Here is a 72089-nt window from a genome sequence, read left to right on the forward strand (position 1 = left end):
CTATTGGTCGCCTAGGAGGGAGAAGGAGACGCACGGCGGAAGCCACCATGATGCCGAGGAAAAGGAGACGCAGGGGAAGCCTCCGCCCAGAGGAAGCGCTGCCTGTGACCTAGATGGGGTAAGTGCGGGGCTGGTGACCGACCAAACAACCGGAGGGGGGCCAAAAAAATATACCACCAACCGCCACTGTCTAAGAACCATGCGATCGGTGGTGTTTAATCGCTCGGTTCTCCGCATTAGAGCCGACAGGGGACCGATGTAGCATCCACCTAGGTAAGTATGATTCTAAAATTTAATTCCCATACTTCTCTTTTAACCTAAATGTATTCTTAAAATAAAGTCTTCATCTTCACATTCAGCTTTAAATCTGTATTGTGCTCCATTTTAAACACTATAAAGTAATGGTGCTGTCTAAGAGCAGACAAGTTATTCAGATATGCTAGAAAGAAAATACAGCTAACTAGTGATGTGTAAATCGGTCTAAAACCAGCTGACTCAGCAAATTGCAAATTTTTCAGATCTACATGCAAATAATCAGGAGAACAAAAGAACTCGCTGAACTGGCGATTCTCTCCTGATCCCATTAGAATAAACAAACACAGAACATACATTGGAGAGAATATGCTTCTTTCTATGTTACACAGGAGCCGTACTGTCATTTATCCACCCCCTTCCTCCATCCATTCACAGAATGCCTTGTATTTTGTAATGGGCTCACAGAATACAGTTCTGGTGCTAACTGTAAAGGTTAGGATATACCCTCACTTGTCATGTCTCTGAGACAGAAAGTGAAGAGATGTCTCCTTCATGGTAACACATATAATAAAAAATTTTTTTCATATGCAAAACTAGAAAAAAAATGTGTTTTGGTTGGAGTTCTACTTTAGCTTACTACTTAAATCCCTAAACTTCAATTTTAAGGGTGGGTATCATCATGGAATGCATACACTGTACACTCTTTCTTTAAACTTTATTAAAGCGGAGTTCCACCCAAAAATGGAACTTCTGCTTTAAGTGATGGTGACCCCCTGACATGCCACATTTGGCATGTCATTTTTTTTTTGGAGGGGGAGCAGATACCCTTATTTTAGAGGCATCCAGCTCCCCCTCCCTTCTGGCAATCTTCTGGGACATGTCACAGGTCCCAGAAGATTGCCTGGCCATTCACAGCACGCAGCGTGGCTCATGCATGTGCAGTGCGTGTCCGGCTGTGAAGCCACAGCCAGGCACATATCGTAAGAATGCCGGCGCAATGGAGAGGAGAGGGAGCGGAGTGGGGCTTCATTCCCCCGCATCGCTGGACCGTGGGACAGGTGAGTGTCTGATTATTAAAAGTCAGCAGCTACACTTTTAATAATTTTTTTTTGGCAGAACTCCGCTTTAAGCTAACCCTTCTATTAACTCTATGCAAAGCAGCACATTGCAACACTCACCAACACACCTGTATGGTGTGAACAGGGCATATAGGGAACAAAGGTTTTCTTAATGGCTTTGAGTTGATCAATGCAGACCAACGCAGCTCAATGCACCTAGTGTGAATGGGCCCTAACACTAAATAAGCCCTTACACAATCATACCTAATCTGTTCAGCACAGGAGGTGTTCAATCCTGACAACTACTGATCTCATATGTATGTTCTTAGATGCTACTTTGCATATTTCCTTAACAGAACAGGAAGATCACAACATTTACTAAAGTCAAATAGATGCTGCAAAGCGATGTGACATTTCAGCTCATCTAAAATGACAGGCAAATAGTTTTGCTACTTTTTTTATACATATATGAAAATTTTTTCAGATACCATAATTTTCCTTTTCTGATTTCAATCCATGGCGGCATACATGGCATGGCATGCTGCCATGTTGGTGCCAGGAAAATGGAAAATTGTATTAAATATTTACCGTAATTTTGCCTTCTTGGCACCAGTCCATAGTAACATACAGTTCGTGTGGTGGCACGATGCCATGTTGGTGCCAGAAAAAATGGAAAATTGTATCAGGATACTTACCTTAGTTTTATTTTCCTGATTCCAATCCATGGCGGCATACGTGGATTGGCATGCTGCCATGTTGGTGCCAGGAAAATTGTATTGAATACTTACTGTAATTTTCCCTTCTTGGCACTAGTCCATAGCAACATACAGTTTGTGTGGTGACTTGATGCCATGTTATTGCCAGAAAAATTGAAAATTGTATCAGGATACTTACCTAAGTTTTATTTTCCTGATTCAAATCTATGGTGGCATACATGGAATGGCATGCTGCCATGTTGGTGCCAGGAAAATGGAAAATTGTATTGAATACTTACTGTAATTTTCCCTTCTTGGCACTAGTCCATAGCAACATACAGTTTGTGTGGTGGCTTGATGCCATGTTAGTGCCAGGAAAATGGAAAATTGTATTGAATACTTACTGTAATTTTCCCTTCTTGGCACTAGTCCATAGCAGCATACAGTTTGTGTGGTGGCTTGATGCCATGTTAGTGCCAGAAAAACTGAAAATTGTACCAGATACTTACCATAATCCCTTTCCTGGTGCCAATCAATGGCAACATAAGTGTGGTGACATGCTGCCATGTTGGTGCCAGGTAAATGGAAAATTGTGTCAGATAGTTACTGTAATTTTACTTTCCTGGCACCAGTTCATGGCAACATACAGGACATCTGGCGCCAGAAAAATAGAAAAGTATATCAGATACTTACCGTAATTTTCCTTTTTCTAGCACCAGTCCATGGAAACAAACACATGGTGGCATGCTGCCATGTTATTGCCAGGAAAATGGAAAATTGTATCAGATACTTACTGCGGTTTTCCCTTCCTAGCACCAATCCATGGAAACAAACATATTGTGGCATGCTGCCATGTTAGTGCCAGGAAAATGGAAAATTGTATCAGATACTTACTGTAATTTTCCTTTTCTGTCGCCAATCAATGGCAACAGAAGTGTGGTGGTATGCTGCCATGTTGCTGCCAGAAAAACAATTGTATCAAATACTTTACCATCATTTTCCTATAAAGGTATGTTATAGCACCCCAGAAATGATCAGTTTCTGCCACAAAGTTTGCCACATTTCTAGAGGCATAACTAGATATTACAGGGCTCCATGGCAAAGCTGTTCTAAGCCTCCATCAGTGGCAGGTTGCCGATAATTCTTCCCATAGGCTTCTGTTTCTACTCTTTAGCACCGCTGACCAGGTTTAAGCCCTGTTCACACCTGAGTGATTTTCTGCTTGAAACTTGTAGCTCTAAAATTCTCAACAAACCAAATCCCATTCATTTCAATGGCCCCTGTTCCGAATCTGAGCATTCTGTCACCTGAAGCAAAACGCCCGTCGCTCGAAAAAGTACATGAGCCTCTTTGTGGCAGATTGGAGGCACTTTGGGTCCCATAAACATCAACAGAAGTGCCTGAAAATGTGTAACATGAACATTTTGCAAGGGTTTTGTCAAGCATTTTCTGCTCAAACACCAGCTCTCCACCCCTTTATCCCCCCCCCCACCTCTCCTCCTCCTGTAAAACGCTTGTAATACACTTCTAAAATGCTCACAAACTCTTGAATAAAAACCCCTAAAAGTCGCTCTGCTCAGGTGTGAATGTAGACTAATCGAACATTATGGACTAGCATTGACACCCTTTCTGTGTGCAGGCTGTTTGTTGCTGTGACTGCATCTACCCTGAGCTGCATGCAGGCAGCCTATAAAGATGGATGCAGACAGGTGCATTTGTATCCAAGCACCCACTCTTGCTCTCTTGTCAAATTCTGACAACTGACATGCGCCTGTATCCAAGCAGGAGCTGTGTTTGCATCCACCTCTAAAGGCTGCCTGCGCATAGCTCAGGGTGGATGCAGGCATAAACTGGGTGTCAACTCCCGTCTGAATGCAACCCTGCAAGTTGTAGCCAGGCAGGCTGTTTGGGACATTCCCTGTCCTCAGGTGAAAGTAAGGACACATAGGGACTCAGCTTCTTCCTAATAGGCCACTGGGGTGCTGAACATGTACTGTGTACTATAGGAGAGGATGCAATTTTTACCCCCCGCTGCCCCTGGGCTCTATAACAGCAACTAGGACGGCTGTGGTTAAGACATTTGCATACTAATTTACCTTTGTAGACACCTTCTCAGTGAAGCAGAGCAAAGAGGATGTCTGGATAGTTACAATAATATACCGTATACTATCTACTTTTTTGTTTTGTGTATGCCATTGGTTTAATCCCATTCAATAGGTGTACAAAGATAAATGCAGATATGAAAATCTAGCTTAAAGTCTGCAATATACCTTTGCTTCTACGATCCTACGTCTGTGAGGTCCCTCTGGCAGCACCGACATCTTCTCCCTGACATCTTCCGGTTGCCACTGGAGTCCTCTTCCACTCCTCCATGACAACATCACGGACCTGGTGGATGTTAGAGACCTTGCGCTCCCCCACCTTCCGTTTGAGGATGTCCCACAGATGCTCAATAGGGTTTAGGTCTGGAGACATGCTTGGCCAGTCCATCACTTTTACCCTCAGTTTCTTTAGCAAGACATTGGTCTTCTTGGAGGTATATGCATTTTAATCCTTTCACATGTGTGCAGCCCCACTGCACTGGACTTTTTTCAATAGGGCCGCATATCTGCGTATCTAACTTTGTGCTGGGAGCGGCCCACTCCCAGCACAGAGACCGGGATCTCACCAAGAGCCCCGAATCCTGTAGTAACGATCGGGAACCCGGAACTCTCGATTCTGAGTCACCTGGCCACTGTGGTAGCCTCTGATTGGCTACCACAGTGATCAGTCATTGTGAAGCCCACCCCTGTGTATTTCTCTCTCTCTCTCTGTGAATGGAGGAGAGGAAAGATACAATGTTTTTCTCTCCCTGCAGAAAAAAAAAGTGTGTAAAAAAACCAAAACAAAACAAAAAACACATAATAAAGAAAAAACAGCTAGATCAAGGTTTGATCCAGGTCAGAGCCAGGGTAAGTGTTTGAGTCAAGTAAGGGCCAAAGGTCAGGCTTAGTATATTTTGGGCAGGATTTTTTAAAATTAGTATCAATGTCTGTGTTTTAGGTAAAAAAAAAAAAAGCAAAATGAGCACTATTGTTTCTGGGCTGTACTACGGGTACAAACAACAAATAAGATAACACAAAAAACACATATGTGGTATTGCTGCGATCGCCAGGAGAAGAAGAATTTATTTTGAGTTGATCTTTGGTAGTAGGTTATAGTAGTAAAATTAAATTAAGCTAAATTAAAAAAAAAAAAAAAAAAAAAGATTTTTTATTTTTACTATTTCGAGCCAGTTTTTCTTTGATAATGAAAAAAAAAAACAGGAGATATTCATTACCATTTACTACCAAATGAAAGCCCAAAAAAAACAAGGAATAATCCACCTGGATGCACAAAGTAGTTGTGATGATACGGTACGGTTTTACTAACACATGTCAAAATTGTGCTTAGGCATTAATGTTTTAGCCTTAGACGTTAAGGGGGTTAACACAACACATATTACCAATGTAAACGCAATGCAGCTCAAGTGAAAAAAACTTTTTTTTTTTTTACTATCTCCTCTTACAACCCACACCAGGAACTGGGAATGGTGTAATAGGAAACCGGACTGCATAATATTCAACAGATCAACATTAAAATACAAGTAAAACGCGAAGCAATGCATATTAAAAATGCATGCAAATGCAGGTTATGGAGAGATTTTTAGTGCGTTGCAGTGCATTTGTATGTGCAGTATGGTGTAAAAGGACCCCAAGGGGAATCTGATTGATTACGATGAGGCCCAGCAGTTTGCACAGTCTTACCGAATACACCTGATGACTTTGCAATGGCTTCTGGGTTGGCTTGCAACTTGGAAACATTGTTCTCCAAACTGCTAAATTTTGAAGTAACTGTAGAAAGGTGCAGTGAGCCACTAAGAGGCAGGAAACTGTCCCTCCCAGGGCTATTCTGAGTTTAGGCTGCTTCTTGAGAGTTGTGGTTTTCCGGTGAACACTCTGAAACACTAAGGCAACTCTGGGCCATACTTATGGCACCAAAAGGGATAACGATCTAAATTTTGCATAGATAAACGAAACTTAATGCAGCAGTTATGTCACTGGTTTCTATTGGAACAGGAAGGTTCGGTACTAAATGGCTTCCTACACACTGTGCATTGATTTTCAGATGACTAGGGGCTCAATTCACAAAACTACACACCAGGATAAGTATCTCTAGTTTAACTGCTTAGCGACCACCACATGCACATATACCACGGCAGGGCGACCGCTCTGTGCCAGATCACGTTACCTAGTATGTGATCTGACACTTCTAGGTCTAGGGCTAGCGCGCACCGCCGGCGACCCGCTCCCACTGTGATCCAATCAGTCAGCGGACGCGGTGTCCGCCGATCGTTTATGAGACAGGCAGAACGGTGATCTGCCGATGTAAACAAAGCAGATCGCCGTTCTGTTAGTAGGGAAGACAGAGATCTTGTGTTTCTGCTAAGCAGGAACTCGGATCTCTGTCTTCCCACAGTACACGCACCCCCCCACACAGTTAGGCTTAATGTACACGGGACGTTTTACAACCTCTCCTGATTGATATAACTTGACAGATAGTACCCGACATTTAAAAACGTCAGTTTTGCCGCGTTTACATGACGCGTTTAGAAGCGTTTTTTTTTCTTTTCAAATAATCAAAAATGTAAAATGCCTGCATTAAAAAAAAAAAACCCTTCTGCCTTTAGAACGATTTTAAGGAGGGGTTGGCGGGTAGAAACACAGCTTAACCACATGTTTTACTCCCCCTCCCCCATTAATCACATATGAATGATCGTGCAATACTGCAAATGATGATGCAATAAAGATTAGTTGCTGACTCAATAGAAGGCCAGTTGTTCCAGATGAGCGAATGTGAATCCCAGGTTAGATTCACTGAGGGTTTGTCGAATCCTGTTTGAATCCCATTGAAGTTTTTAGGGGATTAATCTATTTAGTAGGTTCTGAACAATTTTAGGCCCCTTGTACACTGCAGCTTTAAAAAGCTCAGGACAGCTTTTTTTTTTTTTTTTTTTTTACTGAGCTAAAATGGCGTGGGCATGTATGGCTGCCAATGGAACTGGTTCTCTTGTATTTATTGATGATGTGACTGCTGACAAAAGCAGCAGGATGAATTCTGAAGTGTTTCGGGCAATATTATCTGCTCATATTCAGCAAAATGCTTCAGAACTCATTGGACGGCGCTTCACAGTGCAGATGGACAATGACCCGAAGCATACTGCGAAAGCAACTAAAGAGTTTTTTAAGGGAAAGAAGTGGAATGTTATGCAATGGCCAAGTCAATCACCTGACCTGAATCCGATTGAGCATGCATTTCACTTGCTGAAGACAAAACTGAAGGGAAAATGCCCCAAGAATAAGCAGGAACTAAAGACAGTTGCAGTAGAGGCCTGGCTGAGCATCACCCGAGATGAAACCCAGCGTCTGGTGATGTCTTTGCGTTCCAGACTTCAGGCTGTAATTGACTGCAAAGGATTTGCAACCAAGTATTAAAAAGTGAAAGTTTGATGGATGATTGTTAATATGTCCCATTACTTTTGGTCCCTTAAAAAGTGGGAGGCACATATACAAACTGTTGTAATTCCTACACCGTTCACCTGATTTGGATGTAAATACCCTCAAATTAAAGCTGAAAGTCTGTAGTTAAAGCACGTCTTGTTCGTTTAATTTCAAATCCATTGTGGTGGTGTATAGAGCCAAAAAGATTAGAATTGTGTTGATGTCCCAATATTTATGGACCTGACCTACCTAGAAAATATAAGGGTCCAAAGCAGTGGGAGAACTATCAGGGTTGCAAAGGTTGTCTTGCCATCGGGCCCTGGTGTTCTGCCACTGTGGGGTTCCCCAGCCTCCTCTTGCTGTCCTGCCCCTGCTATTGACAGCGCTGGTCTGGCATCTCTTGGAATTTACAGGCTGGTTCTCCTGTCCTAAGGATGGGAGAAATCAGTCTGTTTTTTCAGTAACTGGGAGTCCTGGTGGAGTATTTCCTGCAACTCACTCTTCTCCCTGCCAATGAGGATGCAGGGGAAGGAGCAGATCGGGTGGCCGTGGTTGTGCGAGCGCTCTTTGTAAAAAAAAAAAAATATTTTTTTTTAATTGGGGGGGGGGGGGGGGGGGCACATGGTGGGGCACAGCATAATGTTGGGGGGGGGGGTCAGGGCCCCCTCTGCCCCCCCCCCTAGTGACGCCATTGGAGGTAATAAGCAAACTACTGTAAAAAGGCACAGAAAGCTGGGCACTGCCATAGGGGACATATAATGCAATACATACAATGGAGAGAGGGTCTTTTCAAGCAGTTACAGGGACAGCATTGAAAATACACTAATTATTTTTTTAAACAATGTGTTGGGGGATACCTTTAGGAAGAATTCTAGGTATGGATATCTTATACGTGGTTACATTGGTCCAGCTTGGATCACTGTAACTATGTATGTAGCATACCTGGTCGATGTCTCTGGAAACCACTCTAGTAGACATGACTGTGACAGTGATCTTTACTTGCTTCAGGGCCCTGTACTGAGCAGTTGCCTTGCTGGATTCTGAACACGAGGGGTCAGGCGCTTGACACAGGTGCCATTCAGAGAGTGCTTTGCACACTCTCCACCTCATCCAATCAGAGAATGCTTTGCATCCATTCAGAAGATGCAAAGTATTCTCTGAATGGCGCCCATGCTGAGTGGCTGACCTCTGGTATTCAGAATGCAGCAGGGCATCTCTGCCTCTCAGCGCAGGTCCTGGAAACAAGTGAAGATCACTGGGGTTGCGGTGTACTAGCGACATCTACTTCAGTGATTTCCAGCTTCCAGTGGCATCAACAAGGTATGGCATATACTGTACATAGTTCAATTGTCAAAGCTGTAACTATGTATAAAATATCCATACCTGGAATTCACCTCTCTGGGCGGCACAGTGGTGTAGTGGATAGCACTTACACCTAGCAACAAGAAGGGTTGCTGGTTCGAATCCCAACCACGACACTACCTGCTTGGAGTTTGCATGTTCTCCCTGTGCCTGCGTGGGTTTCCTCCAGGTACTCCAGTTTCCTCCCACACTCCAAAGACATGCTGGTAGGTAAATTGGATCCTATCTAAATTGTCCCTAGTATGTATGAATGTGAGTTAGGGACCTTAGATTGTAAGCTCCTTGAGGGTAGGGACTCATGTGAATGTACAATATATATGTAAATTGACAGCGCTATACAAGTACCTTAAATAAATAAATCTCTAAAGCTGTATGTGATGGTACAGAGCAGTATAATTTTCAGGGTCAGTTTCAGCGTCTGTGCACACTAGCAATGCAGATTTTGCTGCTAAATATAATTTTTTTCCTTTTACAGCTAGCTTGGCTTACACACAGCAGCGAATTCGATTTATTTCAGTTTTTTTTTTTAAATACTTTTTTTAGGTAGTTTTTACATGCTTTTTATCAGAAGGTAATAAACAAGCTTCGACAGACAGGTAGAAATTGGCCAGCAGTTTGCTGAGGCTGTCCCTGTTCCAATTCAAAATTGTCCTGTCGCCTGCCAATTTCTATCAGATTCTCATTAGGAATTACTAGACTGCATATGATACAACAGCGTACAACTGGCCAGCAGCAGGACATTTTTAATGAGGGAGAATTGGCCAAAATTATTTATGCCTAACTTTTATTTATTTTTGATCAGGATAGGTGGGTGCAATTAATTTGATTTGATATTATTTTAGGTGGTTTGAGTGCACACTGTTCTTGCACTTACTTTTTGTTTTTTTATTGTATTTTTATTAAAGTTTTACAAAATTATTAAAAAAGATCATACATAGAAAACACCACAGATGGAAACAGAACCAAACGTGGAGGCAATGATTAAAGTGGGTTAATACTTATTTTTGTTCAAGCAATGTAGCAGTGTGATGAAAAAAAAAAGTGGAAGCTCCAAGAACAAATGTCAGCAATAATTCAATGCTGCACTTTGAGCACCAAAAACAAACAAAAAAAATGAACACCCATGAAAGAAAAAGCAACTCCAAAAGACTACCCCTAAAACAAAATTCCATTTTGTAGCAGAAAAAAAAAGGCAGTTTAACCTAAAATTCACCTAAAACCTAAGAGTACTTTTTTAGGGGAAGCCTCACGGCAATAAATCGGTTTAACCTACGATAAAAGTCCTGTCAACTTAAAATCAAAAACAATTTATCTCCGAATTAAATGAAAACCACTAAATATTACCCCTTGAAAAAAAGTTATTTTTAATGGAAAGGAAAAAAAAATGCTATGGTGGGAACAGCACCTAAAAGAGGCTCCTGACCTAAAAAAAATGACAAAATAAAGTTAAATTACATTGAGGCAAATGGAATAGATAGTGTACATGTTATACATTTATATCATGTATAAAGATAACCTGTGCAGGACAAAGTAGTAGATTCACTTACTTGCCAGTCTTCCCCGCTGCTTGCACTTACCTTCTTTTCATTGCCCTGTGGCTCTGCTCAGCCAATCACAGTAAAGAGCTAAAGCCCTGTGTAAGCTCCAGGCTGCGAGCTTACACACAGCTAAAGAGTTGCTCCTTGTCCCATGTGATAGTGCTGGTTGAGCAGCCAATCAACAAGCACCACTGTTGTCATGTGGAAGGATGAGGAGCCAGTTATATGCTCCCCTTAACACTCCTGACAACTATATGGAGCAGTGAGGAAATGAATGAAAGATAAGTATGTGAAACTACGTTGTGTGCCACCTAAGTGGACCTGTTTTTTTGCCTTGTCTGGGCAAAGCTCCGGTTCACTCTAAAGGTTAACCTGTGAGTAAAGTAACATCATGAAACTGGCTTCAGGCCTAAACAAACACAGCATTAAAAGTCTTGTGAAGTGGCCCGAAATCCCGGAACCCTAGGACATGCTAATACGTAAACCTAATCCACAGCTTCCTACTAGCATGTTTCAAGAAATCTGATATGCACATGCATGTTCCAGGTCAATGACTCCCCAGGAGGAATACAACCATGAAGCTTTCATCTTAACAAAGTGTACCATGACAGCTTTCAAATTCCTACCCTGATTGGATTTCTTTTCCAGTGATGCCAATTGGGACAATTTTCAGGCATTTATAATTTGTTGAAATGTATTACTAGACATGTCAACATCATTTGCAAATGCTTTTTAATCCAGTTCTGTCCTTGGGCTAATTGTAAGGGAGGTCCTGGTTGTGCTTAATAAGTAACAATACGCCTTAGAAGAAATGCTTTCAATTCTACAACTATTAGACAGAATGCTCAATTTATAAAAGGAACACATCAGGTTAAGGAGCTTTATTTTATTTTTTTTAAATGACAGTTATTTTAAGTTGGGTCCAGTGAGATTTGAAATTAAAATAACATGGCTAAAAAGATCCTCAGCATTGTGTTAAAGCTTTGTGAGTGGAGTCATGGTTAGGTACGCCGCCTTATTGGCTCTACAGCAGTTGCTACATCTGTAAAAATTTTGAAAAAAACAATATTTATTTTTTATTTTCTGCTATTAACCACTTCAGCCCCGGAAGAATTTACCCCATTCCTGACCAGAGCACTTTTTGCGATTCGGCACTGCTTCGCTTTAACTGACAATTGCGCGGTCGTGCGACTTGGCTCCCAAACAAAATTGATGTCCTTTTTTTCCCACAAATAGAGCTTTCTTTTGGTGGTATTTGATCACCTCTGCGTTTTTTTTTTTTTGCGCTATAAACAAAAAAATAGTGACAATTTTGAGAAAAACGCATTATTTTTTAATTTTTGCTATAAATATCCCCAAAAAAATATATAAAAAACATTTTTTTTCCTCAGTTTAGGCCGATACGTATTCTTCTACATATTTTTGATTTAAAAAAAAATTGCAATAAGCGTTTATTGACTGGTTTGCACAAAAGTTATAGCGTCTAGAAAATAGGGGATAGTTTTATGGCATTTTTATTGATAATTTTTTTTTACTAGTAATGGCGGCGATCAGCGATTTTTATCAAGACTGCGACATCATGGCGGACACATCGGACAATTTTGACACATTTTTGGTACCACTGGCATTAATACAGTGATCAATGCTAAAAAATTGCACTGATTACTGTAAAAATGTCACTGGCAGTGAAGGGTTAACCACTAGGTGGCGCTGTAGGGGTTAAGTGTGTCCTAGGGAGTGTTCCTAACTGTGGGGGGGAAGGGCTGTGTGTTACACTACACTGATCGCCAATCCCGATCACAGGGAGCAGAGATCAGTGACAGTGTCACTAGGCAGAACGGGGAGATGCTTGTTTACATCTGCCCGTTCTTCCTCACCTTAAGACGATCGTGGGTATCCCCGCGGACATCGGGTCCGTGGGACCCGTGATCGCAGTCACGGAGCTCCCGATGGGCGCGCGCGCCCGCGAGCCACCCCTTAAAGGGCAACGTACAGGTACGTTAATCTGCCTGTACGTGCCCTTCTGCCGCAGTATATCTGAGTGAGGCATTTAAACAAATCCAGTAAAAAAAAAATCAAATTTCTTCATTAATTTAGGCCAAAATGTTTTCTACTACTAGATACTGGAATTTTTTTTTGTTTATACTAGTAATAGTAATGATCAACGACTTATAGTGGGACTATGATTGTATGGCCAGCAATCTGACCCTAACTGATGCTGGCTGGGGGGGTACACTAACTGACACTGACATCAATAATGACACTAATACAGTGATCAGTGCTAATACTATACAATGTCACTGTACTAATGACACTGGCTGGGAAGGGGTTAACATCTAGGGGCAATCAAGGGATTAAATGTGTGCCCATCAATGTTTACTTGTGTGTGTTATGTGCTGCTTTTACTAGATGATCTTGCTGTTTTTTTCCCATGAAAAAACGGCAAGATCGCCTGTCAGTGTTCAGAGCTCTGTGTTGTTTACAACACAGAGCTTCCTTCCCAGAATGACACAGCCGATCAGCGGGTGCCAGTGATCAATCATTGGCCGGCACCTGTGGATTGTCTTGTGCGGTAACAAATCACAGCACAGTCAGGGTGGTGGGCGTGTGCGCCTTATACAGAAGTGCTGATCACATATCAGATACATGATCCAGCACAGAGCAGCTGCCCCTGCCACAGTATATATGCGTGGGGTAGTCAGCAAATGGTTAAAGCGAAACTAAACCCATCGATTTAACAGTTTAAAAAAAACTGTTACATTTGCGGAATGCTAACTGCCATATTTGCTTGTGCCCTCAACCAAAGTATAAAACCATCAAATGGCTGGTGTCATAACTGATCACATGTGCAGCATCATGGCAGTTGCAGATCAAACAGAGGCTAAGATAGGAGGGTTTAGTTCCACCTTAAGGCCCCTTTCACACTGGAGCGGTTTTCAGGCGGTATTGCGCTAAAAATACCGCCTGAAAACCACCCCTAAACAGCCTCCGCTGTTTGTTCAGTGTGAAAGCCCGAGGGCTTTCACACTGAAGCGGTGCGCTCGCAGGACGGTAAAAAAAGTCCTGCGAGCCGCTTCTTTGGAGCGGGGAAGGAGCGGTGTATTCACCGCTCCTAAACCGCTCCTGCCCACTGAAATCAATGGGACAGCGCGGCTATACCGCGGTAATACCGCGGCTATAGCCGCGCTGTACGAGCGGATTTAACCCTTTTTCGGCCGCCAGCGGGGGTTAAAACCGAACCGCTAGCGGCCGAATACCGCTGCAAGAACGACGGTACAGCAGCGCTAAAAATAGCGCTGTTGTACCGCCGACGCCCCCACCGCCCCAGTGTGAAAGGGGCTTAAGGCACTCCAACTTAAATCTTTCTAACTAAAATACCTACTTTCTCTACCCACTTCCTTGTCATTATATTACTTTTATGTTCCTAAGAATACAGATGAACATTAAGGCCTCATTCACACCATGGTGTAAAGAGAGGTCAGTTTTTCTGCACACATTCTGGAAGGGCATAAAAAAAAACAATTGTTCTCTATGCAGTGATGTATTTTGTGCTGCCCTAGGCAAGACTAAAATCGGGTGCCTCCCCATCTAAATTTGTCCCACCACAGTCACGGTGTACCATTATTGTCTCAGGGTCTGATGGGGAAGTTGCAGCCGTTCACAGTGAACAGTTGTGGCTTCCTCATCAGACCCTGAGACATGATTTGTCCAAGTGCCATTTATAGAATTACGGCCCATGATCTGCCATTCACAGCGATACGTCACATGTGTGGGGCGATCGCTGTCTGCATGTGTGTAGGACCGACATTCACCTTTGTGTGTGAGCACGGGAGAACGGGGGCACTTCAATTTTTTTTAAATTATGAATTTTAATTGAATTTTTTTAAGTTTTACATCGTTGCTTTAATTTATTTTATTTTTTTGTGATCACTTTTATTGCTGTCACAAGGAATGTAAACATCCTTTGACAGCAATAGGCATGTCACAGGTACTCTGCACTTTAAAGCATTCAAAACACCAAGATCTGTGTTTTTGAATGCTTTCGATTTTTTAAAGCTGGCGCAGATGGTTTCCGAGTAAACCAGAAGTGATGTCTTGTTATCACTTCTGGTTTACTATGAACAGCCAATCAAAGTCAATCCCGGCTTTGCTTGGCTGTCTGGCCAGCCGGCAGACGCGCTGGCTGGTCGTTCGGTTCTCCCAGTTGGACAGCAAAGCCAGAGAGACACGTGGAAGGCGGCGGGAGTCACTCCGATTGCTATTACAAAAGAGCCGACCGCCGGCTGAAGGCATCATCCCGGTACAACCACCGAAAGGTGGTTAAAGGGTTGCCTCGGCTCTTCTGCCTGGGGGCAGCGCCACCCCCCTGAAAAATGCTGCCCAGGGCAAATGCCTTGTTTGCCTCGCGATAAATATGCCCCTGTCTCTATGTGCCCTGTCCACACCACAACACTGGTATCACATGCAGATTTTTTCAGCGCAGGAATCTGCAACGTGTGTGCAGTTTTCTGTACGGAAAAAAACTGACATCAACATTGGTGTGAACAGGGTACATAACTGATGCGCATGAAAACTGATGTCAACATGCATAACAACTCACTGAAACTCATAAAAACTGATGTAGAGTCATCAATTCCCATCAGTTTTCATGCACGTATGGTTGGAACGAGCCCTTAGAGCGATTTGTCATGCGATTTGAGAGATCAAATCGCATGACAAGTCGCAGCCTATTGGAGGCAATGGCACTGTTCCAATCAGTGCGACAACGATTTTGCAGTGCTGCACCAATTTGCAAAAGTAGATCCTGCACTACTTTTGACAATTTCAGGTGCGACTTCAATAGACATTTGTGCATGAAGTCACACAGATGTCTATCAAGTAGCAGCTGAAATCGCGCTGACCTGGCTACTTTGAAATTGCGCTAATTCATTTTAAAGTAGCATCAATGTGAACCAGGGCTAAAACTGATAAAGCCAAGTTTTCATTAGGAATATGGTCCCATAATGAAAAAAAACTAAGTAAAGTAGTATGTTTGGTTATTTTATGTTCAGTTACTCCAGTGCAGGTTTCACTCTTAATATATGAGTGGTACAGGTCAGCAGGGACATCTGTTTGATGTCATTATACCTCTCTATCCCGGATATGCTTCTTCTATGGATGTCTGCAATACCACTTGTAAACCACAAATTGCAAAGAAATCTTGGTGGAACAAAATAAGGACATCTGACAATCATCTTTGTGAAAGCAAGTAACTGCAGCTAGGCAAGGACACTTCCTAGCCTATCCATACCATCAAACTTTTTAGTAAAGTTGCCCTTATCACGGCGACCCTTCAATTAGCTACATATAGGTTCAATGAGGGGCAGAAAACATACCAATATTTTCAATGATTTATGGAACACATAAAAAACACATGAGCCTATTCACTTCTTTGCGTAGAATTAATGTGTTTTATGTTTCATTTAACAAATTGAAATAAATGGGCTGCCAACGCACCCCAACGTGCCACAAATCAGATGTGACCCTTTTTTTGGTAAGCCAATGCACCATACTACCATGTGGTATGTGCACTTGCTGCACCTCTGTACAGCCTTATGCTGCGTACACACGAGCGGACTTTCCGACAGAAAAGGTCAGACGGAACGAATCCGTCGGACATTCCAATTGTTTGTGGGCTTCATCAGACCTTTTCTGTCGAAAAATCTGATGGACCTTAGAAATAGAACATGTTTCAAATCTTTCCGACGGACTCGATTCCTATTGAAAAAAAACGTTAATCTGTATGCTAGTCCGACGGACCGAAAACAACGCAAGGGCAGCTATTGGCTACTGGCTATTGAACTCCCTTTATTAGTCCGGTCGCACGTCATCACGTTCGAAATGATTGTACTTTGGTGGGATCGTGTGTAGGCAAGTGCGTTTCGTCTGAATTCCGTTGAAAATTCAGTTCAGTCCGACGAGAAGTCCACTTGTGTGTACGCGGCATTAGTGTGTTGAGATGCTGAATGGCTCCACAATGTAAAACATATTACAAGTATTGCAACACGTTACCGCAATGCAAAGATATAATGGAGCCTTTAGCGGACTATTGCATGTTAGAAATAGTCTAAACTTGCATAAGGATCACAGCCCAGCTATGCATGCTAGGTGTGAAGATGTGAAGTACCATAAACCCAGTTCTGATACACATGACTAATATGGGAGCTTGCCTGGATTCCTTCTTCTATTCCATACTCTGTCAAAGCCCTGGCCTTGACCAAATGAAGGCCTCTGCATATGTATAGAACAGACTTTCACAACAAGGGTTCCATGAGACCCTAGGGTTCCTCAAGACCAGTGGTCTCTAAACTATGGCCCAGGGGCTGGATGCAGCTTTTTACTTGCCTTTCCCCAGCCCTTGGTGCACTATTCCTCCCACTGACGCCAACAATGGGGCATAATTCCTGATACTAACAACAATGGGACACTATTTCTCACATTGACACCAATGATGGGGCACTATACTTCCCACTGACACCAACAATGGGGTACTATTTCTCCCATTGACACCAATGATGGGGCACTATTCTTCCCATTGACACCAATGATGGGGCATTATTCTTCCCACTGACACCAATGATGCGGCACTGTACTGCCCATTCACACCAATGATAGGGTACTATTTCTCCCATTGACACCAATGATGGGGCACTATTCTTCCCACTGACACCAATGATGGGGCATTATTCCTCCCACTACCACCAACGATGGGGCACTATTCCTCCCACTGACACAAACAATGGTGCACCATTCCTCCCCTTAATGCCTAAGATGCACGGTTTAATCCCAATCATGCCTGGGCAATTTATACTCCCAATGGCCACAGTCCGGCCCCTCTAAAGTCTGAAGGACAGTAAACTGGCCCTTTGTTTAGAAAGTTTGGAGACCAATGCTCCAGAAGTTGTTAGGGGTTCCATGAGCAATTTTTGCCCCTCAGATAACTGACCACTGAAAACAATATTTTTAGCTATCTGTAAGGGGGAAGTGTTCCCAGTGATAACAAATGTAAGGATTCTTCCCAGTGACCATATTGCCAACATACGGTAAGCTGCGGACATTTACAATTATTATCAGAGGTTCCTTGAGACCAGAGAGTTATTTCAAGGGTTCCTTCACCTTAAAAAAGTTGGGAAAGGCTGGTATACTATATAGAGGTTTACTGGTAAAAGTGACATTTCCAGTGATAGCTATTATTGACTCTAAGAGACTAATTTTTAGGAAATAAAAATCACCTTTACAGTATATGGGGTCTATTTACTGTCATGGCTTGAAGCACATTATATTCATATATTATTACCAAACCTAAATATTATACAGCACCATATCTAGATATGGGATTCCCCTACGTACCTGCTGTGTCTCTGAATCTTGAAATAAGCAATCTGTTTTTCATTTTAACTACTGAAACAATATCTGGTATCTGTCCTACACCCAATGCATTTTGTTGCCTTTACAAGGATATCCTGCATACTCCTAGGTATGAAACTGCGGTATTTGCAAACCAGATCTTGAAACCTCTGAAAATGGTGTATAGGTTAGAGGATGAGTCATTACAAAAGTTGCTAATACCCAAAATGTTTCTTTACTGGCCTTTTTCCTAACCATGTAAAGTATACCAAATGAGTGAAGTCAGCAGCTGTTGTGCAAGCATGCAGTGTTAGTCTGCCCTTTACTCTAGGACTAAGTTCACACTCTAGTGGCCTATATTGTGCATGTAGGCAGCCCATTCATTTCATTTTCTCTGACCCTTTTTTAAGTCACGCCACACCAAGCCCCATGGTGCTGCAACGCCATTCAGTTTGGCATGCACAAAGATGTGGCGCGGGTGCCAATGCAAGGGGGTGTTATCAAGAATTAATGGCATCCCCGCGCCTCTGCTAAAGGGCATGCACACTTATCTGCAGGTCGCGAATGCACATGATTTTGCATGCAATCCTTGCCAGCAGAGATGTGAACCTAGCCTTATACTAATCATTATACCATATGTTTACCAGTGTTCTTGCCATTGTGCTACCTGGCACAACTACCATTTTGCCTCTGTTCTCTGTCTCACCATTTGCTCCGCCTTCCTCCCCGTCATCACTCAGTGCGACTTTTACCATTGCAAAAGGCATCACAAACCTTGATAATTGAATCATAGCATATGAAAAAAAATGGCGCATAAGAAGAGGGCTTGTTTACACCTGAATCGCTCTGTGAAGATGCTCATTGGTGGATCACTTTTCAGAGTAGTGCAGGCACAGCTGGTACACATTAACCTCCCTGGCGGTATGATTATTTCGGATTTTAGGTGCTGAAAGCGGTACAATTATTTTGCATGGAAATTTGGCATTTTATATTGTAGGCCTGTAATTCGTAACAATAACACACTTAAATCTGTCCAAACAAGAGTCTAGTAGATATCCCAGGTATGATGAAGTTTGAAACACAAAAACATAAATTATAATATAATAAATAAATATAAATAATTAAAAAAAAAAATAATATAATAATAATAAAATAAATTTCCCCACCATTCACTATCGCTCAATTCTGCAAGTGTTCTAATTTACTATCGCTGTTTTCTAGCTAATCTAAAGCCACTTTTGACATAAAGGGACACTTTTTGGTTGCTATGGACAATCTCCAGTTTCCAGGCAGAAAGAACAGTATATATCACATAAAACTGCATGCAGGGCATGGGCCAAAGAACTGGGGACAAAAGGGATGTGAAATAATTTCATACAGTACTGTAATCTGTAAGATTACAGTACTGTATGTGTTATGATTTTTACATTTTTTTGAATTTGCCGCCAGGCTCCGCCCCCGTGCGTCGCGCCGCTCGCAGGGAACGGAGCCTGGCACGGAGAGGCTTTGGAGGAGACAGAGCCCACGGACACTGCGGGGGACATTGCAGGATCCTGGGGACAAGGTAAGTAACGCCGCACCAGGATCCTGCAATGTAATCCCGAGTGTGGCTCGGGGTTACCGCTAATGGGACTGAAATTTAACCCTGAGCCACACTTGGGATTACCGTCAGGGAGGCTACAGAGGCAATACTCCAGAATGCCTGTTTTTTTCCTATTTGACAGTTGCACAGGCTGTTTGAATTGTAATACCATTTCGCCTAGTATTTGGCTCGCAGTTGAGATGCAGCTCAGTTTGCTTGACTATATAACAGAGAGGATCATTTGCCATGCCATTGCAGCTGCAACATGTATACACCCCTCTATGGCTGCCTTTGCAGTTCAAGGATGGGGTGGAAGGGGCTTTAAAAAAAAAAAAAAAAAAAAAAAAAAAACATAGTTCAACCACCTATTTCCTCCACCCCCCAACCACAAGTGTGAAGTAAGCCAAAAACAGCAATGGATCCAGAAAGACAGACATCTGAAGTTACATGCAAACCTCAACTTCTGCTGTGAAAATTGAGGTGAGCCCCCATTGTCTGGAAAGCCTACCTATTGTCCAAAGAGGCTGCTTACTATATTAAACGTGACCTATAGGGAAGCAGGACCGTGGAGAGCTGCATAGAACTTCAGCTGCTTAGATCTCTGGCTGCTTCTTAAATTTTCTTCATCATATTCCAAGTTTGTATTTCCTGGGTTTATGACAAATTTAATTTATTAAAAAAATATTATATTAAAAAATATTAAGAAAAAAATCCTAACCTGTATTCTAAAGCAGTGGTCATCAACCCTGTCCTCAAGGCCCACTAACAGGCCAGGTTTTATGTATTACCTTGGGGAGATGCAAACTAGAATACTATTTCAGTATTTAAGTTATCTTGCAAACCTGGGCTGTTAGGCTCTATTCACACTAATGCGTTTTTTGATGCATTTTGCAGAAATGCATGGGAATTTTTTAACATGGGTTCCTATGGAACATGTTCACATCAATGCATTTTTGTGCCTCTGCGTTTTTGGAAAGGGTCGGGGACTTTTTTTCATGCAAAATGTAGCGTCTTGCATGTAATAGAATTCAATGGACCCGCATCCAAAATGCAAGTACCGCGTTTTTCTTTCTTTCTTTTTTTTTTACACTGTATACAGTATTAAAAAAACACTAAAAAGAAACACAAAACGCATGTTCAAAAACGTGGCAAGCACCGCAAAAAGCACTGCAGGAACGCTCAAAAGCAACATGCATAGACGTGAGTTGAGCCTAAGTGGGCCCTGAGGACAGAGTTGATGACCACTGTTCTAAAGTACTGTTAGTACACATAAACCCTTTTTTACATTAGCTCTATGCACATCAGGATTGAAACAAGGGGTGCCAGCAGTGTGAGCCATCATGCTGACAGTGCTGGGTTGCTTAAAGGCTAAGCTACACAGGCAGTCCTAATCTCTTGCTACTGAGAAGTTTAACCTCTTAGTGGGCTGTCACCTCATTAGGATGGTGCTATACAGCAGATTGTTTTTTTTTTTATCATTAAAGAATTTTTATTGAACATACAAATAACAGAAAAATTAAAGGCAGCTGGTTTTGGTATATAACAATCAGGTACAGCAGTAAAACAGATTGTTTTTTCAAGCCCAGTTGTTTGCTACTTACCTTCTACTGAATATTCATAGCAATTGATTGCTAAACAGATGGAACAAGTGGCTCCTTGTACCATAAGCTACACATGTAGCATGCAGTAGAATCCATAATTGATCAATAGCATATACATGAGATCATACAAAACGGATTGCTTCTAAATACTTCTGGTGTAGCTTATTCTTTTGGGAACCATTTGACCCATTTTTTGAGTGATCAACCGCTACACCTAATGATTTTAGTAGAATGATTGTGCTCCTAAAAGTCTTCTGTGTAGTTCTAGGACAAGGCAGTGACTACCAGCCAGTGGCAGCTGGTTCTCAGCCAGCCACCAACCCCTCGCTCACCAAAGTACACCCCCCATTGCCCACCAGGGCCCCCACCAGCCCCTACCCTTACCCCATCCTGCGACCCCCCCCCCCCCCCCCACGTCTCCTCCTGAGTCCCGGCGGTTGCTTCTCCTCCTGGCCAATCAGGACTTAGGACCTACAGCCAATCGGGTCTTAGGACTCCCAGGCAATGGACCCACTTTCTGATTGGACAGAAGGAGAAACAGGAAGACATTAGCGAATATTAAATTCGCTAATGTCACACAACAGAGTGGGCTCTGGGCGCAGTGCCCTGCGACCCAAACCCACCCTTTTTATAGCCAATTAGGGCCTCAGGCTCTAATCATGTGCTTAAAAAAAAAAAAAAAAAAAAAAAAAAAAAAAAACACACATTGGAATCCATGCGTTCGGCGCCCTGCATGTAGATTAGGGGCCAGACGCATTCATTAGGGGGGCAGCGCCCCGGCGCCCTACATGAGTGGCCACCACTGCTACAAGCAAGTGGCTAAATCTGATAAGCGATTAAAGTTACCCATGTAGTTTACATTGGGACCTGGCTGATAGGAGCACAGGAGGACCCATCAGTGTGCTACTGCTTGTTTATTGTCCAAGCAAGCTAGGCATCGGTTGACAAGGGAAAACTATTTTTTTTTTTTTTTTTTTGCAGTCAACCACAAAAATGGACAAATACCATTTAGAAATTAATTAAATTAAATGAACTAAGATTCACACATTTGGATTTTTGAGTCTATCTATCTATATATACACACAGTGGGGACGGAAAGTATTCAGACCCTCTTAAATTTTTCACTTTGTTATATTGTAGCCATTTGCTAAAATCATTTAAGTTCATTTTTTTCCTCATTAATGTACACACAGCACCCCAAATTGACAGAAAAACACAGAATTGTTGACATTTTTGCAGATTTATTAAAAAAGAAAAACTGAAAGATCACAAGGTCCTAAGTATTCAGACCCTTTGCTCAGTATTTAGTAGAAGCACCCTTTTGTTCTAATACAACCATGAGTCTTTTTGGGAAAGATGCAACAAGTTTTTCACACCTGCATTTGGGGATCCTCTGACATTCCTCCTTGCAGATCCTCTCCAGATCTGTCAGGTTGGATGGTAAACGTTGGTGGACAGCCATTTTTAGGTCTCTCCAGAGATGCTCAATTGGGTTTAAGTCAGGGCTCTGGCTGGGCCATTCAAGAACAGTCACGGAGTTGTTGTGAAGCCACTCCTTCGTTATTTTAGCTGTGTGCTTAGGGTCGTTGTCTTGTTGGAAGGTAAACCTTCGGCCCAGTCTGAGGTCCTCAGCACTCTGGAGAAGGTTTTCGTCCAGGATATCCCTGTACTTGGCCGCATTCATCTTTCCCTCGATTGCAACCAGTCGTCCTGTCCCTGCAGCTGAAAAACACCCCCACATTATGATGCTGCCACCACCATGCTTCACTGTTGGGACTGTATTGGACAGGTGATGAGCAGTGCCTGGTTTTCTCCACACATACCGCTTAGAATTAAGGCCAAAAAGTTCTATCTTGGTCTCATCAGACCAGAAAATCTTATTTCTCACCATCTTGGAGTCCTTCAGGTGTTTTTTTTTAGCAGACTCCATGCGGGCTTTCATGTGTCTTGCACTGAGGAGAGGCTTCCGTCGGGCCACTCTGCCATAAAGCCCCGACTGGTGGAGGGCTGCAGTGATGGTTGACTTTCTACAACTTTCTCCCATCTCCCGACTGCATCTCTGGAGCTCAGCCACAGTGATCTTTGGGTTCTTCTTTACCTCTCTCACCAAGGCTCTTCTCCCCCGATAGCTCATTTGGCTAGACGGTCAGCTCTGGGAAGGGTTATGGTCATCCCAAACGTCTTCCATTTAAGGGTTATGGACCACTGTGCTCTTAGCAACTGTGCAGCAAAAAAAATTTTTGTAACCTTGTCCACATCTGTGCCTTGCCACAATTCTGTCTCTGAGCTCTTTGGGTAGTTCATTTGACCTCATGATTCTCATTTGCTCTGACATGCACTGTGAGCTGTAAGGTCTTATATAGGCAGGTGTGTGGCTTTCCTAATCAAGTCCAATCAGTATAATCAAACACAGCTGGACTCAAATGAAGGTGTAGAACCATCTCAAGGATGATCAGAAGAAATGGACAGCACCTGAATTAAATATATGAGTGTCACAGCAAAGGGTCTGAATACTTAGGACCATGTGATATTTCAGTTTTTCTTTTTTAATAAGTCTGCAAAAATGTCAACAATTCTGTTTTTTTTTTGTCAATATGGGGTGCTGTGTGTACAACAATGAGGAAAAAAATGAACTTAAATGATTTTAGCAAATGGTTGCAATATAACAAAGAGTGAAAAATGTAAGGGGGTCTGAATACTTTCCATCCCCACTGTAATATATATATTACTGTTCTGTCCTCTATAGGACAAAGTACATGTAGTAAGTACTGTGTCCTATGTTGCTAGGTGCTCCCTAATCCTAGCTAGGAGGTACCAACTGCACCCTCCCCTCTCCTGCTGTGCAGATCCAGCAACAGCTAGAAAGGAGACAGATGCTTTGTAACGTCAACTGAGTAGCGGCAAGAGGAATTCAGAAGTTGACACATCCATCCTCCCTTTGCATTTTTCTTGCCACTGCTTGTCTGGCGAAAGTGCTCACACATGAGCCAAGCTGCTGTTATGAAGTGTCCATCTCCTTCCTACCTGTTGTCAGATTGGCAGGGGACGGGTCCGGTTTGGACCTCATAGTTATGGTAAGGAAGCACCTAGCAACACCGTACAAAGTATTATATGTACTTTGTCTTATAGGGGACAGAACATTAAAATATAAATATGCTAGATCTTCTTTAAGTCTCCTAATGACACGATTGGACATTCCGACAACAAAATCCATGGATTTTTTCCGACGGATGTTGGCTCAAACTTGTCTTGCATACACACGGTCACACAAATCTTGTTGGAAATTACGAACGTCAAGAACGCGGTGACATACAACATCACGACGAACCAAGAAAAAGGAAGTTCAATAGCCAGTGCAGCTCTTCTGCTTGATTCCGAGCATGGAACTTTGTGCGTCGGAATTGTGTACATATAATCGGAATTTACGACAACGAATTTTGTTGTCGGAAAATTTGAGATCCAGATCTCAAATTTTGTGTGACCGAAATTCCGACGGAAAATGTCCGATGGAGCCTACACCCGGTCGGAATTTACGACAACAAGCTCCCATCGAACATTTTCCGACCGCGTGTACGGGGCATAAGAGTGCAATCCTGCTACTTGGCCTAGGTGATCAGCAGAGGAAGTGAAGTCTCTTCTCCATCCTGGCCATCTGCTGCCTTCCGCTTGGAACCCCATGCAGCAGTATAGGCACCAACAGTTGTATGTTAAACCCTGCTGCTCCTGAAATACTGAAGACAGCTGCCACAGCTCTTCATAATTCAATGTCATTTTTATTATTGCACAATATCATTTAGCACCTAACTAAGGCTACAGACTTCTACACAAGCCCAGGAATAACTCATGCTGCTTACATACTTTTTCCTCATTAAATATTTACATACAAGCAGCTACCGGAAGCATTAAAAAAAAAAATCTATTAGCAGCTCTGGATTTAATCTTTCTTTGCATATCAACAATACACCATAAATATACAAATTTTTATATATCGGGTTAAATTCATTGTGAACGTAGTCAATTCTGGCAACAAAATAGTTACATCAAAGTTGCATTTCACAAAAAAATTATAGCTATTAACAATGCAAAGCTTGAATAAATCTACACATATAAATACTAATAAATATACAACTTACATGGTTACCATTGACAATGGTTTTGTTACCGGGGGGTGGCGGGGGGGGGGGGGGGATGCCTGCAGATAAAACATACAGGCTGTTTAGTTATTAAGTGCTTTTAAAGGCTTCAAAAATTCTAAAGGCTTTAAATGAAAAGTAAACAAATATGTGATTTTTTTTCCCCAACTGCTGTTATCCCTGAATTACATTCACTTCAAGTTCTGTCAAACGGTTATATACTCCTTGAAAGTAACAGTAAGACAGTTGGCTGTTACATCTGTAATCACAATATTTCCAAAAAAAGGTTTGAATACAGTCCTTGGTTCCTCCTTTGCATCATCCGGTTCACTGGCCTGGGATTCTTCAGTCACTTGAACAACATGGTTCGTGATCTCTTGGTGGCTGTCACACCTGGACTTCACACATCGCAAGTCTATGGGTTCATCCAAATCAGAGTCTAATAGAATGATGTCTGGCTCTTGTGGGGAAACGGGCAAAATGCTCTGACCACCACCCTGGTTCTCCAGTCTACCGGGAGCACTAACGCTTCGTGAAGGAAGTACTTTTTTGGAGGCATCTCCCACACCTGCCATCTCAGCCAAGCACCTTTTTCTAGGGTTAATATATACAACTTCCTTAGGCGACTCTTTATTACAGGATAAACTGCTTCCATTGGTCCATGTTGTTTTGTCCTCCTTGGTGGTGAGTGGCAAAGGCTGGTTGAGAACAGATTCAGCACTAGAATAGGTTCTCCGGAGGCCAGCAAGAGGAGCGGTCTTCTGGTCTCCACACCCTTTATTCTCATTTATTGTGATTTTGGACTCCACTCTGTTTTTCCAGCTCTCTTGCTTTTCTTCAACCACGTTACAAGTCCTGTCACCATTGCAGGTAACCTTTGTGGCCACTGTCCTTCCAGGCTCCGTTTCACAATTCTCCTCCGCAGACTTAATTTTCACAGACTGCATACCGTTCTCCATATACTTACTCATAACTATGACAATTCTCCCATTCTTATTTTTATTTTTCACAATTTTCATTTTGCCCCCAACTCCATTTCCAGACACTTCTTTAACGGTGCTGGTGGGAGTTCCACTAGAGAGATTTTTGTCCAAGCCATTTAAAGCTAGTCCTATGCCATTCTTTGCAGGAGCCTCCAACTCAATAGGCCGGCTCTGAGTCCAGGACTCCCTATGTCTGCTTTGATCGGAAGAGTTCTGAGAATCCTTCCCTGAAGGATATTGGTCATACATCTTGGGGTCTGGTTGGTAATGATGATGTTTCTTGCTATTCAGTTGATAGTAATATTTTCTTTTGTTACTCGTGTGGTGCTTTTCAGAGCGATCACTGACATACGGCTGATATTGGTGGTGTTTTTTACTGTTCAACTGATACTGGTAAGGCTGGCTCTTTGCTATGGATGTCATATCCAGCTTAGTATGGCTGTCCACAGTAGCATCCTGAAGGCCACTCAACACACTGGAACGACGAGCAAATGATGGCACCTGCGATAAAATAGAAAGCTTTAATTATATATACAAACACACACACACACACAAAGCCATATAAGAGCTAAGCAAAACTAAGATCCCCTACTTCCTTAACACGGATCCTGAAATACTTACCTTAGCTAAAGAAACTACTGGTACTGGATACTATGGTGGTTAGTCACATGGCCTTCGCAATGAACTGTCAATCCAGCAGATGGAGAGAGGCAAGAGTGCTGGCTTATCAGTAAGAAAATTACATCAATCAAGCAAAGGGTTTTTTACCCAATGAGCCACAGCTGGCAGTATCTGCATGGAGCTCATTAAATATTGGGTAGTCACCCAAATCAATAGACTCATCTGAAACCTCATAAAAACTACACCTTTTGACCCAAAACATATGGGCATTACCTAGTGCAGTCTACATGCAAATACATGTAAGACAAAAACATGCAAATACAGTCTGCCTAGGAACACCCACCTCTGCAGACTGACATTCATCTATCAAGGTATTTAGATATTTGCAGAACTACTCCCAAGGGCCAGTCCGCTGTCTTGCATTAGGACTAAGGACGCTTGACAGGAGTTCTATAGTAGGGTGCTGTGATATTTTCAGGAAGCCATCTACAACACCATGCTGTCCCCTCCCACAAGTCCTGATTTGCATGCATTTCATAGAGAAGCACAGAAACCCAGTAACAACATCACTGGGATGAAAATAAGCCATATAATGAAAGCTGAAACGTTGCATTTAAAAAAAAAATGCCATTGGCAGGTTGATGAGAGGGGAAAAGAGTGACCAGGTAGAACAAAATAACTTCAGGTTTAACTTACCGACAGAATATGGTGCTTTGGTTTAGGTCCACGTTTTCGGTACCCCATAATCTGTTCTTGACGTTCTCTACATTAGAAGGGGACAACAAAGTCAAAGTGGTCAAAAGAGATTAATAGGCACAAGCTGGAAGATTTCACATTCTTACATTTTATATAGTGGGGTTGATTTACTAAAACTGGAGTGTCCAAAATCTGGTGCAGCTGTGCATGGTAGCCAATCAGCTTCTAACGTCAGCTTGTTTAATTAAGCTTTGACAATAAAATCCTGAAGCCGATTGGTTTCTATGCAGAGCTGCACTAGATTTTGCACTCCAGTTTTAGTAAATCAACACCAATGTCTGTATGGGTAGCATACTAAAAATCACTAGTTATAAAAAAAAAAAAAAATAATAATAATAATAATAATAAAATCATTGCATATACTTTATGGTGGTTGGATGCTCATCGGTTCTTCCTAACCACAAGTAATTCATTTTGGATAGGCAGAAAAAAAATAAAAAAGAACAAACAAGCATCTGCAGAGAGTTAAGTATCTGACCCTTCTGGTTCCCATCAGTACTGCCTCCAGGAATATAGATTCCATCGACATGAGAAGATAGTTACCCAATTTGGTAATTTTCTGTCAGACAATCTCTTGTATATGGGGAACCCTGGCCACACCTGTCCAGCATTTAGGAGGCAATATCTATTGGGCTGGTCATACATTATACAATTTTCTTATTGAATTTCCTTTAGATTTACCTTCAACTATGTAGCGCATGCTTGATTGCATACGAATTGAAAGTATTTAGTATTAATCTCATATTATATGGTTTGGAAAATCTAAAGGAAACTTTTACAATTTATGGCCAGCCTTGGGAAGGTTAGAAATCAGCATGATTGTACCTCCACCCCTTAAAGAAGTAGAATTAGAGTACCTTGCAGCAATGCTCATCTCCCCCCCCCCCCCCCCCCCTCCATCCACATAAGCCAAAACTGTACATGGACCCAATAGATAATGCTAATGTTCTTGTAGGTCTTAGTGCACTTTAACATCAACTGGTCACATGACTCCAGCTATCTTGGTTTTGCATTTCCTCCATATGCTACTCATGAGGCAATGGAAGGAGGTGACAAATACAACACCTAGTGAGATTTATTTTCTATTTTGCACTACAGAAATAAATGTGAAACAATAAAAAAAAAAAACGTGCAAAACATTTCACAATCTTCAGACTTTTATTTTTAAGTTAGCCTTTAAGAGAACTGGTCATTACGATAGTTTCATTAAAGACTCGTTAGTGAATGCCCCCTTTAAATGCAAAGGCAGCTGGACGGGGTTGCAAAAATGATACCCCCTGTCATATAGTACTACCTCTGAATGTGACCCATTCAAGTGAATGGGAACATGCCAAAAGCTAGTCTAGAGTGAGGAATAAGGTATGCACTTCATGTTATTCCAATCCCCCTTGACAGAATGAGCATTGAACTCTTGCACTGCTAGGGGTTTGAGGTATGATACCATAAGGATTATTTTTCTGCTACCTTTCATGACAACCTGAACAAATCTGCTGGATTTTACAATTAGAGCAGAGGCTCTATGGATACTGCTTAAAATTCCTATACATTTGTGTACGATGCGGTCTGGATAAGACTGGCTTGCATATCTTAGTATAATGATGCTGCTATGCTCTGGGAAAACTGGTGCTGATACAAGGAAAAAAACAAAATCTGATGTAATGTACAAGGCCGATTGCACTACACCCTTAATCTCTTGGTGATGTCTCCATGCCCCACCACCATTTACATATAATCCTCACTTCTTACATTTTGTCAAATTTGACATATTTGGAATCACTGAAAGAGTGCAGCAATTAATGGAAAACATTTCCTGCACATATTACATCATAAAACACGTTAGTGCTTAACTATCTATATACATCTAACATCTGCTGCTCCATAGAGGTGACTGCAAGGTCCAATCGGGTCCACCTGAAAAACTAACGTGAAAGGGCCCTTAGGCCTGGTTCACACCTATGCATTTTAGTGCGTTTTTAGTTTTGCAGAAACACACTAGTTCATTTAACATGGTTTCCTATGGATGTAAACCTGCACTGTTTAGGAGATATTTACCATAGACGTTTGAGCCAACGTCATCGGTGCATGCATACTGAAGGGCATGCTCGTGCCGTTTCTAAAGGGCTTGTGCCGTGACCGGTGGCATGCGCACCGCCCCAGTGTGAAAGCACTCGGACTTTCACACTGGGGAGGCATGAGAGGTAGTTTTCAGGCACTTTACATGTGCTATTTTTAGCGCTAAAACACCTTCAGTGTCTTAGGCCTCTAGCACGTGGATGCTTAAGCACATCTGTTGTAAATTAGGGGCATGTTTTTGCACCAGAAACAGCATACAATCACCTATATCAATGAATGACTGTACACAAGTATAGGCCATGCTTGCATAATCTTAAAACAAAAGCCACATATGGCAGATTTACGTCCGTGTGCATAAGATTCCAGCGTCTGCATGCATGAAGCCTTAGGCTGTACACATGTAGGGTTGTCTACTTGTATTAGATAGGATTCTCCGAGTCCAGCTGCAGGATACCGTTGCAGATTGCCATCATGGAAAGTAGGTATAAATAAGGCAGGCACATTCCCAGCACATGCGTCTTGGATCAGCTGATTCGCGAATAGACATCTGGCCAAAACACAGATGGACTAGAAAAGCATTAACGATATAACCATTTAATAGTAGAAACCGCCAAGGCCTTCTGAAAGTGCCAGAACGCTCTTCATCAGGGTTAACAGACTAATAACGCATGGTTTGACCTCGGAGAATCATTCTGGAACAGGTCCGTCTTAATCATACCATCCTCCCATCACCCGCAGGCCTGATGGTCTATGTGGGTCTACTGTAGCTGGTCTTCAGCTTGATCCCAAGCTATGGGAATGTTACACAAATATGCAACTCAGTAACAATGTGAGCTGATGGGGACACATTTGTGCTTTTATCCCCTTGTTTACCAGTCACTATTGCACTTAGCATTGTATGCTTCCATTTTCATAATAAGAAATACACAGCAGCACAATTAGGTATAAATTCAGGTACCTACTCATGAAGAAGCAGCATTCTTAAAAACGCACAATACTACACCTGAATCATTCCGACCTTATTAACACCATAAATATTAAATGCAACGTTAAACCCATTTAATAGAAAATATAGAGCAGCATGCTGGATGCGAAGATGTACAGATGCAGGCAGCATGCTAATGATCTCATTAAAATGCATGGAGCAGATTACATGCAATCTAAGGCTGGGGAGACTCCGCTCCAGACTGTTTACACAATGTCAAAATTAGCCAAGAGTTTTCGTGAGTGGGTGGAGGGAAGGAAGCCTCGGCACAACAACCTTGTCATGGAACGCCCACCTCTGTCAAATTACAAATCTGTAATGGCCGAAGGGACAAAACATTGGTTTGGGATACTCAGATCTAGGCCACCTGCCAGGCAACTAATTGGTTCATTTGAAACAGCCTGATTTTTTTTTTTTTGTATTAGCCAAGATTACGTCCCCAGAAAACCACACATATTTCCATCAGGTCTTCCTATTACAATGTTATATATAGAGTTTTTCCTTTTATAAATATATGTTCTTCTCAGAAGTCTTTGTAGATTAAGAAGAAGAGTGATAAACATACCTGTTCTGAAATGCAACCAAAAGTCGAGGGTCCAAAATATTTTCCTCTGGTTCCCATGTGTTATACCTAGACAGTACAAGATGAGAGTTCATGTTCTGGCATGGTATGCAATATATATACACAATGTAGCTCTATTCTGAAATGGCCTAGAAACAACAGGATATTGGATGCAAGCCTAGACCCTACAAAATGAAATCTTGCATATCAGTAGAAACCTCTTCTCCGGCCATCCTGCCAACTCTTCTGAGTTGGCCTATAAAATGGAGTTATTGGATAGAAATAGCCTAGACCGTACAGTATGAAATTCAATATTGTTCCATCATATTATTAAGTATAAACCTCTTCTCCATTCATACTATTTAGAACTCTTCTAAATTGATCTATAAAATGGAATTATTGGATAGTACCAGGCTACACCGAACAAAGTAAAATTCATTCATGTTCCATCATGGTATTCACTATAAACTTCCATATGTACAATCTAGAACTCTTCTGAATTGGCCTATCAAATGGAAATATTGGATAGTACTAGCCCATATTGAACAATATAAAGTTAATTTGTGTTCCATCATGGTATGAAGTATAAATTTCTGCTCTATCCATACAACCTAGAAGCCTTCTAAATTGGCCTATAAAATGGAAATAATGGACAGCACTAGCCTAGACCTTACAATATGAAATTCATTACTGTTCCATCATGTTCTTCACTCTATAGGGACGTACATGCCGAATATCAGGCGGCATTGGCTAGTTCAATAGAAACCGGACGACATTTGGCCCGTGTGTATGGCAGCCGATCCGACTGAAGGGGCATGACCGGAAAAGGTCTGCTGATCGGCACCCGATCAGCGGCTGAGAGCACTGACCAGTGTGTTCTGGCAGGGGGCTTCCCCCTGTCGGAACACAAGAGCTCAGTGGGGGATATTGCTGTACTAACATTTAATAGTTAGTACAGTGGCTCCGCCTAAGCTCTTCAGTTTTTTTAGTTCAGCCCACTGGGTTGAATGAGATAAAAACTACTGGTGTGTACTAGGCTTTAAGCTGGCCATACATTATACACCTTTCTTATTCCATTTCCTTTAGATTTACCTTCAACTATGTAGTGCAAGGGCCTGCCTGATTGCATACTAATTGAAAGTGTTTAGGTTTGACCTCATATTATATGGTTTTGGTAAATCTAAAGGAAAATTGTACAAGAAAATTGTATAATGTATGGCCAGCCATAAACTCTTCTCCATCCATACAACCTAGAACTTTTCTGAATTGGCCTATAATACTGCAACACTAGACAGCACTAGCCAAGACTGTACAAAATGAAACAAATTCATGTCCCATTGTGCTATTCACTTTAAAGTCATTCTTCCCCTATACAATCTAGTTCTATTTTAAAGTTGGGATACTGTACAGAAGTAACCTATACATTGCAAAAATTGTATAAAAGCATGCCTTCACTTCATAGCTCACATTTGCACCCCCTCTGCAAAATGAAGATGCCCTTTTATTTTTAAATTAAAATTCAGCCCCAGACTAGGCCAGGATGGTGTGTACTACAGCCACAGCCTCCTGGGATATCTAGATCAGACATCCCAGGAGGTATTGCCATCCACAGAGCAGCAGGAGGAGGGCAGACCTGGTGGCCGTGTCATCAAGGGGCCAGCCACAAGAACCCGGAAGAGACAGCCAGCTCCCTGATAATGTCATAGGGGAAGGTGAGCAACAACAGGATAATGCTGGATTTGCATTACAGGCGTGTATGCCAATTGAGGACAACCCAGTATCACCAGCGAAAGGAGATTAAAAAGAAAAGTGAAATCCATCTGTAGTGTATGTTGCATCATTGAAGTCAGTAGAAACATTTCTTCATCTATACAATCTACCTCTGTTCTGAATTGGCCCAAAAAAACCTGAACAATACACTCTATCTAGAAGAAGCCAAGGGTCAAGTAATCATCTTTCATATACTAGAAGCCAGGTGATCAAGTAAGCATCTCTCATATATAAGAAGACAGGGGGGGGGGGGGGGGGGATCAAGTAATCATCTCTAATATATAAGACAGGGGATCAAGTAATCATCTCTCATACATAAGAAGACAGGGGGGGGGGGGATCAAGTAATCATCTCTAATATATAAGACAGGGGATCAAGTAATCATCTCTCATACATAAGAAGACAGGGGGGGATCAAGTAATCATCTCTCATATATAAGAGGGGGGGGGGGGATCAAGTAATCATCTCTCATACATAAGAAGACAGGGGATCAAGTAATCATCTCTCGTATATAAGAAGACAGGGGATCAAGTAATCATCTCTCGTATATAAGAAGACAGGGGATCAAGTAATCATCTCTCGTATATAAGAAGACAGGGGATCAAGTAATCATCTCTCATATATAAGAAGACGGGGGGGGGAATCAAGTAATCATCTCTCATATACAAGAAGACAGGGGGATCAAGCAATGATTTCTTGTATATAAAGGACCAAGGTCTCTAGTAAACATCTAGTATACAAGATGCTAGGGGATCACATGATTATCTTTTTTCTATATAGGAAGCCAAAAGGATCTACCTACCATCTTTCATAAAAAAAAGAAAATAGGGGATTGAAGTCAAGAAGCCAAGAGATCGACATAGCATATTTAATATAAAAGAAGCCAAGGGATCAAGTTATTATCTTTTATATAAACGAAACCAGGGGATGGTGTAATCATCTTCCACATTTGGGATGTAAGCCTAATCATAGGGGTGATCTGTAACACAGGCTCTTGCTCAGTAAGTCAGGGGAAGAAGTAGTGATCAATACATCCAGACTTCACTGAACCCATATCTGTGGAAATATTAATCCTCATCGGATTGTATGGGGGAGTGCAATGTGCGCACTGTCAGCACCCCCCCACCCCCACCTGGCTAATGATCCTCATTTACAGGGAAGCCATGTAAGGTGACATGCTGCTGGAATAACGAGCACTCCTAGAGAAGAGAGGCAGGAAAAGACATTCCATCCTTGGCAAAAGGCAAACTCCCAACCCCTACAGGGCTGACATCCAACCAGACCAACACCGACTCTGCCTGTCTGATCCTGAGGAGGAAGAGATCCTACACACAGAATATAGAAGATCTCAGGACCTGTGTGTGCCAACACCCCCCACTCTACACCAGAGGAAGAAATAATAATAATAATAATAATAATAAAATGTAGGACCTCAGGATCTGTCTGTGGCAAGGCTCCCGACACAACACCAGAGGAAGAAATAAGAATAACATGTATGATCTGAAGATAGGTCTCCTTTACACTGACTGCTTGTGGAATAATATTATTTTAATAATAATAAAATGATGATGATGATGAGATGTAATAGTCAGACACCATGCCATGGGTGATTAGTGATGTGATCCCATCCCTGTCTGATCGCCTGTCTGCTGGATGGTGCTGATAATAATAATAATGATAATATTGATCATAAATAATAATAATAATAATAATAATAATAGGGGTGTGATGTGGGATCTGAGTTCAGGATAATAGGACTTACTTGGATGACCATCCCCTCCATTTCACCAGGTATTCCACTCGCCCCTGGGAGAAGAGAAGACATAATCAATAATAATAATATTGATGATGATGATGAAGGTCCCCCCTCTCTCCCTCTCCCCGGGTGCCGTACCTTGCGGACTCTCTTCTTGTCGATGCTCTCTACAGCGAAGACATGTTCCCCGGCGGCCGGGAGCTCCATGCCTGCTGTTGTCGGACGGTGCTGGGGAAGGCCGATCTCCCCGGGGTGACATGTACCCGGACTCCTCCGTCTCCCTCTCCCGCTCCCACCGCCGTCACTCCTGCTCTTCCCTGCCAGAGTCCGCTCTGTAATGTCAGGGGGGCGGGCCTTGCAGCTGTCACCGAGCAACCGCGGCCCGCGCCGATTGGGGCTGTCCCGACAGGGCTCCGCCCCCCGGCGCTGGAAGACGATGGGGGAAGGGAGAGGAGTGAAGCCATGGTTGGAGCGGATCTCTATCGGATCAGATTTTAAAAGACACCGACACGGGTCGGGGCCCCCGGGATCGGCGGGATGTGGGGCCCCTGTGTGCCCCTCCCCACTAGTACTACACATAACACATGGCAGGGACAGGAGAGCCATCAATATGGAGGAAGACCGATCCCCGACAATAAATGTCTGATCCGTGCCCCCCCTACACACCGATCTGATGTATAAAACAGCCCCATGTGTCACCCACACACCGCCCTACATATAACTAAATATAATAATAATAATAAAATACAGATTTATAATAAATAAGAGTGTATAGTAAATGGGAGCTCTAATAAATCTATGGGTGTCCGATCACTGAGAGATCAGTCCTATGGAGGAATGTATCCATACATGGGGCGATCACACCTCATAACTCCCATCCGATCACCTACATACACCTACCTGAGACCACACCGTCCTCACATACAAATCCCGATCTATGTCTGAACACATTCCAATCATCACACCGATCACCTCCTATACACCACCCGTCCCCGATATTATCACCATCATAATAATATTCTAATAATCATTATGTGTGATTAAAGGAGATACAAATAAATACAATGTATACCCGATCTACACCGTGTATGACATGATGACAGTGTATATTACCGGCATTATATATTACTGTGTACATTGGGGTGATATCTTCTGTATATTCGGGTGTATGGAGAGAAATTCATTACATTCAGCCATGTATGATGTGTAATTTGTATACCAGACCATTGTACATACATGGAGTGATCTCCTATGATCGGTGTGTGTGTACTACAGTGTATGGAGGGAAATTTAAGGAGATCATCATGGTATATCATGTATTACAGTGTACATTGGTATGATGAATTCCAAATATATCCTGTGTGCTGTGTATGTGATTATATCATGTATTACATGTGTAATGTGTGCTGCTGTGTATTTACTTGTAAGGATATTAATGAATAGAAATATAGCATGTATCACGTGTCCTCTTATAGGATTCTAGTATGTATCGTGTGTACCGTGTACTAACCTAAAACACTGAATGTCAGTTCATGGGATCAATCATATCATGCAGCATATGTATTCTGTGTGTTGTATAGAGTGTATGAATGTAATATCATGGGATTATATCATTTATCACATATGTATACTGTGCACTTTATATTAGGGCATATGCATTTATTATCATGAAATTATATTATGTATCATATGTGTTGTATAACTGTAATATCATGAGAGTATATCATGCAACACACATATACTATTTGCTAAGAATTAGAATCTGCACATACATAAAGGGATTTTATCATGTATCATATATGTTCCATGTGCTGTATATTAGAGTGTAAGGATGACAATTCATGGGGTCATAGATAGCATGTAATACTGTATATATTCTGTGTGCTATTCAGGAATATATAGCATGTATCATATGTATACTGTGTATTGGTGCATGAATGTAAGCACTTGAGATTTTATCATGTAATATATGTATGTATATATATATATATATATGTGTGTGTTTGCTTTGCATTAGGGTGTATTATGCAGAATTGATGGAATTATATTGTTTATCATGTATGTACTGTGTGCTGTGTAATACAGCATGTGAATTGAAATTAATTAGATTACAGCATGCATCACGTGCTGTGTGTTGTGTGTATCATATATACATGTATGTTCTGAATATTAGTGTATGAATGTAAATACATATTATATCATGTACCTTATATAAATGTTCTGAGTTTTGGTGTATGAATGTAAGTATATGGAATTATATCATGTATCATATATATATATATATATATATATATATATATATATATATACACTAAATATTAGTGTATGAATGTAAATACATGGGGTTATATCATGTATCATATATATATATATATATATATATATATATATATGTTCTGAATATAGGTGTATAAATGTAGATACATGGGATTATATCTTATATCATGTATCTATATATATATGTCCTGAATATTGGTGTATAAATGTAAATACATAGGGTTATATCATATAATATATATATATATATATATATATATATATATATATATATATATATATATATATATATATATATATATATATACACATATATATATATGTATGTATATATATATATATATATATGTATATATATATATATATATATATATATATGTATGTGTATATATATATATATATATATATACATATATATATATATATATACACATATATATATATACATATATATATACACACACACATATATATATATATATATATATATATATACATACATATATATATATATATATATACACATATACATATATATATATATACATACATACATATATATACACATATATATATATACATATATATATATATACATACATATATATATACATATATACATATATATATATATATGTCCTGAAAATTGGTGTATAAATGTAAATACATTGGATTATATCATGTATCATATATATATATATATATGTATATAGGTCCTGAATATTGGTGTATAAATGTAAATACATGGGATTATATCATGTATCATATATATATATAGGTCCTGAATATTGGTGTATAAATGTAAATACATGGGATTATATCATGCATCATATATATATATATATATATATATATATTCTGAATATTGGTTTAGGAATGTAAATACATGGGGTTATATCATGTATCATATATATATATATATATATATATATATATATATATATATATATATATCCTGAATATTGGTGTATATTCACTGACAGGAAGACTCAATGAACTACCACAGTGCTCAACAGCGCCATGGTAGTTCATCAAGAACTACAAGCCAACAGCCGCTAAGTCGCACTAAAAGTTGCGCTTCAAAGTCGCTCTGGAAATCATGTGACTTTGGAGATGCCTTATTGTAAAACGAGCCTTAGATGGGATTTCTCCTTGCTTTATAAAGATTTCCATTCACTTCCTGCTGAGTCTCCAGGACAGGAGGTGAAGGGAAATCTCCCCAATGAAACACAGACAGCAAAAAAAGAAAAAATTAACCCACAGGGGAGGTAACCCTTCCTTACTCTATCCACAATTAAAAACCAAAAGCATTTTGGGTACGTATACACATTAAGCAGTCATTAGATCAGTGGTTCTCAACCTGTCTAATGCCATGACCCCTTGATAAAATTTCCCAAGTTGTGGGGACCCCTAACAGTAAAATTATTTTCGTAGCGTCGGTTGTCAGCACCCAAGACAAGTAATTTGTGCCCTTAACCCACTGACATTTAGTGCTCCCCGAGTCCCTTCCACTCGTACAGTATTAAAACCTCTTATGGTACATTTTAGGAAATACCACTCTTTGTTCTTCTTTTTTTCCCCCTTTTATCTCTCTCTATTCTAATTTCTTGTTTGTATTCCCCATCCCTCTCTCTAGCTGTCTTCCTTGTTCTTTCTCTTATTCTTTCTCTCACTTTTTCTTTGTTCCTCCCCCTCTTTCCCTATCCCTTCCATGCATTCTCTATTTTTATTCCTTGGTGGGGGGAATGGGATGAGTGGCAGTGCTGGCGGGGAGTTCTGATCAGACAACTTAGGTGCTCTTGATCAAGGTCATCTGCTGATGACTTTTAATGGCAACTCTAATCACAGGTAGTGTTACTCACTTTGTCTCTGGCTTCACTGTGTCTCCAGCTCTGTGGTGTCTTGCAGCAATGACACCTATGCCGAAATCAGGAGATAGGGTCTCCTCCAGCCCCTCCCACTTCACATTCCTCACCAGTCAGCTGACCTCTAGTCTCTGCCCCCCACCCATGCTGTGAACTGAATGGGTGGCTGCGAGCTCCAGGAACAGCCCAGCTGGGCAGCCACAGGCTCCAGAGACAGCCCTGCTGGGCAGCCGCGAAAAGGCTGGGAGAGTGGCGCGGGCTTCAGAAACAGCCCAGGACTTGGTGACCCCTGGCAAATAGTCATTCGACCCCCAGGTTGAGAACCACTGCATTAGAATGTATGAATGTGAAGGTAATCAAACTATGCAGTGCAGAGTATGCTGTGTGTTGTGTTTTAGAAGGTTTGCTGAACAATACAATGTACCAATGTGCATTATGTGTTACAATGTAGGAAAATAAAGTTCATTGAGCTGTAATATCCATCATTAATAGAAATGCATGCTCTGTGTTAAAGCAGAACCACACACACACATTTTGGGGCCCCTAGGAGTTTATGTAATAATGTGTAAAAATGCTCAGCTGACTTACACCATGTAGGTGTCCTTACCCCATAATGTCTGCCCCCCACCCCATTGCTCCATCCCCAGTGCTTTCACTGTCTTCCAGATTTGGAGTCTTCGGCTGTCTTGATTGGTGGGGGTAACATGACCATACTGCTGCACATGGGATTGACTTCCCATGCTGAGACTGTACATTGCACATATATAGGGCAATTAAGTCTCATACATATAGTCAGTGGCGTCGCTAGGGGGTGGCTTTTGGGGCTATAGCTCTGAATCTGGGGCCCATAGCCCCGAGTCTCTGCAAAGGGGTCCCCAAGGGGAGGGTAGGCTCTCTGGGGTCCCTGATGTAAGTGGGGGCTCTCTGGGGACCATGATGCAAGGGGGAGGCTCTCCGGGAACCCTGATTTTAAGGGGGAGGCTCTCTGGGGACCCTGATTTAAGGGGGAGACTCTCTGGGGACCCTAATTTAAGGGAGGCTCTCTGGGGACCCTGATGTAAGGGGGACTCTCTGGGGACCCCAATGTAAATGGGGGGGCTCTCTGGGGATATACACACACTCATATATTACTGTATATACATGTGTATGCCCGCCCAAGCGTATGACTTTCTTTATTTCGCTGCTATGGGCTCTAGCCCCAGATCTTTTGTAGACCTAGCAACGCCCCTGCACATAATTGTATCTAGCTGTAAATTCCTGCATATTTCCTCTCCAGGAAGCCCACAGGTGCTTTGTACAGACGCCTAGAGAAGCCAACTGATGTGGCTGGCTATTGACTTCTATAGGTGGCTGTATATAGAACATGTGGGCTCCTTGGTGCATATATGGCCATGTGCATGAGTCTATAGGAATAGAGTGGAGAGTGTTATAAGTACTCTTACAAAATCTGTCTGGCAGTAGTGTGACAAATGATAGAACTCATGTATTGGTCTGTAAGGCCTATATAAAGGTGTTGCAACCCTGAAGGTCACAAGCGTCTCTCCTGCTAATTGGTATTACAGTAGAGAGGCTATTTGGAGAAGTTGGGGGAGTAAAGCTGGCCATACACTATACAATATGATTGTACAGTCACCCTAAAAGCTACCAAACCTAAGCAATTCGTTCATAGCCACCCTTCACAGCATGTTCTTATGGGCTGATGCAGCCAGTGCAAGCATGTAAAGCCTCCTCCTATCTCTACCAATTTTACCAGCAAAATGAGAAAGCTAGGGCATGCACATGCGCCGCTAAACACCCTTGCAATGCATGATGAGAGTTGTAGTCTGAGGCTTGCATTGCATGTGACTATAATAATATGTGCACTGCTCCAACTGAGAATTCTGTAACGGCTCTTCCAAAGTTTAAATGAAGAGCAAAATCTAAAGTAATAAAAGTAAATTTTTATAATCTCTTGCAGAAATACAATCCATTTATATGATAATAGTGACTTGGTGATTTTATTTTTATTTTATACACTATACAATCTGATTGTACAATCTCCTTTAGATCTACCATCAACTATATAATATAAGGGCTTGCTTTATTTGATAATAATTAAAATTATTCTTTGGGTGTAACTGTAACTTCATACTATGTTAATTTGGTAGCTCGAAGGACTTGAGAATGTTCACATAATAAATTGTGTGAATATTCACTTCAATTATCTAATCATGTGCAGGTGACACAAGTAAACAGGGCTTTTCTTTTCAATTGATTGGATAATTGAAATACATCTTCATTCATTTTATGGTAAATTAGGCTCTATGTGGAGAGTATGTATCAATGTAAGGTGTTCTGAAGTACAATATGCATAATGAACTATACGATTCATTGTATAATCATCTAATATATGTAATATATATGTATAATATATATATCTATATATATATACAACTATATATATAGATATATATCTATCTATATATAGATAGATATATAGATCTATCTATATATATATATAAAAATGTATGGTGATTGATAGTAACTGGAAAAGAAACAGAGAGGAGGAGTGAATCCAATATCTGGATATTTGATAGCCCTGATTTGGACTTGCACCTTTTCATGAATTAATTCTCTGTATTGAGAGTAGAAGCTTTCTTTGGATCTCTTCGTGATATTATTGCTTAAATATACACTCACTGGCCACTTTATTAGATACACCTGTTCAATTGCTTGGTAACACAAATCAGCCAATCACATGGCAGCAATTCAATGCATTTCGGCATCTAGATGTGGTTAAGATGACTTGCTGAGGTTCAAACCGATCATCAGAATGGTAAAGGAAGGGGATTTTGGTGACTTTGTACGTGGCATGGTTGTTGGTGCCAGATGTGCTGGTCTGAGTATTTCAAAAACTGCTGATCTACTGGGATTTTCATGCACAACCATCTCTAAGGTTTACAGATAATGGTCCGAAAAAGAGAAAATATCCAGTGGCGGAAAATGCCTTGTTGATTTCAGAGGCCAGAGGAGAATGGGCAGAAGAATGTTTCCAACATCTTGTTGAATCTATGCCACGAAGAATTAAGGCGGTTCTGAAGGCAAAAGGGGTTCAACCCGGTACTAGCAAGGTGTACCTAATAAAGTGGCTGTTGAGTGTAAGTTTCTCTTTTTTTATTAGCCCTGGTCATGCCTTTACCAGAGGTGCTTCAAAGCTCAATTCCCATTGAATTTTATGGTGCCCATTCACACCTGAATGCCACGTCGCTTAAAGCTTGTCCCTCAAAACTCAAAAAAGTACACAAGCTTCTTTGGAGCAATTATGAGTTTTTGATGCCTATAGGCTTCAATGGGAGCACCTGAACGTGAGGATTTTTTTTCTCAACTTCTTGCCTCTTCTTCTGCCAATAACAAGCTTTCTTTAAGCTAAAAGAAAAACACTTAAGCCTTAAAAATGTGTGTACAAATGCACATAAAAAATGCTCCCAAAAACTTGAAGAAGCTCCAGTGTGAACCTAGCCATCCATAGGTGTCCGTTTATGAAGCAGTGAACAGTGGTGATCCAGAGGATCGCTACTAGGGATGAGCTTCGTGTTCGAGTTGAACCCATGTTCGACTCGAACATCGGCTGTTCGATCGTTCGCCGAATTGCGAACGTTATGGGCCGTTCGCGCTAAATTCGTGTGGCGCGTCACGGCCCATAATTCACTGCGGCATCGCAGTGCATTGCTGGCTGATGATTGGCCAAGCATGCACTATGACCCGCATGCTTGGCCAATCACAGCGCCGTCAGTAGAGAGAGCTGTAATTGGCCAAAGCCAGGGTGGCTTTGGCCAATTATGGCTCAGGGGATTTAGTACACACCCCACACTATATAAGGCCGCCTGCACGGCGGCCCTGTGTAGTGTGTGTTCCGGTGTGCTGAGAGATAGAGAGAGAGAGAGAGACAGTGTCATTTGATTTGAGTTAGATAGATTAGGCAGAACAGTCAGTCAGTTAGCTGCACTTACAGTGTATTGTGTATATATATGCATCCCAGGTGTTGCATATATATATATACACTGTATTCAGTTTAGCTAGATCCGTTCCTGTTATCTTCTATCTAGACTATTTACATTTAATGCAGTGCGTCCTGCTCACAGTGTTCAGCTAGATCCGTTCCTGCTATTTACATTTAGTGCAGTGCGTCCTGCTCACAGTGTTCAGCTAGATCCGTTCCTGTTATCTTCTAGACTATTTACATTTAGTGCAGTGCGTCCTGCTCACAGTGTTCAGCTAGATCCGTTCCTGCAATTTACATTTAGTGCAGTGCGTCCTGCTCACAGTGTTCAGCTAGATCCGTTCCTGCTATTTACATTTAGTGCAGTGCGTCCTGCTCACAGTGTTCAGCTAGATCCGTTCCTGCTATTTACATTTAGTGCAGTGCGTCCTGCTCACAGTGTTCAGCTAGATCCGTTCCTGCTATTTACATTTAGTGCAGTGCGTCCTGCTCACAGTGTTCAGCTAGATCCGTTCCTGCTATTTACATTTAGTGCAGTGCGTCCTGCTCACAGTGTTCAGCTAGATCCGTTCCTGTTAAATTCCTACTGACCGGCAGGCTTGTCTGGTTACAGTATATAAAGCTACCTGAAGAAAATTACAGGTGTTCTATTTGATCCTATTAGTACCACGGTCAGGCAGCTAGACTATTTACATTTAGTACAGTGCGTCCTGCTCACAGTGTTCAGCTAGATCCGTTCCTGTTATCTTCCTACTGACAGGCAGGCTTGTCTGGTTACAGTATATAAAGCTACCTGAAGAAAATTACAGGTGTTCTATTTGATCCTATTAGTACCACGGTCAGGCAGCTAGACTATTTACATTTAGTACAGTGCGTCCTGCTCACAGTGTACAGCTAGATCCGTTCCTGTTATCTTCCTACTGACAGGCAGGCTTGTCTGGTTACAGTATATAAAGCTACCTGAAGAAAATTACAGGTGTTCTATTTGATCCTATTAGTACCACGGTCAGGCAGCTAGACTATTTACATTTAGTACAGTGCGTCCTGCTCACAGTGTTCAGCTAGATCCGTTCCTGTTATCTTCCTACTGACAGGCAGGCTTGTCTGGTTACAGTATATAAAGCTACTTGAAGAAAATTACAGGTGTTCTATCCCAGCTTAGTGCAGCTACAGGCCATTAGTATGTCTGGAAGGCCAAGAAGGAGAGGCAGACAGTCACAAGCCAATAAGAGAGGGCAAGCAGGCTCTGTGTCTAGTGCTGGTCGTGGAGACGGTGCATCCTCATCAGCACGTGGCCATGGGACACGCTTGGCCTTTTTTTCGGCAGCTGGCCATGTTGAGCCGCAACATGCGGAAGACTTGGTCGAGTGGATGACCAAGCCGTCCTCATCCTCCTCATCCTCTCTCACCCATGCCCAGGGTGCTTTGTCTGGCAAAGCAGCGGCCTCTTCCCTCAGCTCAATGTCATCAGTGACTCCTTCCCTAGCTCCACCATGTCCTCATGAGGATTCCCTCGAACTGTTTGACCACAGTGTTGGGTACATGCTCCAGGAGGATGCCCAGCGTTTGGAAGGCTCTGATGACGATACTGAGCTCGATGAAGGCAGTAACATGAGCGCGGACAGAGGGGGTGCCCAAGAAGGACAGCAATCTGGCAGTCATGCTCCCCCTGCTGCAGCATACTGCCAGGTTTGCTCCAGTGATGAGGAGGGAGGGGATGAGGAGGTCACTGACTCAACGTGGGTGCCTGATAGGAGAGAGGAGGAGGAGGAGGAGGAGGAGGAGGAGGAGGAGGAGGAGGAGGAGGCGGCAGCACATCACCAACGAGGCAGGATGCCCTCCAGGGGCCAGCCTAAGGGCAGCACATTGACTGCATCACACCCCAAAGCTCCACATGTGCAGGGCGCTGCAGTCTCTGCGCGTTATTCAAAAAGTTCTTTGGTGTGGGCCTTTTTTGAGACGAGTGCATCAGATCGCACCGCTGCTATTTGCAACATATGTCTCAAGCGTATCTCGCGTGGCCAAAATATCTCCCGCTTGGGTACCACATGCTTGACCAGACATATGTTGACCTGCCATGCAGTTCGTTGGCAAGCGTATCTAAAAGACCCACACCAAAGAACAAAGAGGATCTCTCCTTGCTCCTCATCAGCTGAGATTTCCAACCCCACTAGACCTTCAGTCCTCTCTGAGACCTGCAGTGAGAGGAATGAAGGTGTAGAATTAGGTGTGTCACAGCCAAGTACTTGTGGGCAATCTGCTTTTGGTACACCGACGTCAGATTGTACCAGGCAAATTTCCCTGCCCCAGCTGCTGCACCGCCGAAAGAAGTTTGCTCCCAGCCATCCACATGCCCAGCGGTTGAATGCTAGCTTGGCAAAATTGCTAGCACTTCAACTGCTGCCTTTTCAGTTGGTAGACTCTGCCCCCTTCCGTGAGTTTGTGGAATGTGCGGTTCCTCAGTGGCAGGTACCCAAACGCCACTTTTTCTCACGGAAGGCGATTCCGGCTCTCTACCGGCATGTGGAAGGCAATGTCCATGCCTCGCTGGACAGGGCGGTCAGCGGTAAGGTGCATATTACCGCTGACTCATGGTCCAGCAGGCATGGACAGGGACGTTACCTAAGTTTCACGGCGCATTGGGTGACTCTGCTGGCAGCTGGGAAGGATGCAGGACAAGGTGCAGTAGTGTTGGAGGTTGTTCCGCCACCACGCCTCCAAAATGCTGATTGTGACACACCTCTCTCCTCCACCCCCTCCTCTTCTTCTTCCTCCATGGCCTCTTCCTCGGAACCAGCGGTGCTCCGTAGGCGTTCAAGGGGCTACGCAAGTACGCAGGCCAAAAGATGCCATGCGGTGCTTGAGCTGGTGTGCTTGGGGGACAGGAGCCACACTGGGGCAGAGGTTCTGTCAGCTCTGCAGGGGCAGGTTCAGAGGTGGTTGACGCCACGCCAACTTAAGGCAGGAATGGTGGTTTGCGACAATGGCACCAACCTCCTCTCTGCCCTCCGACAGGGACAAATGACCCATGTGCCCTGTTTGGCTCACGTCCTTAACTTGGTGGTGCAGCGGTTCTTGGGCAGGTACCCGGGCTTACAGGATGTCCTGAGGCAGGCCAGGAAAGTCTGTGTGCATTTCCGCCGGTCATATAATGCCAGTGCTCGGCTGACGGACCTCCAAAAGGAGTTTAACCTGCCCAAGAACCGCCTAATCTGTGACATGCCCACCAGGTGGAACTCAACGTTGGCCATGCTGCAGCAGCTGCACACGCAGCAGAGGGCCATCAATGAGTACCTGTGCGACTATGGCACCAGGACAGGGTCAGGGGAGCTTGGTTTTTTTTCCCCACGCCAGTGGGCCATGATCAGGGATGCATGCACTGTCCTGTCACCATTCGAGGAGGCCACGAGGATGGTGAGCAGTGACAGTGCATGCATCAGTGACACTGTCCCCCTTGTCCACCTGTTGGAGCACACGCTGCGTGGAATAATGGACAGGGCACTTGAGGCAGAACAGAGGCAGGAAGAGGAGGACTTCCTTAGCTCTCAAGGCCCCCTTTATCCAGACAGTGTTCCTGCGTGCCCGCCGATCACACAGGAAGAGGACGAGGAGGAAGAGGAGGAGGAGGAAGATTGTGTCAGTATGGAGGTGGAGCCTGGCACTCAGCATCAGCAGCAGTCTTTAAGGGATCAGTCCCAAGAAACACATGGACTTGTACGTGGCTGGGAGGAGGTGGCTGCGGACCATGTCGTTCTTAGTGACCCAGAGGACTCCGGACCGAATGCCTCAGCAAACCTACGCTGCATGGCCTCCCTGATCCTGCAAAGCCTGCGTAAGGATCCTCGTATTCGTGGTATCAAGGAGAAGGACCAATACTGGCTGGCAACCCTCCTTGATCCACGTTACAAGGGTAAGGTTGCGGACCTTATCTTGCCATCGCAGAGGGAGCAGAGGATGAAACATCTTCGGGAGGCCTTGCAGAAAGGTCTGTGCAACGCGTTCCCAGAGACTGGGAGGTTACAAACTCCTGTTTCTGGACAACGTGTTGCTGAGGCTTCGGTCAGTCAAAGAAGGAGCGGTGGAGAAGGTGGCCGTCTGACCGATGCGTTCAGACAATTTTTTGGTCCGCAGCCCCAAGGTATGATCGGTTCCAGCAACCATCGCCAGCGTCTGTTTTACATGGTGCAGGAATACCTAGGGGCAAGATCAGACTTGGACACCTTTCCCACCGAAAATCCTCTGGGTTACTGGGTCTTGAGGATGGATCACTGGCCAGAGCTTGCACAGTATGCAATTGAGCTACTGGCCTGTCCTGCATCCAGCGTTCTTTCGGAACGCACATTCAGTGCTGCTGGAGGCGTGGTAACCGATCACAGGGTGCGTCTGTCCACCGACTCGGTCGATCGGCTGACCTTCATAAAAATGAATGAGTCTTGGATCACCACCAGCTACCAAGCACCTGATGCTGATGTAACCGAATAATTTTTTTTGAAATCTCAGATCCCTTCAAAGACTGCCTATGCTGATGCTGAGTGACTATCCCTGAGTAATTATCCTCTTCCTCCTCAATCATCACGCTGATAGCTTGTAAGAACATTTTTGGTTCTGGGCGCCACCACCAGTGCCTAAGGCACAATTTTTCAGCCCCTGTTTAACAGGGGCGTGTAATTACAATTTTTGATGTAATACTTTGCAGCAGGGCTCGTTCCTGCATTCCAACTAGAGTGTCTGTGAGGGGTTGCAGTGTTGTGGCACCAGCACCAGTGCCTAGGGCCCAATTTTTCTGCCCCTGTCTAACAGGGGCGTGTAATTACAATTTTTGATGCAATACTTTGCAGCAGGGCTCGTTCCTGCGTTCCAACTAGAGTGTCTGTGAGGGGTTGCAGTGTTGTGGCACCAGCACCAGTGCCTAAGGCCCAATTTTTCTGCCCCTGTCTAACAGGGGCGTGTAATTACAATTTTTGAAGCAATAATTTGCAGCAGGGCTCGTTCCTGCGTTCCAACTAGAGTGTCTGTGAGGGGTTGCAGTGTTGTGGCACCAGCACCAGTGCCTAAGGCCTAATTTTTCAGCTCCTGTTCAACAGGGGCATGTAATTACAATTCTTGATCTAATATTTCACAGCAGGGCCCTGTGAGGGCTTACAGTGTTGTGGCCACAGCAACACCTAAGGCCCAAATTTCTGCTGAGTATATAGGGCAGGACCCTACTTTCAAACATCTAACTTACAAACGACTCCTACTTGCAAACGGAAGGAGACAACAGGAAATGAGATGAAATCTACCCCTAGGAAGGGAAATTCTCTCCTGTAAGAGTTAATATGGGAAAACAATTTCTCCTTTCCACTGATGCTTTCCAATCCTTGTTCCACAAAAAAACCCAAATTTTCAAAAAACATTTTTCATTGGGACAAAAAAGTGAGGTGAAATCTTCTGAAGAGGAGGAAAGACAGCAAAACAAATGTCACAGGGGTGATAACCCTTCCCTATGTTTTCCAAAAAGCTTAGAAAAGATTTTTTGGCTGGAGCTAAACACGTTAAAAATGTTCAAAATTACAAACAGATTCTACTTAACAACAAACCTACAGTCCCTGTCTTGTTTGCACCGCCTGTATACTGCTGTTCAGAGTATATAGGGCTTGGTGGCCCCACACCTTTCCTTATTTTAATTTGGGTGCGGGGTTCCCCTTAATATCCATACAAGACCCAAAGGGCCTGGTAATGGACTGGGGGGTACCCATGCCGTTTGTCTCACTGATTTTCATCCATATTGCCATGACCCGACGTGACATTAAACCCGCAAGCAGTTTTAAATGAGATTTTTTCCTTTAAAAATGACATTTGGTGCAGGGACTGTTCTAAACATGGGAAACACGCGTCACTTTACAGGCATACTATAGACACCCCCCAGGTACGATATTTAAAGGAATATTTCACTTTTTTTTTTTTACTTTAAGCATCATTAAAATCACTGCTCCCGAAAAAACGGCCGTTTTTAAAAGTTTTTTTTGCATTGATACATGTCCCCTGGGGTAGGACCCGGGTCCCCAAACCCTTTTTAGGACAATACCATGCAAATTAGCCTTTAAAATGAGCACTTTTGATTTCGAACGTTCGAGTCCCATAGACGTCAATGGGGTTCTAACGTTCGTGCGAACTTTCGGTCCGTTCGCGGGTTCTGGTGCGAACCGAACCGGGGGGTGTTCGGCTCATCCCTAATCGCTACTGATCACAGTCCATAAACAATTTATGAAACAGAGATAATTGGGGGAGAACAAGTTTGAACATGATGATCTCCACACACTGAGAATCCTCATTGACTGACACAGAAACGGCCAGTTTATGAAGCTGCGATCTCAGCGCTTCACTGGCGATCTGAGTCAGAATTCACACTCCCAGATTCACCAGCTCAGAGGTGGAGAATCAGGGAGTGAAGAGAGAATCCCGGGGGATCTGAGGAGGAAAGAGGAAGATTATTAACTTCCTTATACCTCGTTTAGACCCCCCAAGACAGTAACCATGTCCCCCTGTCATATTTATGTGTATACATATATATATACATACACACATATATATATATATATATAAAAATAATGTGCGTGTATATATATATGTATATATAACATGTGTGTGTGCATATATTATGTAGGGGTATTCTTTATTTTATTAGCATTAACCATGCCGTCTGTCAGTGTACTGAGCGGTGATATATTATCACTGCTTAATAAACTGACATCTCTGTGTTTCTGTGAATTTCTGGTACTGTAAATCTCGTAAAGTCACACGAGATTCCAGTATCAGGGGCCGTTCTCCACTGTTTGAAGTGTTTGTAGATCTCTTCATTCCTCCAAAGGAGAATCGATCTACACCGCTTCATAAACAGGCACACAGAGGAGAACGATCTCCTCCGTGAATGTCGAAGAATGAAGCAGTGAAATATTTTCACTGCTTCATAAATGAACGCCATAGATTGCTGACATTTTCTGTGATGTGTATTAGCTATTTGTGTTTTGTTTCTGGTCCCTGTATGCATAAATATGATTATTTGTTACTATGTTGCTAGTTTTCTTGTCTGACCTTGGGCTAGATCGCATCCAAAACTGTTACAAATCAAAGGGAACACTTTGTTAACTATTGCTTTCTTCAATAAATACTTTTGAGGGCTGCAACCCTGAACTTTTGTGTTTTTTCAACCCCCCTCTCTATTTATGCACGTGTGTATAGCTATAGATATATACAGTATCTATCTATCTATCTATCTATCTATCTATCTATCTATCTATCTATCTATCTATCTATCTATCTATCTATCTATCTATCTATCTATCTATCTAGATATATACACACTATATTACCAAAAGTATTGGGACGTCTGCCTTTAAATGCACGTGAACATTAATGGCATCCCAATCTAAAGCCTTGTACACATGGTACGAAAATCAGAAGGGGATTGTCGTTTGACAGGCTGTTGTCCGAAGTTCTTACTGTTAGTACGCACCTTTCAACAATTGTTTGCCAATTTTCAGCCAACAAATGTTAGATGACAGGCTAGTAATTTTTTGTCAAACGACGGCTCCACGTCTGATTTTCCGATGGTCAGTACACAAATCCATCACACAAAAGGCGAAAGTACAACCATGCATGATCGGAACCAAGGAACGAGCCAGAATTGGTCAGTCTTGTAAACTAGCGTTCGTAATGGAGAATTAACATTCGTGACGTGGCAAATTATGAAATGTCAAAATGCAGCACACAATTCTCTTCTTTAATAGGATAATAATGAAGCTGCTTTGCTGGTGATACTGATGGAGTTATGCCAAACGGATTTTAAAAGGCATTTGTTTTCAAGTGATATCAAGAATATTATTATTATGCATGTTGTTTGATTTTTTGGGCAAGTTACCACAACACCATTATCCCTGAGTTTTTAAGATCAAAGATACAACTATGTTGGTGTCCCTTGTTAATTTTACATTGTATTTTTTTATGTAACTGCCTACTCCCAAACTGTCATTTGAAGTAAAACACATAGCCAAGTAGGGGAGGGATCTGCGACTCTGTCTGGCTACTGGCCACTGGCTCCTCCAGACTGACACTTTCCTGTGTATGAAAATGGGACATAATTAGAATCTTTTTTTGGGTTTGGTCATCAATCACACACTATTTTGATCTCCTCACTGTTGCAAATTAAATGTGGAAAAATAGAAAAGACTATCATTCTGACCCCAGCATTTTTCATTCTTGTTTAAATCATTTTTGGTCCCTACTGTCTATTGATATGAAAACCACTTTGTTAAGGCAGAAATATTTTCCCAATAACATCTACTTATCATCATTGTATTTTTGGATACAATGCTATACCTGGGTCAAGCTAGGCTCCTCCACATCTTCATCCTGTGCATCAGTGCCTGTGCGGACCTTAGGAGCTGTGGCCTCAGCAGACGTTGAAGGGAGCATAGACAGCGATGGCCTGGGTTCTGTCTGGTCTGTCAAAAACCGTAGGCTGTGGTAATACCACAGCCTGGGGATATATAGGTCATCCGCTGCTGCTCCAGATGTCTCAGAGTCCATGACCTTGTTCAGATCCCTTTTAAATGTACTCTGAACGTTGGCTATCTTTTGCTTGATGTAGTTGATGTCTACCCAGGGGTACACAGGTTTGCACAACTCTACCAGTTTTTTTAAAGCTGCCTTCCTCAGTATTTTATTTGAGTAGTCTCTACATTTCAACCTCCAGAGACAGGGCAGCTCCCGGTACATGTCAATAAAATAGGGGAGAAATTCTGGCAAAGTGAACTTATCAGTCATGATGATGTGATGCCTGCAAGACAGAACACAAGACAAACCATAATCTGGCTTAACCCATAAGCTGGTCCCAATATAGGCCTCAATCTAAGCAGTATAGGCCACTAACCACCTATGCCCCAATTTCCAATTGTACCTTCATTTTTTGCCTCCTTTCATGCGTTGGTGATCGTTCGTCCTCCAAGCCAAGATCGTTCCTCCGGTCTTTCCATCAACCATGCGTTCTGGCTTTATATACACTGTGCATGCGTCAAACTCCAGTCTCATTGCATCATGATGCTAGGGCGTGACCATCTCTCTTCTGCATGCGACACACGCGGTGGAACATTCGGGAGGGACAACATGGTGGATTCGGCGGATTGCAGCCAGCCCCGTGGTGGTGAAGCTCATAGGAGGCACAAAGTAACCCCCATGAGCAAAGGTGAGATGGTAGAGATGGTGCGCATCCTAGAGAAGCATGATTACGACCCCAAGCTGCGCAAATACGACCGGGCCCAACAGCCGAAAGGATAACATTTTGGAGAAGGTCATCGCCATTTTGCAGAGAGAATTTTTCGGTTGGACCGATCAAAGGACCGAATCCGAAAAAGATGGTCTGATCTAAATCACCGGGAACAAGACCAGATGGAGTACATACATCAGATCATAAAAAAAAGTAAGCAATATTTGGATCTAAACAATATGTATATGTGTAAATTATCTGTCTGTATATGTTCTTTCTCCAAGTAGCTCTAGAGAATTCTATATAAGCTTTTATAAAATCTTTGTATGACTTTGGATTACAAAGATGAAAGTACATATAAAGCATATATGAACATTCTTATTTGGTCATGTTTTTGGACATTTTTTTGTACTTATTGTTTTTTTTTCTTGCAACAGGGAGACACAAAAAAAGGATGCTCCAGCCAAGCCACCACAAGGGACGAAAGGAGGCTACCCCCGCTCAGGCCCCAACAGGGGAGGCAACAAGGCCATCTTCCCCTCAAAAACATAAGTGCCAACTTCAAACACACTCATTTAGCCACCAACAGGGGTGTTTCTCGGTGGGCCAAAGGCCATGGGCTTAGGGCAGAACTTAAGGGGTAAAGAACACTTTCTGATTGCTGCCTGGCTCATCAGTGCCCATTAATGCAGCCTTGCCATTATAGACATGGGTAGAAGAGAGGCCCCGTGGCTCCCAGTCATACGGAGTCATGCCTGCTAGGATGGTCATCATATATCCCATATCCCATAGGAGAGAAGAGGGGTGGGGGGCAACTGCAGGACTTTTGCAATGTTGGCACTTGTCAAGTGTTTGCCCTCTGGAAAATGCCATCACCTTCCCTTTTTTATGCATTTTTCACAGAAAAACATCCAGAGTACAGCATGGTGGAGTCCACTAGTCAGGAGCAAACATTGACATCAGACCAAGTGCAAGGTTGGTCAACTAATGTAGCAAAATGGATGCTAGAAACAGATGGGACTTGGGGTGGCTTAATGAATTATTATTATTATTATACAGTATTTATATAGCGCCAACAGTTTACGCAGCACTTTACAATATAAAAGGGAGACAATACAGTTATAATACAATAAGATACAGGAGGATTAAGAGGGCCCTGCTCAGAAGAGCTTACAATCTAATGAAATGTGTGATGTTTCTTTTTAGAGGAAAGTGAGTGTGGTCAGCTCACCAAGGATGTTTCTTTGGAGCCATGGGATCTGTCTCCTGGACCCAGCACAGACATTGGCATTGTAGACATGAAATCCCCTGATGCGAGACACAGTGAGGGCCAAAGCGAACCAAAAGAGGAAGAAAGTATTCGGGAGCCTCTTGTTTGCGCAAGTAAGTATTCTTGGAATCTTGCTTCAAATGTGTATACATGTCGAGCGTTTAGATGTCCAAACCAAACACCCACTCCACACATTAGCAAAGTATGTAGTGCCTTAACATTAGCATGGAGAAGGAAGAGGTGGAAAGAGCTGGCAGTGTTGCTAGGTACCCGAGTTTGGGAGACCCAGGCACGAGGGCCAAGATTATAGAGAAGTTGCAGTGTGTACATTCCTAGTAGTGTAGGTGTCTGAAGGGTAAGCAGGTTGCAAGCAACAATAGACTGGGTAGGTAAGCATTTCCTTAATTTGACTAGTAACTTGCCCATAACTCACTATGTAGGGCCTCAGCCACTTGACCATCGTTCCCTTAATAATTTTTACTCTTCTTACTAGGTCATGATCTTCCACGATGTACTATTGGCAGAATGAGTGCAGATATGTTGCAGTGTTTGAAGGAACTAGAGCAAATCAAGGAGGCTGCCACTGCTTTACAGTGTAGAATCAGAGATTTTGGGGACATGCTTTCCAAATTCTAATTTCCTCTTGTCTGGTCTGAAATTTATTGTTCCACTTGTTGGCTCCTGTTCAGCTTTACTAATTACCATGTATTTATGACTTTAAAATGTGAAAGTTTAGGGACAGAACTCTGTTTCTCCACTCCACTTCTCTAGGTGCACCACCAGGTCCTGTTTTCTAGATTTTCCTCAGTCTATAAACAACTGTGCAAGTTACTAACAGTGAAAATGACAACATCACCTGTGCCAAATTCAATAAATCAAGAAAACATGACCTGGGTTGAGGAGGAGAGTTGGGAAACACTACCCTAACTAATGTGCATCGTAATGTTTATCTTTTTTTTAGAATCTAAAACCCAAAATTTGAAGGTGCCCACAAATTGGGCCTTAACATTCTTATTTCCCCCATGATCCCATGCCTAAAATGTGTGTAGTTCCATACATCTATTTCTCTAAAGCCCCAAAACATACAGTGTGTCAACATGTGCTATCTACCATCACAGGGTATCAATGGTCGTGTTTTGGGGGTACAACCCCTTCCTCATAACTAAAGTAGCTCTGAGGAAGGGGTTGCACCCCTGAAACGTGTGCATTGATACCCCGTGATGGGAGATAGCACATGTTGACACATTGTGTGTTTTGGGGCTTTATAAAAATAGTGTCATGGTTATGCAATAGAGTTTTTCTGTCAGCTTACCTGTCTCCATGTGTTCATCTCTAAAGAACAGCTGCCTCTCAGCTGACTGGTTTTATAACCTCTCCTCTAGCATGGCCCCACCCCAGGCCCTATCAGGGAACCCTATATTAACCTGTGCACTGCAAGCCAGCAGTGCTGATCAACCATTGTGTGTTAGCTTTCGTGTGTACTTGCTGTGTTTCCTACGTCTGATTCCAGTTACCGACTTTGGCCTGTTCTTTACTATTCCTGTCTGCTCGTGACCCTGACCTTTGGTGTGTCCCCGACCATCCCTGTTTGCCTGTGACCCTGAACCTTGGCGTGAACTCTGTTGTCCTTGTCTGCTTGTGGCCCCGACCTTGGCTTGTCCCTTACTTTCCTTGTTGTTCCAGCCTGCTGCCTCCTTCCTCTTCTCCTGTAGTCTACCATGAGCGTGAGCTGTGAGACCCTGGGGGCCGCAACCTGGAGCCAGACTGCAGCGCAGTCCATCCTCACCACTAGAGGCTCTGGTGAACACCTGCTGGCTCTTAGACTCCACGCCCTGAGAAATCTATGCTCTAGCTCCCAGTGGGATCTGTGTCAGTGATCCAGTAGACCTGCTTCCTGAACCTCCCAGGGTTCAATCCGCAGCAGTCAGTCCTAGGTTCCACTACCTAGCGGTGCACTTCTGACTCCTACAGAGTGCATCTGTCACCTAGCCTCAAGGTGACCTGACAGTTTGATCAGCCATGGACCCAGCTGACATGCCGCTTCCTGCAGCCGATCCATTGCAGGGCATAGTTCGCAGACTCGAGACCCAGGAATCTAATCAGACTTAGGTGATGCGGTTCCTTAAGGATCTGGCTTCCCACTTCGAGCAGCTCCAGGCCTCCTTGGGAAACCCGAACCTGCAGTCTCAAATACAATCAGCAGCGGCACCTATCGCACAAGTCGCAGCCACACATTCATTACATCTGTCAGCTCCAGCCCGTTTCTCTGGGGACTCCAAGTCCTGCAGGGGGTTCCTTAGCCAGTGCGCAGTTCATTTTGAGCTTCTGCTCCAAAACTTCCTGTCTGATCGGGCAAAGGTAGCCTATATTATATCCCTCCTGTACGGCGAGGCGTTAGCCTGGGCTGCCCTTCTGTGGGAACTAAATGATCCAGTGGTTTCTAGCCTGTCTGATTTCTTGAAACTCTTTCGGAATATCTTCGAGGAACCGGGTCGTGTCTCCTCAGCGGCCAGCGCCCTTTTACGTCTCCGTCAAGAGTCTGCTTCTGTGGGACAGTACGCTCTTCATTTTCGTGCTTTGCCTGCTGAGCTGAGTTGGAATAATGCAGCCTTTTTACATGGCCTCTCTAATAGAGTGAAGGATGAATTAGCAGGAAGATCTCTCCCTGCTGATCTGGATGGTGTCATCACCTTGTGTAACCAGATCGATATTCGCTTTCAGGAGAGGGCCCTGGAAAAAAAGACTCCAGCACTCCCGGTTCTTTAGGCAGCCTGAGCTCCATGTCCCTTCTCTTCATTCCGAGGAGCACCTCCTGCCTGCTGAGGAACCTATGCAGCTGGGCCGAACCAAGTTATCTCCCGAAGAACGCACTAGGCGCAGAACTCTGGGCCTGTGCCTCTACTGTGGCGTCAAAGGTCATTTTCGTGATACTAGTTCTCTTCGTCCAGAAAAACGCTCAGGGCTAATACATCTGGAAGGTGGAGTATTGGACCCTGAAATATCACCTTCACCTTCTTGTCTTCTCCTTTCTGTGTTCCTTCATGTTGGCGCTTCCCCTTGTTCGGTCTCGGCATATCTGGATTGCGGAGCCGCTGGCAATTTCATGGACTGGGGAACTGCGTCTTCCATGAGACTTACCCTTTTGCCCCTTACAACGCCATTGGTGGTCTTGGCGATTGATGGCACTGTTCTCCCAGGGGGCCCTATCCGCTTCCAGACCCTCCCTGTTAAGATGTCGGTAGGGACACTCTACCAGGAGTGGATATCCTTCCTTGTCTTACCTAAGGCTTCATCTCCTATCATATTAGGTATTCCTTGGTTATGGCTCCATTCTCCACATGTTGACTGGACTGCTGGACAGAGCTTGACTCGGGGTTCCTCCTGTTCCTCCTCCTGCCTACTCAAGGTTACCCCAAAAGAGAAACTTCCTGTTGCCACCATCCCAGTATCTTCTGCTCTTCCCGCTGCAGATAGCGATTTCTGGAATGTCTCCTGCAATAGTCGGGCTGAGGCACTCTTTGGGTCGTGTGGCACTCTGGATGAGGAGCCCACCTGTGAACCTGAGCCGATCAGTCACTCCAGTTTGCATGGCCATTTCCCTTTGCCTGTCCCTGGACCCCCTTGGACACACACCCAGGCTGACTCGTCCACCAGTTCCACAGTCGCTACACCCTGCGATGTAATTCTGGTGGTTGCTGCACCTGGCGATGTGTTCAGTTGGCCTCTGCACCAGTCCAGCCTATGCCCAGTGAGCTTCCTGCTTCTTGTTCAGGACCTTCTGTAACCTGGCCTCACCCTACTGCTACTACGTCCGTTCAAACCTGTTTAAGAGGCTCAATCCATCCTTTGGATAGACTGCCTCATTCGGCCAGGTGGAGTTTTCAATCCTTTGTTCAGGGCTCTCTGCATTCTGTTCGTGTTTCAGCTATCCAGCTTAACTCTTGTAACACGTCACCTTCTAACCAACCTTGCCTCAGGGATCCACTGACCTTTACCCAGTCTGATGGTCCTGTGTTGGATGTCCAGCTCATCTTTAAGGGTCTGGGGGACCCTGCTCAGACTTCTGATGGTCTTCTTGTGCCCTTACCCATTTCTAAAAAGCCTTTAGTCCTCAATAAGTCCTTTCGTCCTCTCCCTACCTAGGTTCCGGTCTCTGAGGATAATCTAAAGTACGAGGTTAGTCAAGTTTTGGATTCCCGGCTCCGTAAAGGCATTCTTCAGTACCTCGTACATTGGAAAGGGTTTGGTCCTGAGGAGAGGTCTTGGATCACAGCATCTGAGGTCTTTGCTCCTCGTCTATTGAGGAGGTTCCATTTGGAGTTTCCCTTTAAGCCTGGGCACAGGCAGGGGAGGGGGAGGCCTCATAAGGGGGGGGGGTACTGTCATGGTTATGCAATAGAGTTTTTCTGTCAGCTTACCTGTCTCCATGTGTTCATCTCTAAACACCAGCTGCCTCTCACCTGACTGGTTTTATAACCTCTCCTCTAGCATGGCCCCACCCCAGGCCCTATCAGGGAACCCTATATTAACCTGTGCACTGCAAGCCAGCAGGGCTGATCAACCATTGTGTGTTAGCTTTCGTGTGTACTTGCTGTGTTTCCTACGTCTGATTCCAGTTACCGACTTTGGCCTGTTCTTTACTATTCCTGTCTGCTCCTGACCTTTGACGTGTCCCCGACCATCCCTGTTTGCCTGTGACCCTGAACCTTGGCGTGAACTCTGTTGTCCTTGTCTGCTTGTGGCCTCGACCTTGGCTTGTCCCATACTTTCCTTTTTGTTCCAGCCTGCTGCCTCCTTCCTCTTCTCTTGTAGTCTACCTTGAGCATGAGCTGTGAGACCCTGGGGGCCGCAACCTGGAGCCAGACTGCAGCGCAGTCCATCCTCACCACTAGAGGCTCTGGTGAACACCTGCTGGCTCTTAGACTCCGTGCCCTGGGGAATCTATGCTCTAGCTCCCAGTGGGATCTGTGTCAGTGATCCAGTAGACCTGCTTCCTGAACCTCCCAGGGTTCAATCCGCAGCAGTCAGTCCTAGGGTCCACTACCTAGCGGTGCACTTCTGACTCCTACAGAGTGCATCTGTCACCTAGCCTCAAGGTGACCTGACAAATAGATGTTTGTATCTACACAAAGTTTAGGCATGGGATCATAGGGGACATTTCATTTTTGGGCCTCTACGTGTATGTGGCTTCAAATTTTGGCTTTTAGAGGGGTGAGATCACCCCATCTGAGGAAGGCAACATCCACACAGTCTTGGGATACTAATGTCTCGGTTGCCCTTCACTTTACCAAACTCAAACTTTGTAAGTTACTGAGTTTTGGATGTGTATCTAATGGTTGAGAACATGCCTGTTTAGCCACAAAAAAGGAGAAATAATGCAAAACATACATGTTATACACCAAGATTTTGGTTTGTTTTAAAACCTTAAAACACACATGTGAATGTGCTTTGAGTAAAATGTTTTTTACTAAACAATGTGTGGCTTATTATTTCATTGCTCAATACTAGTGTATTTCATAAGTTGTTATAGTAACAGTGACAATGTGCTCTTAAATGTGGACAACTCCTGCAATTTTTAGGCCTCCAAAAAACTAAAGAAGTTGTAAAGGCATAATGTTTTTGAACTTCATGCATTAGATCCATTAAGAACAAAAACATTGTGTGTGTGTAACAGACCCACAGCATACCATAATAGTTAGCTGGAGAAGATATTGTCACCTCATGTAGCAATTAAGGTACATTTGCACTATTGGAGCAAGTGTCCAAAATAAAGGCCATTTGGGAACATTTTAGACATATAAGAAACACAGACAACAGTAGTTCAAATGAAATATGAGTTTATGATCTCAAAAAAATATTAGAAATGATCAGCTACAATTTGCTGCCAAGCCACTGCCCCTTTACCCACAAAATATTCAAGGTATCTCTGCCCGTAAATCTCGGGCACTTTGTGAGGGCAATCCAGCATGGGCATTTTCAATAGCTGTCAGCACGCCCACAGACGGACCAGCTGCAGCCTCTTCAGCTGGGCCTGCCACTGCAGGGTCTGCATCACTTGGCAGTGAGGCTAGGTAGCTGGTAGCATTCCTCCTTAAAAAATTATGTAGGATACAGCAGCACAGGACCACACGGTTTATCTTGTAGAGTGCCAGGTTAATTGGAGTCAAAAACAGGCTGAAACGACTCGATAGAATGCCAAAGGCGGTTTCGACCACCCTTCTAGCACTAGCGAGCCTGTAATTGAAGATTCTCTGCTCTGGGGTGATCTTCCTCATTGGAAACTGCTTCATCAGATGTTCCCCCAGAGCAAAGGCCTCATCTGTCACAAAAACAAAATTGAGGCCCTCAACATTCTCCTCAGCAGGTGGCAAGTTTAAGGTGCCATTCTGGAGCTGCTTGTAGAACTCTGTCTGCATAATCACTCCTCCGTCAGAGTTGCGGCCATTCTTCCCAACATCCAAATACAAGAACTCATAGTTGGCAGACGCTACAGCTAGCATGACTATGCTGCAAAAGCCCTTATAGTTAAAATAATAGGAGCCAGAGTTGGCTGGTGGTACAATCCGGACATGCTTGCCATCAATAGCACCACCACAGTTGGGAAAATCTCACTGTTGATGGAACTGGGCTGCAACGTCCTGCCATTGCTCTGGGTTGGAAGGAAACTGTGGATTAAAAAAGAGAAAAAAATAACTACTTCTGCACATAATATTGCAATCAGATTTGACACAAACATGCTTAGCCAACATAAGGATACATTTAAATGAGTATTTAAAGACAAAATGGGAAGGTCAACTTATCTGATTCCTCCCCCCCCTCTGGTGGCCCATTAGACACATTGTAGGGGGGGCGGGGGAGGTAATGGGTAGATGTTTTGGACAGGTAACCCTCTCCACTTCCATGGGAGCTGTTTGCATAAATAATCAGTGATACTTTGGCCAGCCCCTTCTTATTTACACTATTGGCAGCCCAGTGGACAGGTAAGAAGTGTCATAATCTAAAAAGCTGGATACACACTGCCGAAATTGCAGCACATTTTGACATTATGATTTAATCAATCAATATAATAGGAGAAAAAACTTAAGACGTTTCAATTTGTAGGTAATCAGGCTGGTCCTTGCAGTACATTGTTTGGGGAATTTATACAGAAATTTGAACACAAAAGAGGGATAGTGTGTATGGGTTTTTCCAAGTCAGCATATAGATTATTTGGATCTGTTAACTTAGCATTTTTGGGTGGGAGGGAGGGTTCCAAATGAGTTGGGCCCAAAAAAATGGCCTCTTGCACTCTGCCTGAATTTGAGGATACCAATAACATTTGTACACATTTTAGGTGTTGTTTAGGGTAAACCACAAAATGTAGCTGACAAAAAACATTGTTAAGTTACCAGGCTAGACGTGTATGGGCCCAGGATAGCATGCTTGGAGGTTATTGAAGGAAAATATTAATGCCAAAAAAGGAGCAGGAAAAGCTTACAGCATGCATGAGGACAAAGAGGATTCACAACATATTACAATATTGATAATTGTGTAATCAACAAATTAATAAAATACATTAGCAAACATAAATACATAGAATGTGATCTTAAAGGTAAAAACTTACCCTAATATAGTTCTTCTGCAGGACTTGAATGATGGCGGAGAAGGTCTCTGGAATGACTCTGGAGATCCCAGTAGTAAACTTGAGGTCCTGGAGACTTCTCCCCTTCGCCAAGTACCGCAAGGTGGCTATGAGCCTTTGCTCTGGAGTGATGGAAAGCCTCATACATGTGTCCTACATGTATACTTTGTATACATGTGTCCTGCTTCTTTTTTTTTTATAAATTGTGTTTTTATTGAATATAGAACATAGTAGAGTACAGAAACTAAAAAAAATACTAAGAAAAGCACATCAGGTACATTAAAATTCAAAAGAATCAATTGTAGATCAAGTAACATCAAACAGATCTAGTACAAAATGTATAACAAAATAAAAGTGTATACAAAGGGGTATAATCAGAGGGCTATAACCCAGTGGTAGTTGGAAACTGAAGATAGGGGACTGAGATGTTGGGTTGATATGTGGGTATTAGGTGGGATTTAGGGGTGTAATTCCGTACTCAGATTTGTCCCACAAATCCCAAACTCTATCAAATCTGTCCACTCCATCATCTACCTGGGCTGTCATGTGTTCCATTCTACGAATTTCGGCAACATCCTGTAAAAATTGATCCTGAGATGGGGGGGGGGGGCAACCAACAGATAGGGATAACTCGCTTGGTGGCCAGCGAGATATAGAAAGCTAATTTGTTCGAAGCTTTCCCCAGGCCAGAGAAGGGGAGACCCAAAAGGAGATGTAACAGATCCAGCGGAAGAGGATGCTCAAATATACGCTGGAGCAGAGACATTACCATGGACCAAAAGGGCACAATTAGTTCACATTGCCAGAAGATGTTCTAGTGGGTGCCTCTAGATTTACCACATCTCCAACAAAGAGGAGAGAGGGAGTGGTCATAACGATGCAGTATTTTTGGAGTCCTGTACCAAAAGAGTTGTATTTTAAGTGCTGTCTCTCTCTGCGTCACGCACCTGGATACTTTGGTAGTTGAGGTCCAAATCTTATCCCATTGAGGGAGGGAGATTGGTTTTTGAGTGAAAATGTGAAGCTAGGTAGTATTTGTGATTGTCTGGAGCCCCCAGACCCCCTCGGTTTCTGGGAGAGAAGATCACTTAGCTCACTACTCTGTGTGCCTTATTTCCCCAAATGAATCTGAGGAACCATCGTTTGGTCAGTTTCAGTTGAGACATGGGTATGGGGACTGGCAGGGTCTCGAAAAAGTATAGTAGTTTAGGCATGACCGACATTTTCAACACATTGATTCTGCCTAACCACGATATTGGAAGTAAATTCCAGCGAGTTAACAAGGTATTGATGTCCTTAAACAGTGGGGTGTAATTGGTTGAGTACAGGGAAGAGTAGGTAGGGGTAATTTGTACGCCTAGATATTTGAGAGATGAGGTACACCAGTGGTATGGGTATGAGCTTTTTAGGGATGTTAGATCTTCCGGGAGGATATGTAGAGGAAAGGCTTCTGTTTTAGAGGTGTTGATTTTGTAACCAGATAGGGAGCTAAACCGGGATAGGAGAGTGTGTAGGGATGGGAGGGAAATGTGAGGGTGGGTGAGGGTTAGCAGAATATCATCCATGAATAGGGATAGTTTATATTCTCTATGGCGCATTGGAAGCCCTCGGATATCAGGATGGGACCGTATAGCTTCTGCCAAGGGTTTCAGACATAGAATGAATAGGAGTGGAGATAGAGGGCAGCCCTGTCTGGTACCATTTGACATAGGGAAGATCTGGGATGTAAATGAGGCCATTTGGACCTAAGATGAGGGGTTGGAATAGAGGGCCGATAAAGCAGATATAAATGGATCGTGAAACCCAAAGTTGGAAAGGGTAGCAAACGTGTAGGGCCAGCTTAATCTGTCGAACACCTTTTGGGCATCTAGGCTGAGAATCAATGCTGGTCTGCGTACTCTGTTCAGCATATTGATGATATAGATGTTGAGTCTAGTGTGTCCCCAGCCTACTTGGTCTCTATCAATCATTTTGGTTAGGAATTGGGATAGGCGATTGGCCAGAATTTTGGTGAAGAGTTTGTAATCTGAATTTAGGAGTGCAATTGGTCGGTAGTTGTCTGGCATAGAGAGGTCTTTATCTGGTTTAGAATGACCGAGATATAGGAATGAAGAAAAGGTTGGTGGGGAGCTTTGTCCTGTAGAAGGGACTTGTAGAAAGATAATAGGTGGGGTGACAAGATCAATGAAAATGTCCTGTAGTAGGAATAGGGGAGACCTTCTGGGCCCGGGGATTTGTGTAGAGGTAGGTGATTGATAGTATTATCTAATTCTTCTCCGGTAATGGGGGCGTTTAAGATGTGTAGGTCCGGTTTGGTTAGTTTTGGTAGTTTTATGTCTGACATAAAAGTCTCCTGATCAAATGGGGGATGAAGTTCTGGGGTTAAGTAGTTGTAAAGTTTGGCTTAAAACTCACCAAAGACCCGAGTCATGGTTTGTGGGCAGTGGGTGGGGGTCCCATCGGATTGTTTAAGGTGAATGGAAGGGCCTAGGGCTAAGCCTGGAAACTAACATTCTATGTGGTTTGTTGGAGAACTCGTAGAACTTTTGCTTAGCCCAAAGGAGGGATTTGTCTATAGCTGACATCTCCAGGGACTTTAGCCTGTTTTGTAGCGAAGTTACTGTCCGTAGTCGAGCCACCGTGGGAGAGTGAACTAGGGAATGCTCAGCTGTTTGCAGTTCGGCCAGTAAGGACGATTTCAGGATGGCGGCATCCTTCTTTCTACGAGAGCTTACTGAAATACATTGCCCCCTGAAATATGCTTTGTGAGCTTCCCATAGTGTGGATGGACTGGAGAGATTGCCTACATTGAGCTGGAAGTATTCTGTCGGAGCGAGGGAAAGTACATCTTTAGTTTTGGGGTCGTTTAGCAGTGATTCATTAAGCCTCCAGTGACATTTCCTAGGGAACGCAGGGAAAGGTCTAGGGTCAGGGGGGCATGGTCTGACCAGGTGATGGGGCCTAAATCAGCTGACACTGTGTTTGGTAGGAGGTGGGCCGTCACAAAAAAATGGTCCAGTCTAGAGAACATTTTGTTGGGAGGTGAATAGAATGAAAACTGTTGTTTGCTAGTAAGGTGTTTAATACGCCAGGTGTCAAAACAGGTGGTGGGCACGTGTCAGTTTTCGAAAGGATGTGGTTAAAAATTGTGCTGGGAGGGGTATTTTATTGTGGAATAGGGATCTCCTGTCTCGTGTAGGGGAGAGAATGGCATTGAAGTCTCCACCTATCACCATAAAGGGCTGTGGAAATTGTTGGAGCTGTTCAAACGCCTCAGTTAAGAATTTGATCTGACCTGAGTTAGGTGCATATACATTGATAATTATAATGGGACAATACATAAAAACGCATTGCATTATTATGTAGCAACTGTGTGGGTCTAGATGCGTGGACTGGATATGGAGAGGGCAAGAGCGTCTAATCAGTATTGCGACGTCAGCCTTACCAGATGAGTCAGACGCCATGTGAGAGATCGGAAAATATTTGGATGCAAATTTAAAGGAACCTCCAGCGCGAAAGTGGGTTTCCTGAATCAGGATCACATCCGGACCGGCGGACCGGAGGCCCTGAACTCCTTCAAAGCCAGCCATCGCTTTTTGATGGAGTTCAGGTCTTTCACATTGTATGACAACAGCTTCAGAGCCATACCAAGGTAGTAGAATTTAGCCAGTGTAGATATAGTGGAACAGGTAGCTTACCAACAGTGGGATTATAGGTTAATAGCCTTATATTAATCAACATACCATACTGCACTGTGGAAAACATTAGAAAAATGACAAAGGTAAAAAAAAGAAATAATAATAATAACAGAAAGTAAAAAACAAAAGAAAGTCCAAAGAAAAAGTCCTGAGGATGTGTAGCTGCGAAATAACAAAAGAGCTAGGTTAGCCTAAAAAAAGACATAATAACATGTGTAGGACTGAGTAGCAACAGCGACTCAGGAGTCCACGGCCGCAACCATAGGACAAATGGGGGAGCAGGGCGGACTTCAACTGGTGAGAACCCGCTGTGCTGCTCTATTAGAGGTGTTAACAGACAAAAGACTCCATAGCCAACATTATATAGAGAATCAGAGATTCTAACAGGAAAAAGGAAACAACAATGCAAAACACCCTGATGGAAAAAGAGGGCAAAAAAAAAAGAAGAAACAGAGCAGTTAATCTTCCATCGTTGGTAACAAGGTGAATCGGAACAAATCAAACCCGTGAGAGGGGGTTGAGGGAATCCGTGATCCCAAGAAAAGAAAAACCTCCTGACTCACGGGGGTTCAGGTAGGTTGCCTAGGCCATTGAGGGTGTTGAGGAGTGGAGTAAGCCATCGATCGTTTTCCTTGCACTGGGGTCCAGATCGATGATGTGGCTGAAGGAAGTCGGGGGTAGTAGGCATTGGTTGCCCTTCATCCGCCGGTAATAGTGGTAGGCCCAGGTTTTTAAGGAAAGAATCTCCTTCTTGCATATCCCGGAGGGTATGTTGGGCGCCATCTTTTGTTGCACTGAGGCAGAACGGAAAGCCCCAGAAGTAAGGGATCTTGTGTAGTTGAAGGTGAGAGGTGATGGGACGTAGTGAGTGCCTTTTAGCTAGGGTGACTGGAGAGAGGTCGCTAAATATTTGAATTCTGTCCCCCTTATAATTAATATGGGATTGGTTGCGGGAATCCAGGGTCAACGCCTCTTTACTCTCAAAATAGTGGAACCGCACCACTATGTCTCGCGGTCTGGCACCTGCAGGAGGTTTGGGAGCCAGAGACCTGCGGGTCCGATCAAGGTGCCAGTCTATGTCTACTATGTCAGGAGCCAGGTGGTTAAACAGGCCTAATAAGTACGGTCCGATGTTATTGTCAGCCACATTTTCTGAGACCTCGCGAATCCTGAGGTTTTGGCGCCTTTCTCTGTTTTCCAGGTCTTCTTGCTGAAGTTGTAGCAGGGACACAGAATTTTTAAGAGAGGCATTTTCCTGTTCCAGGGCCTGAACATACTATAATCATTGTAATGTCTCATCAAACTTGGTTTCCAAAATTGCTGTACGCTCACCAAGCTAGTCAATCTCCTCTCTGTGTTCCCTGGAAATCTTCCAACTCTTGGGCTATTCCCCTTCTGAGCTGCTGTGCTAGAGCCTGTACTTTGACATCGAGCAGTTCAAGGGTTAAAACAGATTGAGAGGGTGAATGGAGATGCGGGGGGCTTGCTGGGAGTTGTCATCTGCCATCAGGGTGCTAATGTACTCCTCCGGGTCTCCCTGTGTAATCGAGACCGGGGATTGAGGCCTAGTCAAGTTGCGGTCCATTGTGACTACAGGCCGCAGTGCTTGCGGGGTCCGATAGTAAGATTGTTGGTCCACGATCTTTACCATGGGGTGCTAGGAGGCTCTGGGGGTCTGTATGTCTTACCCTTGTGGCGAATGAATGCCGATGGAGCTGTGCAGGGGTCGCGGAGAGCAGAGCGGGTCCGGAGCTCACAGATCACACGTCCACCATCTTGAAGAGCCGCGCATGCCCCCCGTGTTCTGCTTCTTAATATAGGAGGTCACCAATGCCAAGAGGTGGTGAAAACAGGGATCTGTCATCCGGAGATAATTCCGAAAATCATCCGGATTATTCTCCTGGAGCTCCCGCAGCAATGGCATATAACATAATTGGTCACGATTAAGCAGCCAATATTTTGTCCAAGAACTCCTCCTCCTCCTGTTCGTGGACTGGACTTGGGTCAAAGCAATAACTCTTAGCCCAATAATCACACGTTCTCTCCTCGGATTAAGTAACATGGCTGGTTGACGAATGGCCGCTCAGAAACAAACTGAAAAGCACGAATCAACACTCACCAAACTTCTACTAACACGAGATTAGCAGAAGGAGCCCAAAGGGTGGCGCTTGAGAAATGAACTTCCTGTTTATAGACTCGAAGTACGTCACTACGTTCGTGTTTGTCAAACGACAATTTGCGTACCATTAGTATGCAGGACAAGATCCTGACACACGCCCTTTTGACAAAAATTAGAAGCTTGGTTGGCCAACAATCGTACCGTGTGTACGAGGCTTTAGTCTGTAGGGTTCATTATTGAGTTGGCCCACCCTTTGCAACTATAACAGGTTCAACTCTTCTGGGAAGGCTGTCCACAAATGTTTAGGAGTGTGTAGATAGGAACATCTGACCATTCTTCCAGAAGTACATTTCTGAGGTTAGACACTGATGTGGACGAGAAGGCCTGGCTCGCAGTCTATGCTCTAATTCATCCCAAAGGTGTTCTATCGGGTTGAGGTCAGGACTCTGTGCAGGCCTAAGGCCCCTTTCACACTGCTGTGACTTGAAAGTCGCAAATTTTGCTGCAATTTAGCGGCCGCGATTTCAGGGAATCCTATGTAAACTCGAGGTCTATGGACCTCAACTCACATCAAAGTCGGACCAAAGTAGTACAGGGACTACTTTGAAGTCGAAGCGACTTAAAGTCACACAGATGTGAATGGTACTCATTGGAAATCATGGGGTACAACTTGTCATGTGACTTTGCAGTCCCAAGTTGCAGGACAAGTTGCACAAGTGTGAAAAGGGGCCTAAGACTGGGATGTCATTAAAGTTCACGTGGATGTAAAGGCAGGCATCCCAATACTTTTGGTAATATACTGTAGTGTATATACACACACTATATACAGTATGGATGAGCTGAGCTGATCATTCAGCATGAACAAACATGACATCTTCCTGCTGTCAATGGTTGCTAAGTAAGCAGCGGGTGCCTGTACCTACCACATCCTTAACAACCACATGGCCCATTCACTTACTTCACTTCTTAGCCGAGAATCCCCAGCCACATAAGCCAAGCAGCGGGGGTAGAGGGTGACATAATTTCCTAATCATCCATATTTGGTCAGTGACGTCACCCAGGAGACCACACCTCTTTACTTATATCAGCTGTTATCCACTGGGGCTGTTAGTAGCAGACAAGCAGTGACTTGGATAAGACATGTGTCTGCATTTTTTTTTTCCTTGCAGCTGATCGGCGGGTGTCTGGACTTGTGATTGACAGGGGTCTACATCACTGGATGAGATGATTGTTGCTGGATGTACATTGTTAGACTTTTTTGTTTTTTTTATTGAACAACTTGGAAAAAACTGTGGAGCATATTAATCAAAACTGGTGCAGCCATGCATAGAAACTAATCAGCTTCTGGGTTTTATTATCAAAGCTTGAGGCTGGGCTGACACTGGTACGACATGACAGTCGTACGACTGTGGATCCGACTTTGCCCTGCGACTTGAAGTCCGACATCCGTCCGACTTCAATGAACGGGGATCTGACTTTGATCCCGACAATGCAGGCACTTTGTGTCTGATATGAATCTTTAGGGGGAACTCCACGCCAAATTTGAAAAAAAAAAAAAAATGGCATGGGTTCCCCCTCCAAGAGCATACCAGGCCCTTCGGTCTGGTATGAATTTTAAGGGGAACCCCCACGCCAAAAAAATGTTGTGGGGTCTCTCCCAAAATCCATACCAGCAGACCCTTATCCGAGCACGTAGCCCAGCAGGTCAGGAAAGGGTGTGGGGACGAGCGAGTACCCCCCCTCCTGAACCGTACCAGACTGCATGTCCTCAACATGGGGGGTGGGTACTTTGGGGCAGGGGGGACTTGCACCCCCCCACCCCAAAGCACCTTGTCCCCATGTTGATGAGGACAAGGGCCTCTTCCCAACAACCCTGGCCGTTGGTTGTCGGGGTCTGCAGGCGGGGGGCTTACATAGTTACATAGTAACATAGTAGGTGAGGTTGAAAAAAGACAAGTTCATGAAGTCCAACCTATGTGTGTGATTATATGTCAGTATTACATTGTATATCTCTGTATGTTGTGGTCGTTCAGGTGCTTATCTAATAGTTTTTTGAAACTATCGATGCTCCCCGCTGAGACCACCCCCTGCAGAAGGGAATTCCACATCCTTGCCGCTCCTACAGTAAAGAACCCTCTACGTAGTTTAAGGTTAAACCTCTTTTCTTCTAATTTTAATGAGTGGCCACATGTCTTGTTAAACTCCCTTCTGCAAAAAAGTTTTATCCCTATCGTGGGGTCACCAGTACGGTATTTGTAGATTGAAATCATATCCCCTCTCATGCGTCTCTTCTCCAGAGAGAATAAGTTCAGTGCTTGCAACCTTTCCTCATAACTAATATCCTCCAGACCCTTTATTAGCTTTGTTACCCTTCTTTGTACTCGCTCCATTGTCACTACATCCTTCCTGAGGACTGGTGCCCAGAACTGAACAGCATACTCTAGGTGCAGCCGGACCAGAGTCTTGTAGAGCGGGAGAATTATCGTTTTATCTCTGGAGTTGATCCTCTTTTTAATGCATGCCAATATTTTGTTTGCTTTGTTAGCAGCAGCTTGGCATTGCATGCCATTGCTGAGCCTATAATCTACTAGGACCCCCAGGTCCTAGATTCCCCCATAGGTTCTCCCCCCAATGTATAGATTTCATTCATATTTTTGCCACCCAAATACATTATTTTACATTTTTCTACATTGAACTTCATTTGCCATGTAGTTGCCCACCCCATTAATTTGTTCAGGTCTTTTTGCAAGGTGTTCACATCCTGCAGAGAAGTTATTGCCCTACTTAGCTCAGTATCGTCCGCAAATACAGAGATTGAACTGTTTACCCTATCCTCCAGGTCGTTTTAATAGGATTGGTCACAGCACAGAACCCTGGGGGACCCCACTACCCACCCATGTATGATGGGGCGGTGATGTCATAAGGGGCAGGGCCTCTTGATTACCTCACCCGGTGGCCCCGCCCCATGCCAATATAAGTAGTGGCATACTGTGCACCCAGCATTAGAGTGGGGGAGAGCGTTGAGTCAACATTGAAAGAAGAACATAGAGAGAAGACCCGGCAAAAGAGCGAGAAGACAGTGGAGAAGACATGGCAGAGGCAGAAGACAGCGGACAGAAGGAGGAGAAGCGGAGAGGGCTAGAAGACATCAGCGGAGAAGACCCGGAGAGGGGAGAAGAACCGGCAGAGGCAGAAGACATTAGCGGAGGAGGCAGAATAGCCGGAGAGGGGAGAAGAGATCGCAAGTGACGCCGGAGCTGCCTTAACAAATTACTTTAAAAACCTGTGTACTGCGTTTTATTTTTGACACTTTTTTTAGGTGAATGGGTAGGGGTACAATGTACCCCATACTCATTCACATAGGGTGGGGGGCCAGGATTTGGGGCCCCCTTGTTAAAGGGTGCTTCCAGACTACGATAATCCCCTGCCCGCAGACCCTGACAACCCAGGGCCAGGGTTGTCGGGAAAAGGCCATTGTCCTCATCAACATGGGGACAAGGTGCTTTGGGGTGGGGGGTGCAGGGCCCCCCCGCCCCAAAGCACCCCCACCCCCCCATGTTGAGGGCATGCGGCCTGGTACGGTTCGGGGGGGGGGGGCGCTCGCTAGTCCCCAACCCCTTTCCTGACCTGCTGGGCTCGGATAGGCTGGGCTGGGCTGTGCTCGGATATCTGGTATGGATTTTGGGGGGTTCTCCTTAAAGTCCCTAAAATCCATACTAGACCGAAGGGCTGTTTTTTTTATTTTTTATTTGGCATGGAGTTCTCCTTCCAAGATCATCAGAGCACAAGTTGCATGCCAAAGTCTGATCAGTTAAGACAGTAATCTGGCTTTGATCCGATTTCAGTGATATTCAGTGGGCTGAAGTAGGATCAAAGTCGGACCAAAGTAGTGCAGGGAGCATTTTCAAAGTTGGACCGACTTGTGTCAGACCAGTTAAGACGGCTCTCATAGGGAAACGTTGATTTTTACACATCATGCGACATGAGCTCCCAATGTCGGAACGTTTGGCGTACCAGTGTGAACCCGGCCTAATTGAACAAGCTGAAGTTAGAAGCTGATTGGTTACTATGCACAGCTGCACCAGATTCTGAGTGGACCAGTTTTAGTAAATCCCCCCAGTGTGCTATTTTTTACATTTTACATTGATTTCTCCCATCAACATGAGCACAATGTGCCCTGTCTGATTTTCCCTGCTCGATCAGTGCTGCTGGCTATAGCCTGCAGTACTAACCAGTATTCTGATGGCAGGGAAATCTCTTCGCTGTCAGAATACAATAACGGTACAGGGAGGATCCCCTCATTCACATCGAGTGTGTGGATAGGGGAATTGAGTCTGGTTTTTTTCAACCTGCTGGTTGAGCAAAAAAAATACTGTACATCTTTGGGCTGCTTTACACTGCAAAGGGTGGATCGTAGTGTGGCAAAATGTATTCTCCTTGATGGGCCTGCATCGCAACCAGCCCATCAATCACACGCAAATAACAACCAATGTGGGTTTTTAGGTTTAAAAACAGTCAGTGATCCATCGTGGATTGCTCTTCAGAGGGCTAACATTAGTGTAAATGAGCCCTTACTAAGCTATATGAACATTTGCTTTCCAAAACGATTATTACCTTTACTAAGTGAACCGCCTCTACTCGTTTATTAAATCAACCCCAATATGTGTTTTGTGCTGGAATGTAAAAGTCCCTTGAGCTATAATATGAATCACATGTATACATGCATGCTAAGCATTATAAATTGCCAATAAAATGTATGAATGTAAAGATGTAAAGTTCCTTGAACTATAATATATATCACATGTGTACATGCAATTGGTATGTTATATATTAGACTGTATGAATGTAAAGTTCACTAAACACTAATATGTATCACAAGCATACGTACTGTAATAATTCAACGTTCAATATACAAATCAATATAAGTTCATGGGAAATTCAATTAAACTTTCAGAATGGATGTGTAACTTTACCATCTGTCCCTGAAGAGTAGAAAACGTTAAGGTTACGTAAACCCAAGCAACAACTTCTCCTATTTGCTTCCTTTTGGTCTGTTGAAAATATCAGTAAGGTCCCGTTTACACTATTGTGCTTAAATGCTCAAGAAGGAAGTAAAGCCTCTGAAAAAAAAAAAAAAAATACACCCTGCAAGACAAAGGCATAATGAGCTAGTATGCATAGCATACTAGCTCATTATGAATTACTTATATGAGATCGAAGCCCCTGCATCAGCCCTCATTCGCCCTTGTTCGCCTCCTCCAATGCCGCCATCTATCCCGGAGTGACTTCTGGGTATCGTGGCTCCGGCGATGTGACTGGCCGGAGCACATCGCCAGAGCCGCGATGACGTCACTCCCGTACATACGCACTGGTGCCGCCAC

General features: G+C 43.4%; 1 protein-coding gene across 1 annotated transcript; it reads right to left on the reverse strand.

Moving 5' to 3' along the window:
- Positions 1 to 24749: 24749 nt before the first annotated feature.
- On the reverse strand, positions 24750 to 35010 carry CBX4 (chromobox 4). Its single transcript, XM_073608198.1, has 5 exons — positions 34774 to 35010; positions 34642 to 34685; positions 31113 to 31178; positions 27430 to 27496; positions 24750 to 26613 (listed from the first exon to the last, which is right to left on the reverse strand). The coding sequence occupies exons 1-5, from the start codon at positions 34840 to 34842 to the stop codon at positions 25336 to 25338; spliced, it is 1524 nt and encodes a 507-aa protein (XP_073464299.1). The 5' UTR covers positions 34843 to 35010; the 3' UTR covers positions 24750 to 25335.
- Positions 35011 to 72089: the final 37079 nt, after the last annotated feature.

The sequence above is a fragment of the Aquarana catesbeiana genome, linkage group LG12 (assembly GCF_042186555.1).
Source record: "Aquarana catesbeiana isolate 2022-GZ linkage group LG12, ASM4218655v1, whole genome shotgun sequence".
NCBI classification, from domain to species: Eukaryota; Metazoa; Chordata; class Amphibia; order Anura; family Ranidae; genus Aquarana; species Aquarana catesbeiana.

Excerpts from the sequence above, each read along its gene's own strand:
- CBX4 (XM_073608198.1), bottom strand. The coding sequence starts at position 34,842 with ATGGAGCTCCCGGCCGCCGGGGAACATGTCTTCGCTGTAGAGAGCATC. Across the intron at positions 34,686-34,773 it reads ACAAGAAGAGAGTCCGCAAG|GGGCGAGTGGAATACCTGGT; the intron begins GTACGGCACCCG and ends CTCTTCTCCCAG. Across the intron at positions 26,614-27,429 it reads CAAAGCACCATATTCTGTCG|GTGCCATCATTTGCTCGTCG; the intron begins GTAAGTTAAACC and ends ATTTTATCGCAG.